Raw genomic sequence first — 65437 nt, 5'->3', positions numbered from 1 at the left:
CCTCCCCCACCCCCCCCCCCCCAGGAACTGTCACTGTAAACATTCATGTCTTTCATGCAAGACAGGCATGATCCTAGTGCTCAAGAAATAGTACCTCAGCTTTACGCACATCTGCCATTACTGGACTCTTGCTTTCAAGGAATATATTCTTCCTACCAGGTACCCATTTCCTACACCTGGGCAAAGAGTGGCAAATGTAAATCAATGTCTTGCCACAAGACATTAATACCGAACTGGGATTCAAACTTGTGAGCTCTAGATTGAAGGTCATGAAACTCAACCAGAACCAGAATACTGCCACCATCAACACCATCACCAGTTTGACTGAGGAACACAGGACACCTCAAACCATTGCGCCCGGTGTGTCCACCTCTTTGTCCAGGTAATTATACATAAGCTCTGGCCATAAATGTGACTCCAGGTTAACTGGTTAACGGCTCAGATTAAGGGTGTAAGGTCAAGTTTAAAGATAAAGATCAGTTCTGGTCATGCGATTGCATTGTGAAAGTAAAGGTGTGGAATCGATCAGAAACAGTTGATCATGTAGCATGTAAGTATTGGTGTGAACTGCAAGGTTCTGGAGTCATCAAAATCGTAATAAATTTGGCCGAGTCTTGGTAAAGTAACAAGCACTGTACACAGGAAGCTATATATGGGACAACACACATGGTGTTGGGGCTAGTTCTACCTTGATTTCCTTGTCTTTCTATGCTCATTACTCAGCCAGTATACAATTTCTTCCAAAATTGTTTGGCACATGTCATTTATTTGTAATCTTGAACATTCAGTGTAAGTTTCGTTTGATTCTGTGAGAACTAATTTTTTTTTTAAACCAGAACTGGAGTTTATCTGCTTTGGGTAAGCCAAGGGGTAGATGTAATGTTGTATCCATGAATGAATTAAAGAGTTTGGGTTAGAGTTGGATATTGAATGCAAAGAAATTATCCACAAAGCACATTTTGTTAGAACACCGTTCACATATTTTTCGAGTTAACCATTTGGAGCATGAATCGCTATTTGAAAATATAGATAGAGAGTCTGAAACGAAACCTACATGGAATCTCAAATGATTATGGTAACCCGACCTTATGACATCATCCATATTTGATTAGTTGTCGTAATCACGTCTTAACCGAGCACGGTTTGACGTACGTACAGGTATCCCATCTGGATCCTGCTCCAAAATATACTTCTGAGCGTTCCAAAATTAGGTATCAAGGTATTTTAAACACTAAGGAGCGTTAAGTAAATGCATGTTGTATTTATAAATGTCTTACTGTAGACACCTGACAGTTTCTTCCTCAAAATAGATAACTTGTGTTGGTATGAAGTCAAACAAAATGGCAAGAACAACAAAGTTGTAAAAAGACCTGATACAAGATTATGATTAGATATAGGGAAAGGAAGGTCAAAGATTTGATGGAAAGGTATGGTGAAGAAAGAAAGCAGTATAGTTGGTCTAAATAAGAAGGTTGCTCAAGACAAGAAGAAGTGGAGGGAGGGAGTGTCACCACGTACTTTTCTCCTTTTTGAGGTGTCAGTTATTAATCTATGAAATGATAACCATTTGTATATTTTACATGTTTATACTCCTTTATATAACATGTTAGTGTACAATTATACAACTATAGATAAAAAGAATACTGTCAGAATCTTGTTATAGGTGGATCCATGATTCTTTGCTGGGAGGGAGGGGAATATGGGGGGGGGGGGCAAAATTAATGTACAGTACTGTGTATTTATTTTATTTGTCTAGGTGGATGCATCAGTGTATACCATAGTAAAGCAATATGGGGAGCAAGGGGGTCTCTACCACTGCTCATATTGACTGAAATACCAAAAAACATTAATTCATTTGCATAAAGTTTATTTTCAAGAGAGATATGACAGGATGATTTGGATATATGGCTAATACTGTACGAAATATTACTATTATCTGTAATGATGGATGAATTATCCAAATAACAGAAACACAAACTTAAACAAATTTATTTAATAAAATAAAATAAAAATAAAATCAGATCTGCCAAAATGATTTATGTATTAACCATTCAAAGATCATTTTCTTGTTGAATGAATAAAAAAGAAATTTGAAAAGTTTATAACATTTGATGGTAACAGGTTGAAGAGAATCTAAGGAGTGAAACATACCTCTCTCTCTTCAAGCCTGAACCACTTCAAAGTAACAAAAGCTAAAACAGAACAATAGACTAGGTGTGAGACTATCCTGGAACCAAGCCAATCTTCCCTTTTGACATCTTCACTTTACGCCCCTCTCATTTTCTACTATTGATTTAATTGATCTTTTCCCCCTTTTGAATCAATAATGACTAATTGTTCAATCCAAATCTAATGTGATGGTGACAGTTCTTCAATGATGGATGGATGATTAGAGCTTTTAATCAGATTCTGTTATTGCATATGTGCTTTATCATACTCTACCTTTCCCCTCCCTCTCTCTCACTCTCCATCTATGTCTCCCTCTTTCTCTCACTCTCTCTCACTCTCTCTCTCTTTCTCTCTCTCTATCTATCTATTTGAGAATCTGCCTGTCTGTCTTTGGCTCTGTCTTTCTCTCTGTCTCTCTCTCTCTCTCTGTCTATCTGTCTGTCTGTCTCTCTCTCTGTGTGTCTATCTGTCTGTCTGTCTCTCTCTCTCTCTCTTTCTCTCTCTCTCTCTATCTATCTATTTGAGAATCTGCCTGTCTGTCTTTGGCTCTGTCTTTGGCTCTGTCTGTCTGTCTGTCTCTCTGTCTCTCTCTCTGTCTATCTGTCTGTCTGTCTCTCTCTCTCTGTCTATCTGTCTGTCTGTCTCTCTCTCTCTCTCATCCCACCAATTTTCACTTTAATGGGATAAACAAAACTTATAATATTCATGTTATAGTCTCTTTGCTTCCAGCCTCCCCCATCCTCTCACTGTCTCTCTCTCTCTCTCTCTCTCCCTCTGTCTGTCTGTTTCTTTTTCTCTCTTTGTCCCTCTTTTCCTCTCATGCAAACTTAACTGTGCATTTCTCTCCTAATGTCAGTTGAGAGCCACTCACAAAGTTAACTCTGTGTAAAACTAGTATATGAGTATTACAATCCATCTCTAAACATAGGCATCATTAATTCTTCTAATGTAACCAATTCACCATGACTTCCACGGTTCCAACCTTTATTAATAATTCATTATCTATTTGATCTGAAATGATACATTCTAGTCTGCTTTTGATTTCCTTTTGAATTCCTCCCAGTAGCTGCATTTAAAGGTAAAGACCAGTATTGGAAACGCCCCAATTTCAAAAAATGAAATGGAAGCTCTCATTACCAATCATGTGAAAGAATGTGTTTTGACTAATACATGATGATACAAAATTTGCCGGGAATCTGCCTACTAATTCATATATTTGGTAAATTTGTTTCTCTCATGGTCTGTGAGAGATATAGGGTAGTCCCATATACATCTTTCTGTGTATAGTGCTTGTAACTTTACGAATAATGGGCCAAATTTCTTATCATTTTGATGATTCCAGAACCTTGCAGATGCTAAATGCTAGATGATCAACCTTTTCTGATCGATTCCACAACGTTTCTTTCACAATGCAATCGCATGACCATAACTGGTCTTTACCTTTAACACTGCTAGAAAAAATTACAACTTTCACATATGCATAACTTTCTCATTTTTTTACGATTCCATTCAAACTTTGACCAGTCCACATCTCTAACAGATCTGCTTTCATCTAGAGTAGTTTGCTATAAAGGTGGGATTTCCCTTTAAAGTGTCTCCATTCATGTGGTTCCCGTCCCACAATGTAACTTTTTCTAGGCTACTGAATGGAACCAATTTGCATGCCTATGTTGCATACTCCCACAATAAAGAATGGGTCTTTCTAGCTGAGTAAATAAACAGATATTAACAGACTTTAATCTGTTTTTGATAGATCACATAGATCTGAAAGGAACCTTTTAAAATAGCCCAATCTATTCATTGATTTTCTGTTCTACCTATTATGAAAAGAAAGATATTCACTTTGTCAAGTAGGACTTGAGATCTGACAGACAATAAGAATGTTTTAAGCTGGGGGCAGAAAGGGGCTCTATGGTTCTACACACTCTCAAAACCACTATACTTGCAATACCTCCGGAACTTTGGGCTATGTAATCTGATATATTAACAGATAGTGACAAAAATATAACAAGAAGAATTTAAGAGTTCAAAATATTAATTTGTGGTAAGTCAGCTTTATGTAAAGAAAGACAGTCATATCATGCATATTTGAATGATCTGTAATTTCCACAAACAATAAGAAAATTGTATAAATAACAAACTGAAATGAAATGTAGATTGGTAGATTGCAGAACATAAGGATCATGTTTTTGTGATTACACCATGTTACACCTACCCACTATTATTCCATATCATTTGCTGACTGATGCTATGAATTACATGTAGGTTTAGGGTAGCCCTATCCACAAAGTAACCTAAAGCTAACCTTACCCTAACCAGACCCTAATTTAACCCTTTAAACTCACGATATGGAAAAGTATGTTAGCACAAGACTAATGGGGTGCCAAATGTTGCTATTCTTGACTAAAACAGTGTTATCACAATGTCTACAAACTTAGCCTTACTCAGTCTCAGGTAGCATTCAGAATTACCAAAATCAATTGTCTACTTTTCCTTTTTTCACTTTCCCTTTTTTCACTTTCCTACTTTCCACCACAAATCTATGGAACTTTCACTGATGGGATTTGAGATAGAGACGAAGCTTCAATAAAGTCACTCAACTTAATTCCATCTCTATCATTAACAAGAATCTGCATGCATACTTTTTTGTTATGGTGGAATAAACCTTTGGCAAACTTGTAGAGCGGTATCGACAAGCGTGGTGAGATAATCTCTACATAACATTGTGCAAGAATTAAAAGAAAGAGAGTCTATTTCAAGTGGATACAGAGTAAGCTCTACATAGAAAGTCAAGATGTATTACTAATTAATAACAATATCATTCTTTTAAGATGGCCAATGAAACACCTTTACTAATTGAAGAAAATCATCAATATTATTCATAAAATGACATTTATATCATAAAATCAAAATGAAATGGAAGGAAGGTCAGGGTGGAAATGCAAGCCAACCAAGATGCACAGGTATAGTTCAAAGACAAAAATAAAGGAACAATCAAAATGCTCAAGGATACCTTGGAATTAAGTGTGGTCTTAAAATATTAAGATTGCATCATCAAGGCATTGATTTTTTTAAAAAGGTGGAATAGCAAGTAAGGACTAATACAAGTCAAAATGCAAGTAAACTTCAAAAATGTTCTTGATAAAAATTATCAAAAGCAATTTATAGCACAAGTCTAGGTAAAATTGGGTATTTGCTGGAGGGGGAGGGGGAAGGGGATGAGGGGGGGGGGGGCAAGGGTACACTTTAGGAGGTGGATTTTCTAGATCAAAATAGGTCACAATGCACAGGTTGATGGTTAAGAAGTTTTTAAGGATTTGTTTAAATTTTAAGTCTACAAGGATGCTCACAAAATTATATTCTTAGATCACTAGAAGTGGGTCCCAATGTGCCGCACCCTTAGTCCCAGTTCTAGTCCCTCAATTACAATTTCCAGCATTTTAAGTTTTAACTTGTAGTTGATGTGCATTGTACAATTAGACCTATATTCAATGTTTTGCTTACAAGCAATGTTTCCTTAGTGACATCTTCGATAAGAAATCATTGTTTTAACAAAACTCAATGAATTGGCAACTCCATGCCGCAAACCTCAAGCACAGACTTTCAAGGGGCAGCAACTCTTATCCTTCTAGCGATTGCATGTTTTCATTAGGATGTCGGGGGGGGGGGGGGGGGTTGCAAGAAGCATTACGGGTTAGGCGAGGCCAGAGAAGAAATAAATAATTCCAAAGAAAATATCAGGATGCAGAGGAATTATAAAAGGGTTTCTTTTTTTCTTCTCTTCTTTCTTTTTAAAATGGGGGTAACTTACCCAATCCTTCGTTTCCGCTTCCATTCCTATTTGCGGCATGTGTACCTTAGAGTGGCGGAGGGGGGAAAGCAACAAGTCACATTCAGAAAACAAAAATGGATAGGGTAAAAAAATGCTTGGTTAACATGATATGTCATCGAAGCATGCACTAATAATTTTGAAACGCAACCCCCCCCCCCCCTCCCCTCCCCATCAAAGGAAAAACCAAACAAGCATATCATCTTTTAAGAGCTAGAAGGGCATTAATCTGTTTTGAAGTATACAAGGTAAAGCTGTTCTGGCTCCAAACAGACAAAACAAATTGTGAAACTTTATTTTGCATTCTATCAAAGAAAATAGCTGACAGGGTGGCTTGTGTTACCATTTCCTTTTGCGTATCATTTATCTTTATCTACTTTTGAAAAGGAAATTCTTGTTTTACTGTCAGTATTGATTTTTAACCCCAACAAAATGTCCCTGATATTTCTGAAAACTATACTTGATGTCCGACATCCTGTTCATGAATGAACAATGCATAACCTGACACTCTTAATCAAATCAAATCTGATGGGAAAATGGGACATCATGCAAAATAATAGTTTCAAACATCAACAATGTTCACTGCCCATTTTCAATTAGAAAAAGCCCAAAATGTCATTTTCACTTTTTGAATGAGACAAACTTTAACATGTATGAAAATATCACTTGCATAATAACACAAAATTATATCAGCACAGCCAAAATAAAAATAATAATCACATCACAATGACATTTCAAAAGTAAAACAGGCTCATATATTCATAAAGGGTAAAATTCATCAACTATGAGGCATGCATTCAATTCATGGCATTTGATAAGAATTGATCTTCCTCAAGATATTTTTTTTTGATGATAAAATTTCAGCTTATAAATTGGAATTGATGGCCTCTCATCAAAATAATTGTCTCTACTGGCGAGAAAATGGACATCAGTTTCAATATCTCTTTGGTTATACTTATAAGTTAGTTGACAGTTACTTAAGAGCACCATGTAGTACCAAAAAATGGTTTAATATTGTGATAGTTAAAACAAGGAAATCTTAAAATTACATTTATTAGATCTAAATGATGTTATGCCAGTTAACTCATTGACATTTTTTTTAATGTACTATTTTGAGACTTTAAAGAGAATATATTCCTCCATGCACCTATCTACATGTATATATAGTCTTTACTGGATTGAAATTAAAAAAAAACAGATTTGTCTTTTGAAATAGTCTCCTGAACATTTCCAGCTTTAGAATTGCTGTTAATTGCATCATTCTCAAAGACTTCATTGAACCTTTTACCCATCAGTTCAAAAGGCCTTCCTTGTTACTGTTTAAAATTTGATTTGTAATGAGATGCAATTATAAACAAAAACCTTCCTTGTCTATCTGTATAACTTTAATCAAGATCTTTTCCACCATCATCGTCATCATCTACACTGAAGTTATCATCATCATCACCACCACCATCATTGTCATCATCATCATCACCATCATCACCATTATCATCCTCATCATCATCATCACCACCACCAATATCATCATCATCACCACCACTGTCATCATTATCATCATCATCATCATCATCATCATCATCATCATCATCATCATCATCATCATCATCATCATCATCATCATCACAACCATAGCAACTACACATCAATTGTTTCCTTCCAAATCTGGACAACTACATTTACCACAATAAATCAATGTATCTACCTATTATTTGCTAGTTTATCCAAACTACGCCACCATCTGGAGCAATAGGCAATTTAGAGGGGGTATATCCCCCCCCCCCCCCCCTCCTCCCTCCTCTCCCAGCACCCAAGAACATCCCAGTTGGCATGCCCTAAGTACCATTTTTTTTTTTTTAAATCAGATCTTCTCATAGCCAAAACATGGTCTCATCTGTTCACAGCCAGTATTAATATACAAAATATCTCCCTTCTAGCTCCAGAGAGAGTCTATGTATACCTACTGTTGTAAGGATTGTATAAGGGTTTGCTTCCTACAGCCTTGAATGTGATAAAGGGTGACATATAAAGACTGCTTTTAGGGGCAAATCTTTTGTAATTATAATAAAGTAGGGAAAATAATTGTGACACCATGAATAGTCTGAAGATCAGATTAAGTCCCAGGACAGCCTGAAATAAAGATCTATGTCATTTCATTCTCCCTTGAGAAGTTACCTCTCTCTCTGTCTCTCTCTGTCTCTCTCTTCTTTCCCTGTTAAAGGTAATCTTTGAGGTCTGGTGATATTGACAAATAAATCTCATAGAACAGATCAGAGCTACAAAAAAATATATAATGATAGTCACGTAGCCCGTTCTTAATACTATGTTTCTAAGCTCTTTACATTATAATTAGTATTACCCTGGCCATTGGATTCTGTTACTACCTTAGTAATTATCCACATATGAAAGTGCACACACTCCACTCGATTGGGAGTATACGAGCCAGGCGCCATTTTACAAGCGCACACATGTTGATCCACCCATGCCCCCAACACTAAGAAAATCAACTAGATACAAATCATACTGTTTCTGGTTTAATTTGTCTAGCCCCCCCCCCCCCCCCCCCCCCCCCCCCCATAGTGCCATATTATGACATTAATTATTCATCTATTTATTATCTGGCAAACAATGTAGCAAAAGACTAAAAAAGCCATTGAGAGCTATTAAAATGAAACAAGAAAGTCAGGAAAATTCTTATGCTCCAACACCCCTCAGTCTGAGAGAGCTGGCAGGATTCCTAAAGTCATGTTGTACCTAGGTTCCTTACCACCCCCTCCCCTTTCTATGATTCATATACTGTAAACGCTGTTATTTTTGCGCAATTAATTTTTCGCACTGAGCGACCCCAAAACATATTAGCTGGTTCTTACATTCGCGTTGCACACATTTCAGCCCGTTCAAAACACCCATAAAAAGTCGTGCTTTTATTTTTACGAGTTCTAAAATTCGCGCTTACTGATCTTAGCCCGAAATCAGCGAAAAATGAAGGTACCGAAAATATTTCTACTTTTACAGTAACGCAAGCTTCATAATCCAACGACCTACTGCAACCTGCCCACCCTCAAGATGTTCCAAGGCAAGTACAGCGAAGGCACTGCTGTTGCTTGTTTCAAGGTAGAGTTCATTTTCACTGCGGATCACTAAAACTGAGTTGAAATGAGCCTTGATTAGGTCAACTTATTCAATAAAAAAGAAGAATATATTAGTCTACCTGGTCCAGACTCTGGACAACAGTTTTGTCATACCCATAGGAGTGACAATACAGTTACATTAAAATTGGGAAAATCATTGCACACCTTGAAGAAGGCTAGGGTTACAGAGCTAAACTTGACTTGGAACATTGCAAAAGTGGGCGGGTCTCATAAGCATCATCTGTACTAGAAAGTGTTTGTCAGACTTCTCTAAATACCCATGGACTTATAGGTACTTACAGCGCATAGCATCAAGTGCGGTGATAGGTAAACAATAACATTGTGACTATATATATAGTTAGAAGTATTCAGTTGAAGTAGCCTGGTATTCCAATGAATTGATTTCAATCATATCCACCTTAAAGGTAATACAAAGTTTTGGGAAATTTTGAAAATTGGGTGGATAGTGAATCTTTACAATTTTGATATATTTTGATGCCCCTGTGGATGTCTTATAAGCACTAACAAAATTAACCCCTAAAACACTTCTGTTTTCAAGAAAAATTGAATATAACAATTTACCGGTGCTCCCTGTAAATTTTGATAAATTTCAAATAGCGCCTATGGCCGTACAATGGTAGCTGCGACCATGAAAATCTCAGAATATGTAGTTGTGATATATAATTTCCAAACGGGAATAGCTGATCGGTCGATTTTAGTCAAGAAACATTGTTTCATAGCTAAATTGATATCTTGGCCTTGAGAGGGAGCTATACAACATAAAGAGTTTATTATTTATAATTTCATAACTTTAGACTCGATTTCAACAGGGACAACGATCAATGAATATTGTAGGAACGCATATGCTTCCAATATGTTAATTTGAACCAAATTCATGACCCCATACCAAAACTTTGTAATACCTTTAATCTGTCATTTTTATGAGGATCCTTTCAATATATTTCTATAAAGAAATAATTAATAATATTCATGAGCTTTCATTTAACTCAAACAAAGTGTTAGTATGTAACCATCCTACTTATACATCCTAGACTCAGCTATAATATGCATCAAGCACCATTAGCCATTACTTTTACATATATAAAAAAACATACTACAAAAAGTACAAGCCTTCCTTAGCTTTCATTTCATTTTCATGTGTGGGTCTATTTCTAGGGGTGTGTTCATGTCTACCTACCTTTGACGACTCGTCTACCATAAGAATGGAACAGCGTTCACACCGTAGTAGTGATAGAAGAAGCTCCATGATGCGTCTCACGATGCTGGAGAGCGTACTCTGCTCTTCAAACAGCGTCTTGGCTAGCTCCAGTAGAACCTGTGAAAGAATAAATGATTGAAATGAATCACAAATTTCTTTGTATAAATGTGATTCTTCTCGCTATTGTTATCATTTATTCAGAAAAGAAAAAATCAAGAAAACAGTGAATACAAAACAACAGTACGAAAATGAAATTAAAATTTTTGTGATATCTGTTTGTTTTTTAAGAGAAGAATACAACAAAATATTTTAGAAGAAAAAAAATTGCCAGAAGAGTAGAGGCAAGGGATGTATGTATCCTGCTTCTCAAACAGGGTCTTTGCTAGGTCTAATAGGACCTGGTGAGACAGTGAGGGAGAAAAATTATTGTAAGTAATTAGACGTTTCTTTTTACACCTGTCACTACTACTTAAGTGATATTGCATTTATTTCAAAGTGTAAGTGTAAAAGTTAAAGTGTGCAAAAATTATTAGTACTGGTAACATGTTGGCAAGGACAAGGTCATTCATACAAGCAAACAGCGTGCTCAAGTCCTCAAACAAAATAGAACCTGGTATGAGACTGAGTGATAGAAAATAAATTGAAATGGAATGAGAACATTTTCTATATTCCTGTAATGATTACTCTCATGCTATTTGATATGGGACCACTGTTTTATAAAACGGGGCCCTGAACTTTTACCAGAAAACTAACACCTCAGTCACTCTACAATGTTTCCAAAGCGACTCTAAACTGACCAATTTTGGGCCATTGGGGATAAAGTGATTTTTTGTTTGATCTGTAGTCGGTCTGGTGTCGGTCTGGTTCGGTCGGGTGTCTGTCTGGTGTCGGTTGGGTGTCGGCCTTTTGGTCTGAGGTATTACAGTACACAGGGTATAATTCACAAAAAGGAAATTGGTTGAGCTGAGCCTATATCATTTTTTACCAAGCCTCATCCTGGGCAATAATGCTACACTAATAATCTCCCCACATAATGAGTCATTGTATAAACCTTAGGGGCACAACTTCATATCAATTTTCTCCAAACGCACAACTACCCCCCCCCCCCCCTTTCGACAAATCCTCATTCAAAGAGCTAGCTCCTAGGTCTGCATAGTGCACAACTATTGATCAGGAAATTGATTAGATGCTCTACGTCTCAAAGCTCCTAGCTATGTTCAATAGACGTCTATAGAACAGAAAGAAATTAATGCCTTCCTCGATGTACGTAATGAAAAACTCATTTGAACGTCAGAGTGAGAATGCCAGCGATACAAGCAGAATAGGGTATCATGATTGTTCTTTGCACCCAAGCTCTCTCCATCTATAGATTTTTTCTTCTCAATTATTAGTGTGAGAAGGCCAGGGATTTGTTGAGGTTATTTGGAAATGTTACACTTCATATTGTCTGTTTGGAGCCAGAAGGGCATTAACTTGTATACAAACACAGAGTTAACACCCTTCTGGCTATGAAGAGATGATATGGGATCAATGATATGATACTCGATGCTGATGTGGGTTAAGAAAGTAGTAGTGGACTGAATCGAATATCTTGTTTAGAACCAGGCTAACCTGTCATCATGTTCATTGATCAAAAAGAGAACAACACATTATCAGATATATGTACTAAAATAAATGCAAGAATATAAGAAAAGCAGACAGTTTTGTTCAGTATTAACATAATGAGAAAATTTTGAATTTCATAAATGTACATTTCAAGTAAAATTTTAAGGGAATCTCAGTATGAAAGTATGATATAAGCAGCTGGGAAACTAAACGTGTAAGATTTAGCATTTTGTTTGTGCCTAACTTGAGACAACAAATTACTAGAACCTTCATCAATATAAAATCAGATTGTACAGTGGGCTTAAGTGAAACTTTATTTCTACCACTTCTACACTTGAAAATGATATGGTATCCTAGCAAATGTTTCTTAAAAACAGAATTATAATGTAAGTACCTGATTTCTCCTAATTTCTAATGTTGCCCTCTCGTAAAGCCTGGCATTGTTGATACCGATTCCACAGAACTGGAGATACTGGGCAAATACCTGGAGATGGAAAGAAAAGGAAAGAAATATAAATTAATCTTATTTGAATAACTAAAAACTACCTTAAAGAGTAATCACAAGTTTACAAAAATCCCACCAATATTTGTTTACTATCAATGGTCTTTTAGAAAACTTTTGTTTTGGTAAATAGCATCAGAAATTCCATTTTTAGAAATTGAAATTTTTTGTATTCTACTATTCATCATAGACATTTTAAGATGATTTACAAAATCATTAATGAATTAAAGTGTTTCACTTGGCACACTATAAGCAAATAATATTTGTGACAAGCCTAAGCTTCCATCCACACATATCTTGCTTCAGGTTCTAAATATGGAGAAGACTTCTCAAACAAGATTGTCTTCAGAATACCTTTGTAATGATGAAGTAGTTGGATTAGCATGTACGTGCAGGCCTGTAAAAAAGGCCACTGGAATGTTCCCCAGGGAATGGAGAATGGGCACTAGAGTAATGAACACAATAGTACTTGACTCCATTGACCGGGGTTAATGGTAAAGCGCTATATATGGAACCACTACCATTATTGTTGTTGTTGGTGCTGTTGTTATTATTGTCTTATTGTTATCATTATCATTACCATTTTTATTATTATTATTATTACTATTATCATTATTATCATTATCATTATTATCATTTTAATTATCAATATTTTTATTTTTATTTTTATTATTATAAACATTATTATTATGATGATGAAATGCAAGATTTGGGGGCCTGCAGAGGGAGAAAGTACCTTTTAATAAAGAACAACCTTAGCTCAGTGTGTGTGTGAATGAGAACAAGAAAGTTCACACTAAGAAAGTACAACATTAAATCATCACACAGAAAGTACACCGTTAAATTATTGCCACACATTTTTTCAGGATCATACTGTTAAACAAATGTTTTGGGGATGGGATCGTTTGCATTTGTGAGATTAATTCAATAACGTAAACATTGGGAGCGAATGTTTAGATTGATTCATTTTATGTGTGATTTACTTGACAAGGTAGGCATCTGTTTTGGATAAAACTAAAATGCTTCTAGTTGCAGAATGTGCAAGGGCATCACAGAGAAGATTTCCATTCATTGTGAAAATGAATCTAAATGTTCTCATGTTCACATGTATTTGTGTAATCTGCATAGAGCTAGAAGGGCATTAACAATGTATGAAAGTATATGAGTTAATGCCTTCTTACTCTGAACAGTGGATGTGGTTTGATGCAAGAGATTTAAAGATTGATGTGAAAGTGTAAACAAGATTTGGACGATAGCGAGGTCAACCGTGTTAGTCATGAATTAACAGAGCCATACAGGCATTTGAATTATGGCACTTATTTGTCAAATTGTATAACAAAGCTGACCAATTAGATATGACAAATGTGACAGATTATTGGGTGACTTAATGAATCATAGTCCATTTGTTAGAAAGCAAGGATTATTAAGATATAGTTGCCTTTTAAAGGCTTGTTCAGATATGGCGCAGTAAACCGCTGCAAAAAAGCCGCCTCTTTTTTACCTGTAAATAAATGGCAACTGAGCACAACAAAGGACTTGCTCATATTCAAGTAATGTAAATGTTCAAAAGAATTTTGAATTGTGATAAAGTTGAAAAATAATTTAACTCCTTATATTCCAATGTGAAATATAAGGATTTCCCCTGAAATGCCTGTATATTCCACATAGGGCAGAGATATTGTTTTAAAATAAATCTGGACCAACTTTGATGCCACATGTGTGTGTATGTACTGTGTAGTCCCATATCACATATATCTGTGTGTAGGGGTTTTCATGGTATGTTATGTTTCAGATTCTGTCAATATGTTATATCTGTAAAATTCATTCAATCGAATGATTCACAATTCTTTGTATGTACATCATTATGAACCTTTCGAGACAATTTTTTCTTCAGTATGCAATTGCATTACCAGTACTCCAACGACGAACATATCTTTAAACTTGCTGCCAACATGTTTCCGTGTGAAAGCAAACTCAAAGTGATGAAGGGCAAACCCGCTGACATTCAAAAGCCATTCACAACTTGCAACAAAGGTCACTCCATTCAAAGGAGAAGAAACAAAAGGAAGAGGAGATGGAAAAGAGAAAGACAAGTTGGAGGAGAAGACTATATGGATGAGACACACTAGTTCACTTCTTAGTCATCAATTATTTAGTGAAAATCTTTATCGCTGCTCTTTGCATGTGTGCCCCCACAGACTCTTCTAAATGTCACCAGTTTTCTAGCAGAAGTTACACATTTTTATGACGGAGCCTCATAAATTTCAAAGGACAACAGAATTTTAAAGAAGAAAGAGGGGGCCGAGAGGAGGGCATGTTTGCAGGTCGGGATTGCATGAAAGCAAGCAAATATTAGAAAGCAAATATTTAAAAATGATGATGACTTCTGTATTAACAAAAGGACATTTTTTGCAGAAAAAGAATATTTTCTCACACAATCTACCCCTCCTACCTGTATTTACCACTGAATGAGAATATGCATAATTTAAAACATACCCTTTTTTAATTTTCAAAAAGTATATTAAGGGCCTATTTGAGGTGTTCCTAAGGAGGCTCAGGTACCTGCTTGACCAAATCATCTTTCGAATTGATATCACAGAGTTTGTATATTCCAAAATGACGCTAATTTAGAGATATCATAGATCTTTAATACACCCTTAGATATTAGATTATCAGTCCAAAAAAATAAATGCAGATGGTCCGAAAAAGTTCCCCTATTGGTGAATTTCAGATAGTTTTATGACACTTTGATGATGCGAGAAAAGGCCGGCTATCTATCCTACTCGTAACAGTTTACTTTACATTTCAGCACCCCTCCATGTAAGCAAACAGGTCTAAATCCTACTCGGATAACCCGAATCACCAGTAATCTAAACCTTTGCATCGACATCTTATTTACGGGACTATAATCAACGCCAAATACTTTGCATCCATTTTGTTTGGAATATTCAAGATGTTTTAGTTTCCCATGAATTTTGTTTCTAGGAGAAAGGAGAATGCATGTATATCGCTAATAATGACACTATACTTCAATCAACTGAATGCTATGTGACAATCTAAATCCAAATAATGTCGCATAGACTGAGAACAAATCCTTTTAAGAATATGGGAATATAACATGTAAATAGTTACTCAGTATATTTTTAAGAAAAACTTTGAACATCATTCAGGCAAAGAAATCAACTTAGGTTGATAACAAAAATGATTAGATATTCCAAATAACTTTACTTTATACATTTTAGATTGAATCCTACGTGCAAGGAATTCATACAGCTTAGAATGACTTGATTTCTTCTGCAAATAAGGGAACACAATTTCAATATAAACAAACTATAATAACAATTGTAATTTGCAATCTGACTAAATAATCAAAATTACTTTCAAACCATGTTAAAATATTATATACAGTACCTTTAAGCATTGTATAAGAGTAATTACACATACATGTACATTATGACCAATTACTGTTATTCTGATGCCTTACTGTAAACTATATAGAGTATTACTATTACTCAAAGCTGAGTAATCAATTTCATCTCGATCATTAATCTTCCGGCACACCAAGGTTAAACAGGCTATTTGACGGATGTAAAAGGGTTACGTGTTTCTCGGGGTGTGAAAAGGGACAGCCTCCTCGCTCAGCGCTCCAGCGCCAAGGCGCGAGCCGTCGGACTCTGCGGTGCGGCAATTGTTGGCCTGATGGGCCCGATTAATAGACATGGGGATCCTGAGTCAAGTCTTCCTAACACCACACAAAGACTAGAATAACATACACCACAAAGATGCGGCCTGTTGTGAGGGAAGGAAATTCTTCCCAAACGCCTGGCCCAGCTGATTCAGAGTTTGGTTTCCTGTTGCAGAGATGGAGTTTGAGAGGAGAGCAAAGATGGAGACCGGCAAATATCATATCCAGATGGATTGAGAGGGAATATGGAAGATTCTAAACATTAGGTAGATAAATCAGAGGAGGGCAAGTGAGAATATAAGGCCATAGTCCATTTGACACTCCTATACAACCAACAGCGAATCTAGAAAGTTTTTTTCTGTTGAAATGTTTTTGTTGCTTTGTAATCGTAAGTGGTGATAAAACAATTATCATCTTTGTTTCCCTAGGTGGCAAGCTTCAGCAGTTTGCATAATTTGCATATCCAAATCCAATGTGCTGTTCATCTCATGCCAATGAATAGGGTATATCAAGGAATTATATTGTATGACAGGATTCATTGCACAAGATCAACAACACAGTTGGTGATTAGCTAAAGTTTTCTTGGGCTGTTGAATATGCCTATACATGTGGTTATTTGGATTTATGCAAATCATACAAAATGCTCAAAGTTGCTTTTGGGACAACAGGACTGAAATTATTCAGACACAAAGGGGAATCAATAATCCACAAAAAACTTCAATGGAAAGATCTTTTTTGGGACCATTAAAATGTCAAGTCGACTATTGGGTATATCCTGTAATTTTTAGCAGAGATGAAAGTCATAAGCACTAACAAAATGCAACATGAATATGTTAATATGGTGCAACAAAGCGTATTGTTAAGAAAACAAAACACTATTTTCCCTTACTCTAACCCTCTCTCTCTCTCTCTCTCTCTCTGTCCCTCCCTCCCTCCTCTCTCTGTCCCTCCCTCCCTCCTCTCTCTCTCTCCCCTCCCTCCCTTCCCCCCTCTCTCTCTTTTTATATCTATCTGTCAATCTCACTTTGATCATTTTCCATTAAGTCTGTTTGGCACTTTTCTTCAATTTGTAGTATTTTACCATCTACTGTAGATTTCATTGATCATACATATCTTTTAGAATTGTGTTTTTTCACCATGAGTATGTGATGTAAGATATAGACGACCACGACGACTACAACACCTCTATATGAACATCTTCATGAATGACTGGAGGAAGGTAACTACGGTAAACTGACTGGTCGGAACACAGCCAGAGATACAATAGGATCAATTGAGACGTATGATAGCACCGTTCGCTGAGAGCTAGAAGGGTGCTAATTCATATCGTTTGACATAGAGCTAACATCCTTCTGGCTCTCAGCTGACTATTAGAGTCATGTAACCAATCAAACATCAACTGCCCTCTCTATGAACGTCATGTCACCTAGCCTCTTCACATGACATTGTGCTGTTCATGTGATATACAACAGCCATACTTTTAATAAGTCAAAGAAAAATGCCCACTGCTGCTAAGAGTGTCCAATAATGATACTGTAAGAAAAGGTACACTTCAGTTACATCACAAAACCGACCCCACACTGACTCCAAATTCACTCTAAACTATAAACCGACTCTAAACTGACTCCAAACTGACCCCAAACTGACTACAAACCAAGCCCAAACCTACTCAAAAGTAACTCCAAACCGACTCCAAACCAACTCCCAACCAACTCTTAACCAACTCCAAACCGACTCCAAACTGAGCGACACCCTCGCACCTGCGATCATTATTGGCAAAATTTATTGATTTTTTTTTTTAATGTCGAAAATTGTCAAGTCTTGGGCTAGCAAATGCTTTAAAAAAAATAGATAGCTGGGATTATTTTGTAGACACTGTTTGTTGATATTTAGTGACTTTTCATGATTTCAAATTAATAATATTGGTCTAAGAAAAGAGGCAAAACATGTGGGCCGCCATCTTGGATTATAATGTAGGCATGCATTATAATCCAAGATGGCGGTCATTTTTATTGATCGGCGATCAAAATTTATTATCCGATCTCATCTGATCGGATCGGCCCCCCATACCACCTCCATACCGACTCAAAACCGACTCTAAACTGACTATTTAATATGCTATTTTATATTTTAATATGTTGCCCTATACAGCAACATCTCCTACACTTATTCAATGTGTCAAATGTTAATTAGCCTATACATTTGTTTGTAATTGATTAATATTATATAATGTATCTGAAATAATGATACCGCATCTTGCATTTAATTACATCACTTATAATTGTTTAATAGGCCCTAATTACTTTTCAACTTTGAAGGTAACCCAAGGCTAAACTTCTTATTTCTGTTTTATGTAAATCATCCATTGGAATTGGGACAGGAGGCTTTATGCCACAGTAATTAAGTTAACTTTTTCTGTCCCTGGCGTTCCAATGGTTGATAATTATGTCTTATTTTGTATTGTGTACACTGATATGTAATGTTTTCCTTTGCCGAATAAATAATAATAATAATAATAATACTCTATACCTACTCCAAACCGACTCTAAACCGACTCCAAACTAACCCTAAACCAACTCCAAACTAACCATAAACCGACTCCAAACTGACCCCAAACTGACTCCAAACCAACTATAAACCGACTCTAAACCAACTCTAAACAGACTCCAAACAGAGTCCAAACCACCTGAATCTTGGCCATCTAGGGTAATATAATGTTTGTTTGGTCTGTTGAATACCAGTCCGGTGTTTTTCACGTAAGTGTGACAGAGATATCATTCAAACAAAGAAAGATCATGAATGAGCAACATTTTAGAATTACACCAAACATGTTTGTCTTCCGGTAAAATTCCAAGTCCCAATCTCCAACCAGCAGCTATATATCTAAACCTAACAATTAAAACCTAAACACAAATCAAAGGCAACTGACGACCTAAGCCTTTATACACATATCTGTCGGTAAAATTGCAAATCCCAATCTCCAATCCTGGACCAGCTGCTATATATCTAAATCTAACCATTAAAACTAAACTAAAATCAAATGGCAACCAAAGCCCTAAGCCTTTGTACTCCAACAAATAAAACCCAGAGTAAAGGTCAGATCATCTCTCTGTTGAGAGGTGGGAAGGTGCTGGGTCTATTTAATCAATACGAGTTAACGCCCTTCTGTCTTTAAACAGACGATACACGTAGCAATCACTCACAACTCCATTCTGAATCTATGTAATGTTTGTGACCCGTTTTTTAATATTTTTTATCCATTATTAATATCAATTTCATTATAAACCGCTCACATTAGAGACCCACATACCCTAATTAATTCTGATGTTATATACAACCGTTATGAATCATTGTACTCATGAGCTTACCCTAATTCATTTTATAATTTAATGATTTGATTGTAGCACATTGTAGTTCATGTAGTAATATATCAGACTCAACAATTGTTTTGACCTTATGTTCATTGTTTGTATTTATATTTTTATTTGAAATCCAACCTCAAGTTTTGATTGCAATAAAGAAATAATAATAATCCATTTAAATGCACCTTGTGGACATTTTGAACAGAAAATGCCCACAAAATTCTGTCAAGCATTACAAACATACATATACAAGAAATAAGATTATGGAGACAAGCTTCAATCATCTCACTCATTTCCCTTTGCTTAATTTGATTTAAAAAACAGTCCTTTACATCTTGATTCATAATTCAATAACCAATTTTGAATTTTAAGAACAGAGAAAAAGTTTCTTCGTACTAAAATAATATCAAGTATGGTGTCCAGATTGGGCTGATCAAAGCGCCCATGGCACTTAAACATTTAACATGGCACATATTACAAAGAAGATTAATATCGATCTTGAAGCTGTGGCTTTATAACTGAATGTGAGTGCATATCATCATACATGTACTGATGCAATTAAAACCGCCCTTCAAGAAAAAGAAATTCTTCAGGGGAAAAAGGATAAGCCCTGGAAAGGCTTCTAGAAAATTGACACCGACCTACATCACTCGACCAACATGGAATAAGAATCATTGTTTGAGAGATCTGTCTAGCCTCAGAGCAAGGCCTTGTATTGTTGGCATCTATCACGATGAAGTGTTCTCAATCAAAGCAATTAAATTCTCCTTCAGAAAGGGGAATTCCCGCCTCTTGGATGCTAACCAGTGGCAAAAGGCCAGTTACCATAGAAACACAAAGACATAAGACAAGTCTGTATCATCTGTTCAGAACCAGAAGAGTGTAAGCTCTGTGTTAAATGATAGTTGAAGTGTCGTAGTCAACTGATTTAAGCACTTGACTTGAAGTTAAAGGTTGTGGGTTCGATCCCTGACACAGCACTAATGTCCTTTGGCAAGGCATCAATCTACATTTGCCACTCAATACCCAAGAGAGAAAGGGGGACCCGGTAGGATGACAGAAGCATTTGTGACCATGTGGTAGGAATACTCTCCAGGGAGTGGAGATGGTGCACATTGCGCCTGAATGAATCCTATGACTAATAATAATATCTGTATTAAGCGCTTTATAAATCCAGAGTATTATCATTATAATGCCCTTCTGGCTCTCAGCAGCTGATATTGTATGTTATCACTTGAGAGCAAGAAGGTCATTCATTCATATGCTTTAACACAAAGTCAGCACCCATCTGGCATTCATTTTATTCATGAACTGTTTGGTGTCACCTGTGCCTTAGAGGCGAAAAGCAAACCGAATCACTTTAACCCTTTAGTCTCTTCTTTCATCCGACGATATAGTAGTAGTAGTCATTTTCAACCATAATCATAACAATATTCAGCTTTTATATAGCGCTTAATTTATCAACGATGTCTCTAAGCGCTTTACAGATATATTATTACCCCGGTCATCAGATTCAGGCTTGCCAGCACACAATTTATGCATAATCTCCACTCCCTGGAGAGTTCAATCACCTACATTTACAGCACTTGAAAGGGTTAAAGACTTTAGAAAAGAAGGTTTTAATCATTCTATCAATATTTACTGTACATTATGACACAAAGAATAATTGTTCCATATTGTTATTTTGGATTTCAAGAAGAAAGACATGTCTTTTGTCCAAAAATATGAAATACAATATCAAAATCTGGGCAGTTTAATCACCTACAGTACTTCAAAGGGTTAAAGACAGGAATTATGAAAACAGTAGATGGAATTACAGAAAAGCTGATGATTCAATGCCATGATTTCCATATAAGATTTACAATCATCTGATGCTCTTTAATCTGATTGTTTAGGATTTCATTGAACAGATTTACAACTTGCTAAAGCAAGCTGAAGCAAACGGCAGGATTATGATCAAAACAACAAGGAGGCTTCGTCAATTCCATACTTCTCCTTTCCAGCACAACACACGATAACACTTGTGAATGACGTCTGCCTTTCCTAAGGGCAATGCGTGGACATACATGTAGCTTATGAATGCCCCCGTTCTGCGACAACCTGATACTCAGACGTAAATGACGTCAGTTGAGATGAGGGTTAACGACTTCATACTAAGAACTTGAACAAACAAGCCAAACTTGATTAAATGCTACATATATGCCTGTGAGCAAGGCTACCAATGGCAATAATTAAATGTATAGCCTAATTCTGAAATATAGGTAAGCCATGATATCTTACTGTTTTGAAGAACTTTGTTTCATTTTAGAGTTCATATGTTGATAACACTTTATTTAAATTCTCTGCCACCAGCTACTATCATCATAATTAAGCTTTTAAGGTTAAAAGTTACTTTTGTTTCATTTTTGAACGAGGCTATAACAAAAAAAATAGCTCTGTCCCTATGTAAGTGTTAGTCTATAGGCAAACTAATTCAGACCCTGCACAGTATTTTTGAGGAAGAAATGTGTGGATCTGCAGAGTGCAGACTAACATTGCACTGTGATATCATTTTGAGGTGTTGTGTTCATTTGATTTTTAAAAGCCTGATTTTCAGCAAAATTGTGTTTGAAATGCAACTTTTGTGTTTGAAATCAGAGATCTGATACGTGATACAATTAAGAGTCTTTAGGACTAGCTAAATGTATTTGCACAAAAAGATGTGTCCAGAACAAATTTGTTGGGGTTTTTTTCATGAAAAGGTTAGGATATTATTAGGATACAGAGCTGGTAAGTACCTGAAAAAACTCCAATGATTACGCTTACATCAGTAATATTAACTAAATTTTCATTCAGATATGTCAAATAAGAACCTTCCATTCTACAAGATCGCTAACTATCGCCAATTTTGCATTCCTGACAGTTTTTTTGTGCAAGTCTTTATACTAAGCTTACTATTTATCTCTCAAAACATAATTATCGGCTTAAAAGACAAATCCAATGAATAAAAGCCTTTCAATGGTAGCGGCAAGGACAGAGTTTATTCTGCCTCATTACTAGCCAATTATTTACATTTGTATCAACTTCTAAAGTACTTTTATCCTCTATTTTCAATACAGAATCAATCATGTTAAAATCTCATTTTGCATTAATAAATGAGCTTTCAAGAAGCCTGCTTTGAGCAAAAATGTGTCTCAAAAGGCACTATTTCTGTGATTTATCTTAGCTCTGGCTATGTATCTCATGGACATACCCATGTCTAAGCTTAGATATCCTTCTAATCGTTATTCTGGGCGTGAGAGCAATAGTATGAAGACGGTCTTTGAATTGTTTTGGCAAGGATGTTTGTCAATGCTATAGTCTCATCAATGCGACCATGTATGAGCATAAACATCTCTTGAATAATGATCCTGGGCCTCAAACAAAGCTTATATTATAAATAGAGCGTTTGGATGGTAATGGCAGGGATGAAGCTTAGTCTGTAGTATTTCCAGCCAGTCATGAACATTATCTCCTTCTTTATGATATTTAACCTCTCCTTTACATGCAGAATCAATCAAGAGGAAGATCAGATGACTTGCAACAAATTTATAAGATCATTCTCCTCAAAACCTCTTTCATAAATATCCATAAATAAAGTCTGTTTTAATAGAAGGATTTGGTATTGTAAGAATAGCTTGGCCATGATTGATATGTCGTTTGTATTTTTAGTCATAAGTTTTAACATTCACAAGTTACACATATTCAATAAACAATTTTTTCACAAGTCAAGAGGAAAAGATTCCTCATAAAATACATAAAAAACAAAAACATGTAAGTGTACAAGACTAATTATATAAAATGGCTCAGTAGTGATGAATCAAATACGTTGGTATATTCAGCCATATATTTTTACAATTTGATATAAAAAAAGAGATACCTTCCTCAAAGCCTTGTTTAAAACTATCTTTCCATTCTGAAGAGAATACAAAGAGAAATGACACAGTTTGCTATATGTCTTTTTAATTTCTAGACAATCCTACACATACAGTAGCACTTCATGTGCATCTAATGAATATTATATTGAGGAATACCTTAAAATATCAATCAATAGTTTTATATAAACAATACATTTATGAAACCAGATAAGTGGTTCAAATATTGGAATCACAATAGGAAATATGAACATGTTTCAACAGAGTTGGAGAGGGTGATTTTTCAAGAGAATAGAGCAAAGAAATATCAAACAATTTTAAAACTTGTTTAATGGCTATGTGTACACTGAATGAAAGGCATTATAGAGATGGATTTATTTCAAGTTATGGCTGAAAGCGAGGCCTACGGACGCCTGAACGAGATACAGCAGGAACAACATAGTGCACCATGACGCCACTATTAATTGCCTCAACATGATACAGCTAGCTGAGCATGTTATTCAAGGTCGCTATCTACATAGCCGGCTTCAACAAAGAATTACATGATGTTAAAGACAAAGTTGAGGCCTCATCAAGTGATTATATCGTAAAAGAGAATGTCAGCAGTTGTGAAATTGCAATTTTTTCTGTTTTAGATAAGATCTGGTGTATGTTGTAATGTTTTGGAATCATCAAATAATAAGAAATTTACCAAGTCTTGCTGAAAATCATATTCACTGCTCATAGCAATGGGTATATGGGACTACACACACATGTGGCATGATAGTTTGGTCCTTTTCAGCAGTTTCTTGCCATATTTTGAATGTGGGTCATTAAAGAGCAATCCTTATCCGGGAGCATTTCTATGATGATATTCTTCTGAACTGACATACAAAGAACGGAAAAGCTCACAAACAACTCATCATCTAGCTTCACCAGATCTCAATCTTCTCTTCAAGTTTAACAAGGTGTTTAGAAAGCTTAGTATTAAAGAATTTTAATAGGATCCTTCGCATGACCTTTTGGCGAAATCATTCAAGCTATTTGTGATCTGTTGAATAAAACTGAAAAGTAAGTCACCAACGAGTATATATTATTGTGTTGTGTATGATATGAAACTAGCAATTTCTAGCTTTCCTATGATATACATGTCTATCATTCCTCACTCAAACCCTCACCAATTAAATATCACATCATACTAAGATCAATCAATAAACCCACCTCAGAGAAAAACTTATTACTTTCACTTTATACCGGTGTGTTGGCTCAGTCAGTAGAGCGTCCGCCGCACAACCGGGAGGTCGTGGGTTCGAACCCCGGCTACGTCATACCAAAAGACGTTAAAAGACTCGAGTTGCTGCTACCTTGTTTGGCGTTCAACAATAAGGGATAGAGCAACGTCGATCTGGCGCTGCTCAGTGGCTGCCGGGCTCACGATCAATTGGGCAAAAAGAATTTCCATTTTTGGTTTAACTAAATAAAATTTGGAGTGGACTTTAAAAAGATTATTATTATTATTATTTATTAATTTTGTTCCATTGTCAGATTTGTGACTTTTTCAAGTTACTGGTTATTTTGAGCTACTAAGTCACATATTATACTTTACCAACGTGATATGACTAGATTAACAGTACTATTGTAAATCTTAGTTTATATAAATGTTCTCTTTTGTTTTTCAAAATATGCAAAATGTGCTTTGTATATCTATAAATATATAATACACAACCTGTATGTTTTATAAAGTGAACTACATTAACAAATGGAAATAATGATCTGCTGGAAGCGTTTAGCTAGGGTATCATAGGTAATATCTAACTTTTGGAAGGAGAGGTATATTGTCCACAACATGAGGGATGCAACGTTAGGTAGCTTTAGTAAATGTAGGCATAAAAAGAAGCATCCAGTACGCTAAAGGTGAAAAAGTTGGTCCTGTTACTTTATGAATTAAACATCCTTTTTGATATATCTGAATAAAAGTTTAGGTAAGCAATAAGCCTAATCGCACCAGTGCATGTATATAGTTACCTTCTCCATATCCTAATGATATGCTCCTACCTATATGTCATAACATTATGATTTCCAATAATTATGCATTTTGCAGGCAAGAATTCGTCGGCCGGCTGGCAGAAGGGCCTTAGCATGCAAGCGACTTGAAAAAAACTTTTCACACTATTTGAATTTAAAGATTTGTTTTATATTTAAACTGCTTTCCATTCCGAAAATTGGTTTAAAACTTGAAAGATCAAAAGAACTGTTATAGTAGAACACGGCCACAATTTTTTTCTTCAGAAATAGGTCAGTTTTATAAAAGTTTGAGGCGATTTAGTGCTAACACCCTTCTGCTTAACGTTTCATTTTTTACCTGAAAATCGAGCTAACGCCCTTCTGCCAGCCAGGCGACTTAGTCTTTTAGTGGCACTAAATTTGTTAAGCTACCTTAGTCTATATCGGAGGTGTAAAATTCCTCTAAATATGATGGTATCTTTCTATAGATGATTTGGGGGTCTTTTGAGCCATGGATCATATGAAGATAATTCTAAAAATTCTAAAACACACACACACACAAAAATGAACACGATTTTTTGGTTCCTTACCTAAACATTGAGATTTTCTTTTGAATCTTACATTCTATGACATATGAACGAGCCATTCAAAGAAAAAAAGATAACCCACAGCATGATAAAGGGTGCATGAACATTAACTCACTGATTCCTATACTTTCTCAATCCCATAGGCTTAACACAGGGTCCACCGGGCTGCCACAAGCAATTGGTTAAACTACCTTTAAACATACCTTGTCATGCTGTAATTTTTAAATGGGATTTCCATCGGTGATGACACATAGTCAATTTGCAGGGGCAACGATCGATCACAGACCAATTAGGCAATAGATTAAAAGGTTGCCGAGGTCAATAGCATTTTGTGATTATATTGAAGTAGTTTGGTGGGTCTGACTAGGGCTCTAATGTACAAAGTAAATCAATGGGTAGTGGAGTGATGGTACTGTGTAAGCATAATGCATTGAAAAGTCAGTGTAGTATGCCACATTTACACAAAGCATGGTAAACCATTTTTAAAGAAAAATATCCGGGCAAAATAAAATGATATAAGCATAATGTACTTCATATAAGCACAGAGATCAGTGAGTGTGTATAGACACAATTGTTATCCATACATATAGTTACTTATTTTCAATTCCACTGGCTTTGTTGAAATTTGAAATGACTTTATTTTGATACAGAATTTTCTCATATTGGGGGCAGTTTATCATATTGTAGCTGAAAGAGGCTTACTATTTCTTTATAACGCAGTGAATATTACATCATCAAGAAGATACAAATCATTTGACTGTGAAAAGTGACATTCTCATATTTTGCAGAGGCATGCAACTAGGTCCCTAAAATCTCTAGGAAGCAAAAATGAAATGTATCTTATAAAATTTGACTCATGGGCATGGGGGAGGAGTATATTGTGTGTATACATTGGTGTAATCATAGACTTATTTGATGTGTATTAGATGTAGAACATTTCGTCCTTGTTTTCACAAAGTGACGGTAGTGAGGAAAATCGTAACGCAAAGTGAATGCAATTTTTTTTCACTACCGTCACTTCGTGAAAACAGCGACGATTTGTTTGGCCTGAGGGGAAAAGGGGGGGGGGGGGGCAAGTACCCACATGGCCCCCTGAAGCAACTACTGACATCCTTTGCAAATTAAGCATCTTTTTATTCAGTCAGAGTTTCCACATATGTAATATATTATTAAAGTAATACAGAATAGGTACAGTGAAATGAAGAAGCACTATGAGAATGGCAGCTTAATAACTTCAATACGATGCTACAGTGCTTGCTACATTAATAAAGGCATTTGTATTTCCGATCATGTCTGTACATTGAGGCCGACACTTCTACGACAGAGACAGAATATCAATCAAACTTGCTCGATGGAGAGAAAAGAGGAAAAAGTGAGAAACTGAAAAGGTAGAGAGAGTGTGGGGTAAAGAGAGTGAAAGTTGGGAAAGAAAGAGAGAGAAAGACGGGAACAGAGGAGGGAGGGGAGGAGTGGGGAGAGATAAATAGAGAGAGAGAGAGAAATAAGGAGATGAAAGGTAGAAGCAGAAAGAGCTATAGAGAGAGAGAGCAGGAGAGAGAGAGAAAGAATGTGAATACATAAAATAAAATAAGTACGTTAAAAGCTATGAGAACATCGTAGTTATAATAGTAAATATTCCGCTACCTCTCAGTAGATGATAGCTAGAATTGGGAATGGGTGTCAGGGCGCGACAAACCCGCTTGCCCGACGTCCCGGGGCAACCAAATTGAGCCGTCGGGCAAGTAAATCAAATTATCACTTGCCCGATTCGGGCAAGTGATACTTTTACAGTAATTTCCTAGTGTCCAAGAACTCTACCATTCACCCGTCAACTTCTTACCCGTCGTCAAAATCCAGAAGCAAAAAAGCGATCGTTCCGATTTCGAAAAAACTTCACAGACAGCTAGCCAGCTCAGCTAGCTCAGCGCGCATGCAACAGTGACACTTCAAGCCATGAATGCCGCTCCGCCTCCACGCACGGCCGGCCGTGAGCTAGCTAGAGACAGCTAGCGCGATCGTACCAGCTGCGAGCTTATTCGCGCTCTCTCTCTCTAGCTCTGCAGGCCGCACCGACAGGCCTTTGCTATTCTCTGATTGCCGATTGGTTGAATCACGCCAAATATGACGTCATTATTCTAGGGAAATGAACACGTGCGAATCGGAATGGAATAAACAACAGGGATTTTCTAGTAAGTACAAAAAGTCAAATGTTTGATATTTATTCATAATGACTGTTAATGATTGTGAACATATTATTTAAAACTCGCTGCTCATATAAATCAGATGAATGTTTTTGTCTCGTTTTCAATTTATTACTGCGGTCTCAAGATCCGACCGAGCGAGTCATTTTGATAATAGTATCGAGACCCCCAGAATATAAGCCGTTGTTGTTTTGTTTTCATGGTTTTAGCGACGTTGTTTAGTCTAGTTTTCGCATACTTATCCGAGATTTATCGTAAAATATCTTCAATATTATTATTTAGTAAGAATTTACAAATTTTGGCATGATATTTATAGCAGTGAATGATGAAATAAAAATGTCCGTACTTTATTTAAAATAGTTGATTACCCATTATTTACATGACGTTTCTTGATGGAAGAGTTGACCCAAATTATTAACAGCTGAAAATTAGCCTACGTTTCCAAATGACAGCGGCTTGCACAGACACACATGTGATGTTGCACCATGGTACATGTGGCTACCATTAATGACATGTTTGTATCATATTTTTTACAACAGGGTCATTATGCTTTTTTACATGACTGAATATTAAAAACTTAAACCTGCTTGAACCATTCTACCTTGCCGAGATTCATGTGAATCTGATTATTTATGGAGAATCAATAAAATGCGTTTTTTAAACCTTCAACCATCCTTTGTTGACCATTTTCTTTGACATATTAGGTTATTATTCAGTACAGGACACTGTACATGTATGTGCATTAATTTGCTATCTAAAACACTAACTTATCATTACGAGATAATAAATGCTTTAACCTCGAGTCCTTTTTCGCTTTAAAGTTTTGGGCAAGTGGAAATATTGTTTGGGCAAGTAAATTGAAAACCCACTTGCCCGACAGGGCAAGTGGTGAAAAAAATTCTTGTAGCACCCTGGGTGTAGAAAAGAGCAGATACCTTTTAAAGAGAAAGAAAGTACTTTCAAGAATTTAGAGAAAGAGAGCGATAGAGGAAGAGAGAGGGGTAAGAGAGGGGTAAGAGAGGGTGAGAGAGAGAGAGAGAGAGAGAAGAGAGAGAGAGAGGGGGAAGAATGAGACAATAGAGACAGACTGAAAGACATAGAGAGTGGGAACATGCATAGAAACAATGAAGAGAAGAGAAAAGAAAAGAGGAACAGACATTTTGAAATACAGAAGAGAAGACAAGAGTAGGATAAAACAAGAGAGACAGAAGGAAAGGAAGGGAGAAAGTGAGTAAGCAAGAGAACTTAGAGAGAGTGAGAGTAAGAGAGAGAGAGAGAGAGAGAGAGAGAGAGAGACAGACAGAGAGAGAGAGAGACGGAGAGAGACAGACAGAGAGAGAGAGAGAGAGAGAAAGATGGAGAGGGGGAGGAAGACATACAGAGAGAGACAGGAGACAAGTCTCAAGGAGCTGCTTGGGCTTGGGGGCACGCAAAGATGACATATCATCTAGTCGATGTGCCAAGACAATTTTGCCAACTTTTATATCTCATTGGTGAGGGGGAGGGGGGGGGGGGTGCACACACCTCTTGCGGCCCGGAAATACATTACATTCAAGCTCTTGGGGTGTGTTGTTATCGGTGCAGCTAATCAGGGGCTATTACCATGACTATCTATTAGCTTCGGAATTGCTTAGGATGTCCAGCCCTTCCCCCTACTAAATGTTCAGAGCTACACCAGTAACATCTAATATATTAATGGTAGATATTTTATTGGTTTAAACAATATCCTTTCAACAAATAAATGTTCGTCTCCAAAAAAAATAGATGAACATTTGAATTATTTCAAGCCAGATTGTCTTGAAATTCCATTATCTTACAAGAACTCAAAAGTAGCTTTATAGGATATTTTGAGGTCTTTTAGATGAAATGCTTTTTTAAATGAACAGTCTCAAAACAATTCTAGGAGGGTAACTAAGGAAGAAAGTTTTACAAAATTGTGTCTGAGGCTATATGAAACCACTCATATGACTAAATCTAGCTGACTGAATATCACAACATGCACAGACAAGCAATGTGTGCATATGGGACTACACACAGAATCAGGAGATAATACAGTATTCCTAGTTGTATAAAGTATGAGAGCGTTTCAATATCAATCCTTCCTATGACGTTCTTACATATGGAATTTTCTTTTAAAAGCAACAAAGCTATAAATGCCATTAAGCAAATTATACAATTTGAGAAAAACAGGGATTTTTACAACATTATGTTCAGCAAAGGTATCTGTCACGGTACAAAGGAACCGTTTACCTTTCCTATTAAGAAAACTTCTGAAGTAGTGTTTCAGTAATTACTTTACATGCAAAACACAAACGAGGTGTTTGAAGAATTACAATGCCTTATTTTAACTGGCATGTGTACATTAATTTAGTCTTGAATGGCATACCACTCTATTACGTTACATTCTTGGGTATCCTATAATTTCATGATCATGCAACCTGATCCACAGTAGATGTGAAATTGGCACCTTTTTCATTAAAATAATTTACGCATTCCGCGAAAGACCCTTCCCATTTCTCATTACTACCTCCCACTAAGCACACCCACTAATGCACTCTCTCTCGGTCCTAAAAAGTTCATATTATTACTTGTCCCATGCAGAGTTGCATGCGGACTGTGCGAAATTCAATCCCCTAGACACACAACGCGACAAAACGCCACACAATCTCCACGGCATGAACATTAAACAGCGGCGTTCGCGCTGGGGTACAAGTACAAACATGCGGCCAGACGAGAGCACGACAAAAACGCTCATTCAACAGTTGCCCAGGCTGTTTTCATAATCAAAGTCACAAATATTCAAGACATTCCTCCTCTCCTTACCTACCATGTGCTTTCGCGGTCAACACGCAGGCACATATTTATTCTCGTCATGCCCAGAGAACTTGGGAATGGCAAGGGGTGGGAGGGAGGGAGGGAGGGAGGGAGGGAGGGAGGGAGGGAATGGGAGCAGCAGAAGTAGGGGGTGGAAGGGAGGGAATGGGGGCAGGGGGAAGAGGGAGTGGGATTGAGAGTAGGGGATGAGGAGGTGGGCTTAGAATGGGGCATTGGGGACAAGTGGGAGAAGAGAAGATGGGGATAGGGGGAGATGGAAGAGAAATTAGAGGCAAATGGGTGAGAGGCAGAGAATGGGTAACAGGGAGGACAAGGAAAGGAACATGGGAGGAGGGGGGTAAATGTATAGGAACATGGGAGGAGGGGGGTAAATGTATAGGAACATGGGAGGAGGGGGTAAATGTATAGGAGCAGGAGGAGCAGGGGGAGATACAGAACAGGTGCAGGGGAGAAGGGTATAAGGAATGAGAATGAGGGCAGGGGAGGGGGAGGGGCAGGGGAGAGAATGGGAGAGGGGAAGTGTGAACGCATGGATGAGAAGGGGAGAGGAAGAATGGGGGCAGCAGTGAAGAGGGGTTACTAATGGTGAAGCATCACAAGGAAAACAAACCATTTGAGAGATCTTCTCCTTGATAACGACCTCTCTCATCAAATAAAGATCAGTGCATCCTGACCTGACTGAGCCCTACTTCACAAAGAATATTCTCCCTTATAGCAATAAATGATAAAGCTACTGAAATCAGGCATTCAACCTACTACAAGCAAATATATGACAGAAATGTGGCAGTTATTAATAAGAGGTTGTACGACAGAGGTTGTACGACACAGGGTCTCGAGGTAGTATTTTACATACAATACCATACCACAGATAGGCTCATGAATCAACGTTTGCTCCAAAGGCATTTAGTCAAATCCCATGAGATAACCAGAAGGATTTAGGAGTGTTTATTTACAGCAAATGATGTTTGACAAACAAACAAACAACCCCTCCCCCCCCCCAAAAAAAAAGGGTCATCATTTTTTTCCTTTCAATTGAAGAGGGGGGCATTTAAACCTAAAAATATTTGACAAGTGCCAAAATAAGTACCTGGTATGTATCATCAGATTTTTGTTCTGTTGTTGTTGTTGTTGTTGTTGTTTTTTTTTTTGGGGGGGGGGGCTCTATATTCAATGGAAAATGCATAAAGACTCAAATAGAGGGATTATCAAGAATATAGCCAAAGAGGGGTCGATTTCTTAAAAATCAATGAAAAGAAAAAACAAAAGCCACCCCTGCCACGAGATATGAAGATTTGAAGAGATGTACAAATACTCGTACTTGACACAAATCATTGTCTGCTTAGAGACAGAAGGGCATTAAGTCATATACCTTAACACAGCATTAATGCCCTTGTGGATCTGAACTGACGGCATGTACTTCCAGAGCACAAAGTGAATTCCCTTATTCATCGGCACAAACTCAGCCTGAAGATTTCATAAAGGTTACTGAATGAATAATACTGGCGACTCCATGCACGATGGGAGGAACAGTCTAAGGTACAAGAGTGTCACAGAGAGAAAGAGAAAGAGAGAGAGGGGGAAAGAGAGAGAGAGAGACAGAGAGAGAAAGAGAGACAGAGAGAGAGAGAGAAAGAGAGAGAGAGGGAGAGCGAGAGAGAGAGAGAGACAGAGAGAGAGAGAGAGACAGAGAGGGAGAGTCAGAGAAAGACACACAGAGAGACACACAGAGAGCATGAGAGGGAGAGAGACAGAGAGACAGACAGACAGAGAGAGAGAGACAGGGAAGGAGGGAAAGAGAGAGAGAGAAATTGGAGAGAACGCTGGGAGAAAGAGAAAGGTGACTGAGACTGTTTCTAGAAGAAAAATGTGGAAAGGGTTTGTAGGAGGACCAGTTGTTCCATCTCCCCGCTTTAAGCGATGTCTTGTCTTTTCAACATGATCAACGAACGCGCCATGGAGAATCGCTGAGTTGGCATCAAGCCATCCCATGGTGGCATTCCATGGTCTACGGTTTAAATATAACTTTCCAACCCTAAATACATCGCCATGTGGTGTATACTCAAGTTATGTGTTGTGATCAATACCCATAATGTCTGTTCTGTTCCTCTAAATAGTGTTCTCTCTCTTTCTCTCTCTCTCTCTCTTCCTCTCTTTATCTTGTATGCTCTTACTTTATAGTCACTGCATTTGGAGTGCCTCAGTTATCTTTTGTGTATCCGTTTCTTTCTTACTATCATAATGCATTTCATTCTGTCTCCCCTCTCTCTCTCTCTCTCTCTCTCTCTCTCTCTTTCTCTCACTCTCTCTTTCTTTTTCTTTTTTCTCTCTCTCTCTTTGGAGCGGGCAGTGGTTTTTCTGAGCTGCCATTTTCCAAGGAGGAGGAGGAGGACACAAAGAGACGGTCCCTATTTGTGGACAGCTAGGATGGCATCTTGGGTGCCGGTGGTCACACGCCAAACCCTCATCCTCCCACAAAAGGTGACACTCCGCTCTCGCTCCGACACCCGTCTTGGCCTGGCCGTATTTCCCACGTGCCTGAAATTGGCAACTCCCATAAATGGGATTTCAACCCCTGGGAGTGTCAGGTGACCCAGAAAGATCTCATTGTGACTTTTTTCACCTCCATCACCCCCCCCCCCCCTACCACTATTCTTCTTCATAGATTGCACTAATGTCTATTGCCCCACACCTGAAATCTGATTGGTCTGGGTGGAAGTGGTGTACGTCCTCACAAGATAGGAGGAAATTCTAGAAAGAATTGAAAGAATGGATCTGATTGGATTGTGAAATCTCATCTGGAGTGCATCAGAATTGACAATACTTTCAACAATTCATAATTCTATATCTCTCTCTCATTCCACGTATATACATGTAGGAAGTTAATTTTACTTGAACCCTTGAAGCTCCTTATTTACAGCTGCATATCCATTTATCATTGAACCTCAAAGAAACAGTCACATCTTTATTGAACCTCAAAGAAACACAGTCACATCTTTATCAAGAGTGTGATGTATAAAGTTTAAACTACAAAATGAAATACTATTTACACTTTCTTTGAATCCACCGCGGTGTCAAGGTGCCCATCATGTTTAACGTTATAGACATAAATGTTTATTATTCTCAATAAAAAGTCTCTTCAAACTACTTTAAAATGTGTCAAGTTTCATCATGACAGATTCTATCTCGATAGAATGACATAAATGAGAAATGAATATGAGCAACTAGAAGAGGCTTTCTCCAATTCTCTACACAGATACCCCCCAAAAAAGATTTAATATCTTTCCATAGCGGACAAAAATAACAAAAGAAATGGGCACTGTGAATGGTCCATTTAACTTTCGCACAATGGATCAAAATCATGAAGATTTTGTCAATATTTCCTTTGCAATGAAAAGAAAAGTCATAAGCACGAAGGTCAGATTGGTATAAGACATGTCGTGAAACTCAGTGAAGTGTGTATAGAGTCAAGTACAATATGAAAGAAGGTTTGCTGTCTTAATAAGCAAAGAAAATAATTGTTGCCTGGTACACAGAAATAATATTGTTTTCCCATTTCTCTAGAGGTGTGAATATAGTGGCAAATATGTAAGAATGTGTCAAGTTTTTGTGACTTTTACCCGACCTTCACTTTATTGATCCAACTCTCCTAAAACATCACTAGTGTATTATCATCGTTGCTCCCATGCCAATTGCTCTATTTCTATCTCCCTTCTCTATTTTCAATTCCCTCTTGTTGGCAAGCAATCGCCATACATCTTAATTTCTACAGCAGGACATGGACTATAAATCAAGCCCTATTCAGACATTTCCCAGTTCATATCCAGGCCCCTCTCTCTATTGTTTTCAGTACATGAAAGAATGAAAATCAATTGGATGGTTCTTTTCTGATTGATATTTTAATTTCTCATATTATACATATGCATTATAGGAATATAACCCTAAAACATAGGAATATAACCCTAAAACATCACTATAGAGTGTCATTGTTGCTCCCATACCATAATCAGCTATTAACTATCAACCCATTTCGTACTGGAACCAAGTCTGTTCTCTTATCAATAGCTATAAACTGTCACTGGGTCGGTTCATCACTTGGTTAATAAACAAAGAGGGGAGGATAGAAAATAGAGAAATAAGCATGGGAGCAAACCATAATACACTACTAAAGAGCCAAAATATCTGAATTGAATTTTTTTTTTTTTTAAATAGGTCTAATTCACCTATTTAACCCACTGACTACTGAATTCTTGAATTCCCATGGACTCTAAACAGGATCGGCTCGGTTGCCATACGCAATGTGTTAATGGTTACTTATCTTCAACCATCTTAACCCTTTTGTGCCTGTTCCTTTTTTAATTCTTCTAGTGTGCATTTATCTGTTGTACTTTTTTATTTCCTTTCTCCCTTCTGCATTTACATTTCTATCTCAGTTTATTTTCTGCTTGAAGCCAGATGGGTTGTAACTCCTATACTTTAATACAGAGTTAAGGCCTTTCTGGCTCTGAGCTCATGATATATAACCATCTAAGTCCTTTCACAAATGTTTTCTTCCCTTTCTAAATCCAATTGTGTACCTCAGTAGCTTTTATTCCTTTTTTTATAGAATCCTCTTTCTTTCTCTATCAGCAATCCTGCATGATTCCAACTTCTACATTCATCCTTGCCTATCGCCTCTTCTGACTTTTGTCTTTCCTTCTCTCCATCCTATTGAATCTCCTTTCCTTCCTCCTCCCTTACTGTCTCTCTCTCTCTCTCTCTTTATTATGCACACAATAAATCTAAACTAACCCACTCTATATTTGAAATTCCACTCCTCTGAAAATGCTCTCTTTCGTGCCCTCTCCTTTTCTCGTTCTATCCGGCGTATCCACACTTATCTCCTCCATCCTCCGCTCCTTCCACCCCTCCTCTCCTCCGCCCTCCCCTCCTCTCCTCTCCTCCGCTCCTTCCTCCCCTCCTCTCATTCCTCCCCTCCTCTCATTCCGTCCTCCCCTCCACTCCTCCTCTTCTTCCCTTCCATCCCCCTTGCTCTCTTCTATGCACACAGAAACTTCAATCTCATCTTACCCACTCCACACTAAACTTCACTCCTGTAAAGTGTTAAAAGGGCTCTCTCACGTCCTCTCTCTCTCTCTCTCTCTCTCTCTCTCTCTCTCTCTCATTCTCTCTATCCCATCCACTCTCCTTCCCTTCCTCCGCCCTTGCTCTCTCCCTATGCACACAATAGACTTTAATCTAATCTAACCCACTCTAAACTCTCCACTTCACTCCTGCAAAGAATGGGACAGACCTTCCTCCAATCCGTGGACCAGGCCGGCATTTGGGCGCATCTCCTCGCTATTCAGAGCAGTAACCTAATCATTATTTGAATTGCACAATGTGTTACAAATTGGTCCTTAAGGTGAAATTGCTAAATACATTTGATGTGTGAAGAAAGCGAAGGCCAATGTACTATCCCCCTCAGAGCATGCCTCCAAACCACTTGAGTGCCAAAAGGGGGCTAGCGCCGGAAGGGGAAGACATAAGGACATTGGCAATTGAGAAACATACTGTGTTTCACCTCTTTGCTTAAAGCAGGTATTTTTAACCCTTATTCAAAGTCCAGACAAATAGTAGCCTAGTTAAAGGTGAAGATGCCTGCAAGGTATACAGGATCTTTAAAGGCACTGCTTCCGATTTATAAACTCAACTGAGAGTGGTTGAATTATGTACCTATCAGAGTTTAAAAGCATAAAAAAACTAGATGGAATTTTGACTGCGCGCAGTCGAAAATGATGCCTCCGCCATAGAGCAATTTAAACAAGTTTGGAGTTTAAATCTCCAGTGGTTCTTGAGATATCATGATAACAATCTCAATGTATGGAATTTCATAAGTTGACCTCTGTGACCCTTGACCTTTGACCTACGTGCTCCAAAATCTAATCAGATTGTCTTCCTATGGTGATACACACTATCATTAAGTTTGAAGTTTAAATCTCCAGTGGTTCTTGAGATATTATGATATGGTGATACATACTATCATTAAGTTTGAAGTGAAAATTCTCCAGTGGTTCTTGAGATATCGCGATAACGATCTCAATGAATGGAATTTCATAAGTTGACCTCTGTGACCCTTGACCTTTGACCTACGTGCTCCAAAATCTAATCAGATTGTCTTCCTATGGTGATACACGCTATCATTAAGTTTGAAGTTTAAATCTCCAGTGGTTCTTGAGATATTATGATAACAATCTCAATGTATGGAATTTCATAAGTTGACCTCTGTGACCCTTGACCTTTGACCTACGTGCTCCAAAATCTAATCAGATCGTCTTCCTATGGTGATACATTAAGTTTGAAGTTTAAATCTCCAGTGGTTCTTGAGATATTATGACAACAATCTCAATGTATGGAATTTCATAAGTTGACCTCTGTGACCCTTGACCTTTGACCTACGTGCTCCAAAATCTAATCAGATCGTCTTCCTATGGTGATACATACTATCCTTAAGTTTGAAGTTTTTACATCTCCAGTGGTTCTTGAGATATCATGATAACAATCTCAATGTATGGAATTTCATAAGTTGACCTCTATGACCCTTGACCTTTGACCTACGTGCTCCAAAATGTAATCAGATTGTTTTCCTATAGTGATACACACTATCACTAAGTTTGAAGTTTAAATCTCCAGTGGTTCTTGAGATATCATGATAACAATCTCAATGTATGGAATTTCATAAGTTGACCTCTGTGACCCTTGACCTTTGACATACGTGCTCCAAAATCTAATCAGATCGTCTTCCTATGGTGATACATACTATCCTTAAGTTTGAAGTTTAAATCTCAAATGGTTCTTGAGATATCGCGCTAACAAACTCAATACAAGGAATTTCATAAGTTGACCTCTGTGACCTTGACCTTTGACCTACGTACTCCAAAATCTAATCAGATCGTCTTCCTATGGTGATAAATACTATTCCCGAGTCTTAAGTTTAAATCTTAAATGGTTCTTGAGATATTGTGATAACGGTCAAACGGGACGGACGTACGGACGGACGGACGGACGGACGTACGGACGGACGGACGTACGGACGGACGGACGTACGGACGGACAACCCGAAAACATGATGCCTCCGGCACCACCTTCGGTGGCGGAGGCATAAAAAAAGTTTCAAGCAAATGTGTAATTGTTTAGTCTATTTTTAGAGAACTTTCTAACTCTGTTTTCATTCTTATTTCATTATTATTTTTATCTATCTATACTTTCAAATGGATGTGAGCAAAATGTCCATATACAATTTTAAATCGATGTCAAAAATTTACTGAGTTTGGACTGATCTATGTTTGTCAAGGGTCATGTCAATAAAGTCACTCAAAAGGTATCTAAATGTATTGGTATATTATACAGATTAAAAGACTCGCTTCCACCTTCAGCATTATTACTACTTTATAATTCGTCGCTGTTTTCACGAAGTGACGGTAGTGAAAAAAAATTGCATTCACTTTGCATTACGATTTTCCTCACTACCGTCACTTCGTGAAATAAGGACGAATTCATTCATGCCTTCATATTTAAATTATTGTGTTGCTGTTTAGGGTAATTGTAGTCGAACTAAATTAGATAAATTATTTAAATTGCAAAAAAAAGGATTCTTTTCACTTATGGCCAGTAAAAACAAATAAGGTAATTAAATCAGTACGTCATAATTTCCCTGTAATTTGGAACTCCATCCCCAAATATATTTCTGATTGCAAGTCAATTAATTCCTTCAAAAAAAAGTTGAAGCAGTTTCTTTATCTGAAATATGTATAGTTACTTATCTTATGTTTATATTTGTGTTATATGTTTTTTGTTTTTGTTTCTTTTTATTTAATGTTCTTTTTTTCTTTTCTTTTTTAAATCTTTGCTTTACATTCTGCTATGAATGCTTTGGGAACTATGCTTGTACAATGCCTAAGGGCTTTATTTATGTAGTTCCCCATTTCATTTCTAAATTTGTTCATGAATAATTTTTTATATTTTGTATCATGGTAATTTTTAATCGAGAATGAAATAAATGCGAATTCAATTCAATTCAAAATGGTAAATCTAGACTAAAGCTAAACACTTTATTCCAAGCTTTAAGTACACAAGTCTTCTAGAAAAGGTAAGAATATGTCATCAAAATATCACACTTTACAATTTAATTTAATAATTTTAAATATTCATAGGAAATATTGCCTTATCCTGAACTATTCAACAAGTGCTCAGTTGATAATTGAAATTGAATTTAATTAAATGATTGAATGGTTTATTAAAAATACTGAAAATAGCAGCCTGAGAGCCAAATTACATTTAGTTTACACTAAAAGCATTTGAAATACATAGCCATATCAAAACAATTATTACATGAAGCTTACAAGAATAAATTAAAAGATAAAATTAGTAAGATATAATATTATTCTAAGATATAATAATATATCCAAATCTAAGTATAATCAACACTATTCTAAAATTTGATACATAGAGCTGCGATATTGTATCTTTTACTGGAACCTAATAATGAGAGAAATCACGAGGAAAGAATAAAAACCAGTATAATCTTTTGAAATGAGATTAATTTAAATTAAACATAAAGACCTTAAAAACCATCTCAATATTTGTAACTACAATCATCTCTGTTATATGAAAATCTGTTTTTAAAACATTGTGACGAGACATGGTGACATAATGCCTGTTCTCCTATTTATGAAAGAGCAACAGAAAATCATTTTTAAAACAGAATAACAGAGAGGTACAGAGAGTCAATGGATGATTAAGTTGTGAGGTCACTGCATTGCATCCCGGCAGTACTGCATTGCATTCCGGCAGTGCCTCATTAAGAGGCTATTGGGGCCGAGAAGGTTAATCAAAAAGCAGTTTGAAATCAAACATGGGCGGCACGCTCGTGATACCTGAGCCCGTGCTCGCGCAAGCACACTTTTGGGAACGCTCAAGTCGCGACACGGGTCATGATCGGGCGAAAAAGACCACAAATTAGGGGAGCAAGATGAAGCGTTGAGCGAGAAGGGCTCCCTCGAGACTTGTTTGATAACTGACTAGCTTTCACCCTGAGTTATGTGGCCAGCTTGGAGAGGAAGGATGTGTTTCAGAGAGAGAGAGAGAGAGCAAGCAAGAAAGCAAGAGAGCAAGAGAGAAAGAGGAAATGAGAGAGAGAAAGCTAGAGAGACAGAGACAGGGAGAGAAAATTGACAGAGAGGGGTATAAAGAGAGTAATACAGAGAAAGACATGGAGTGAGAAATACAGAAAGGAGAGTAAGAGAAATGTAAAAGAGAAAGAGAGAAATTAAAAAGGTGAATGGAATTAGAGAAAGAGGGATAAGCGCAGAGAGAGACATAAAGGGAGTGTTTAGAAGAGAGAGAGAGAGAGAGAGAGCGGGGGGGGGGGGGGGGAGGAGAGAAAACGAGATGAGGATGGAAGAGCAGGTTGGGGATGATATAAAGATGAAACGAAGAGACAGATAGATAAGAGAAAGAAAGGAACAGAATATGAAATGACAGGAAGGGTAAAATAACCCCCAAATGGAAAGGGTGCTATTTGCAGAGGAGAAAGAGTAGTTAAAAGCACAGAAAAGTGGTTCATATTTACTGGGGAACCCCCTTTATGTGAACAAAAGATAGCAGGGGCATTCCTGTTTGGGGCACTAAGGGCGTTAACTCATATACTGTAATACAGGGTTAACGCTTGGCTCTGAACAGATATTATATTATTGCCCTGGGAAAGTCTGTTCTTCAAACACCCTCCAACTGAGCACATAACAAATTACATCTCTTCTTGTTCTTTCTAAACTAACAGCAATCTAACAAAATACATATATATTTAAATTTTTTTAAAATAGAAAGATACTGGCAATATCAAAATACCATCTGAAATTACAAGTGTTTCATGTTTTTTTCAAAAACTTAAATGACATTAATGTTATCATCTCTGTTTCCACAATTCCCGTAAATTTTCCCTGTTGAGTTATGGTCATATCCTTGATATCACATTGCAAACAATGATCCATGAATCCACGAATGTTAGTTGTCCTTTATCTTTGGCATGAATTATGAGCACTTTTCCTCATCAAATTATGATTTTGTGAGGGCTGGTCCAAGGTATTTGGTTACAGTTGTTAATGACTATAATTCAACTGTTCATTTTTTTAGTTAAATGTCAGAATGTGTTAATTGACCTTTGAAGAATTATGCATGAGTGCATTTTACAAACATTTTGTAGAATATGCAAAAGTTTGTCATGAATGATCGTTCAATGAATTAATGAGCGGCATGTAAATGTATTTTTATGGACAATTGGTTGAATTTGCATGATTTCGTCATGACTTGTGTGTCCGATGAACAAATAAACACCCCCAAATTGCTGATGTGAGATTCTTGTAGGATACTTTATTGGAGAGAATGGGCAATTCGCCATTGAAAATGAATGGCACACACACACACACACACACACAAAATAAACAAGCACAATCACATTTTTGGAAAATAGGTTTCTAATTTTTTTTGTGAAAAATCGTACTGTCATATTTACTTCTAAAAATCGTACGAAATACGATAAAAGCGTACTGGTTGGCAGCTCTGCAATCAGACCACAGTAACATGGGAAAGCAAGTCAAAGCTATTTTGTCCCATGCATTACCCACCAGTCTGATCACTGCATTCACACATTGGTTCCTCTCTTTGCTCTGCCTGCATGGTGGCCCATTAGCCACACCTGCACTTTGCTCAGAACAATAGGCACCAGTTGGTGCAAGGATTGCTTAGTGCACCACGATCGCTTTGTGATATTACCCATTTTCGGTCTTGACTGGTATAGATTAATTTTGCACTGGAATCAGATAAATAATCTTAAAGCCTTTGGAATATAAAGAGTTGAGTTCATAGCCCTACTAGAGCTCACATTGAAATACTTTGAGGAGACTAATGAGAAGAACAGATCAGTGAAGGTTGAGAACAATCGGACAATAAATGAGAAAGTTATGGATTTAAACTTTTCATGAAATACTTCAAATCTGTGAGTCAAATTGGCGACGCTGTCTCTAAATATGATGTCACCCCCTCACATTTTATCTTTTGTTGAATGCAAAAAATGTCATAAAATTCCATTTTTCTCAATATTATCTTGATCATGTATCACAGATGACACGATCTTTCATGCACCGCCATACAAGATAGGTCTACGATTCAATTAACATTCAGAGAAATGGAGATTTAGGGTCATTCTGGCATTCAGATCAGTGGTGAATTGTGAGGGAATGACATCACAATTTCTAATGGCATTGCCAATTTGTTTCAAAAATTCCTTAATGTTCATGATTTGAAAGATTTATAACATCTTATTTGTTGTCCGATTTTTCTCAAACTTTCACTCAATTGTTTCTCAAATTTGTCTGCTTCTATTAAAACAATGGAATATCCGGGTGGACTACGGGACACCAAATGACCAAATCCCTTGGACTTGCCTACATATTTTCTATTGCAGCAGCGATTCTAAATCCAAGTCATCAAAAAGTTCACTGACCTTTTCATCACTGTCTGTGAAGGCTTCATGTTGGTCCTTACTACCAATCTTATTGATGACTTGAGCCACGCCCAGCACCTCTCCACCGGGTTCCTTGATGGGCATGGACAGCATACTCCGGGTCTTGTACCCCGTCCGAAGATCAATCTCACAGTTGAACCTAGGATCCTACGAAAGAAATGGAAAGAAAGGAATAAAGAAAAGGTTGTAAGAACTGCAAACATTAGGAATGTCTGGGTATACTTGAAATTCATTAATTTTTATCAGGCTCGGCCTTGAGATGGCAAAACAACATATGTCATTTTTTGGGAAAATTGACTTTTCAACATATTTGGCATTTTACAAGTATAATCTAACTCCCAATGAAATATTAAACCTCAAATGCATCCTGTCACTAAAATATGGCAACCCTTCCTCAGAATAAATGTTTTAATTTTGTCAGCAAAACAACATAAGCGTCGATACGCGGGCCCCTTATCAACATGCCCAACCATGGTATTCTGTGCTATCTATAAATGTAAAGTGACTTGGATTGTGCAAGAAGACCTTTGGGTTATACTGATTTAGTTAATCTTTTTCTTTTTCCCGGCATGCATGTGATTCACTACAAACCTTACTGTTGTTTTTTTTTTTTTTTTACTGTACCTGGATTTTGTCTTTGCTAAATAAAATGATAATAACAACAAGAACAATAATAATAATAATAATAATAATAATAATAAATTCTATAAAAGATGAAGGGATAGAAGTTGTTTAAATGTAAATAAATAGAATTACCCGCTCTTTCTTATTTTCTCTCTCTCTTCCACTTACTTACACCCCTCCCCATCTCTCCCCCTCTCTCTCTCTCTCTCTCTCCATCTATTTCCTATCTTCTATCACTCACCCTTCCTTTACACTATCTCTCTTTTATTTCCTACATTATATTTGTTATATGTCATATAAGACAGTATAGAATTTTTCAATCCTACTCTTAGATAAAACTAAAAGATTTTGCCTACTTCAGCTCAAGTTTTTTTGTTTTGTTAATGTCATGTTTAGATTGTGTAAAATCATGTTTGTCAGATTGTGCAAAAGAAGAAAAAAAAATCAAACAGAAATAAACATATCCAGTCAAAATAAAATCCAACAGCATCAAATCTAGGAACAAAAGAACTTATCACAGAAAAATTATTATGATGAAAGTGAGAAGAAGAAAAAAGAGGAGGGGGGGGGTAATGTTATAGAAATAGAACACTGAAAATGAATGAATAAACATTAAAAGCAGTGGGTACAATAAGAAGCTTCTGTCTTTGGCATCAGCACTCAGAAATATTGATAAAGAACAAGGAAAGGGTGGGGTAACAATGAACTACCGTTGTTGGACTATACACCCAGTCTGAAATAAGTATACAGATGGCGTGTAATTTTGTTCTTGCGACCTTCACTCTTCATTTAATATTCTTGCTGGGTAATCTCAAGCTCTATCTGCTACTACAGGTCTCTCTCTCAGGCAACTACACTGTGCATGCTTGCTTGCTGAGGCTACCTTCATCTTCATCCTCTCTATAACTAATGCAGCTTGGCGCAGCTAATCTGCTCTCAAATACACTCATTATTCAGTGAAATTCTTAAATATTGCATTAACTAAAATATGTCTCTGTCATTTGGTGCAGGAGTGAATTTCTTGCTCTGATATACGAGCATATACTCTTTCGCAATATACTTTTTTCTCTCATTCTTATTATCTCTTTCTTATTCTCTCTCTCTCTCTCTCTCTCTCTCTCTCTCTCTCGCTCTCTCTCTAGCACTGTCTCTTTCTCTCCCTTTCCTACTGCCTCTGTATAATTTTAATCTCTTTTATTTCCATGGTCTTTCTACCTCTTCAGCCTTCCATGTCTGTCTTTTTTATCTCTGTATTTCTCTCTCTCTCCTCTTTCTCTTTGTGTCTGGATTTCTCTTGCTTTCTCTGTTTGTCTAAGTAGCCTCACAACATCATGAATACATAATCTAAATGGCGCCAGAATGGCATTACCTCTGTGTTAAAGCATGTGAGATAATGACCATCTGGCTCTAACAGACGCTATCATTATGTCTGTGTGCCGTGAGAAGGTTGCTGATTCCATGTAATGATAATCGAGCTAAGGCCCTTTTCACTCTCAGCATTATCTTTTTTTTGTTCTGAAATCTTCATAAGATATGAAGTTAGTTTTCAGTTAGATGATTCATTCGAGGTAATAATGTTAAGCGCTTAGAAACTTGGAATTCTCGACGTATTAAGTGCTATATAAGCAAAAATATTATTATCTTCTCCTTCCTCTATTTTAATGATTCATCCGATACTCTATCCCTCTATCAATCTCTTCCTTCACTCTCTCTCTCTCTACATCTCTCCATCATATTCTCTTTCTCTCTCTATCTCTTCATCATTCTCTCTCTTCACTGCTGTTTACATATCTGCATAGTTCTTCCTCTCTTTCTTTCTACATATCTCTCTTTCTCTTCTCCTTCATCTATAAATATGATTCATCCAATTCTCCCCCCCCCCCCTCTCTGTCTGTCTCTCTCTCTCTCTGTCTGTCTGTCTGTCTCTCTCTCTTTCTCTCTCTCTCGCTACATATTTTCTCTACATCTCTTTCTCTCTCTCTCTGGATCTATCATTTTTTTTTCCTATGTTAGTGTCAGGGACCTCATTAAACCATTACTGAAACATGACCTATTGGAAATCTGAAGGAGGCTAATCCAATGTTATATTAGTTAACACCCGTACAGCTCTTAAAATTGATTTTCTTAATATGTGAAGTTTTTTTTTTTTTTAAATTAAATGATTCATTAATTCAGTTATCTGAATTTGCGGGTCTGATAAATCTGAGCCCTCCCCCCCCCCCCTCTTCCTTCTCCTTTTCCCCCACTCCTCTCAATCCTGCTCTCTCTCTCTCTCTCTCTCTTTCCCTCCCTCGATATATCTCCCTCTTTTCCTCATTCTCTTTTCTCCCACTTTCTCTTTATCACTTGATACATGCCTGCAAATTTTGGCGGCATGGAACAGTTTAACATCATCCATCCAACACTGAGAATGTATAATGCATTTATATCACAAAGAACAGAAAAAGATACTTCGATGGTCCATAAAATTCCAACCACCTGTAATATATCATAAATATATATATTTCTATGTCAGGTGAAAATAGTTTTTTTATTGCTGAATACATAAAGAATTTGTGACTTTGATTAATTGTATGACAAAAATCAGTGACCATAATAGATCTCTGTATCAATTATTATGTATCGCCACACCATTTCAATGCCAATATATATTTATGGAAACAGTCATAAACTGTATGAATACTGGTAATCTTTTGAGCAACAAAGAGGACGACTTCACTAATTCATTGATGTGTGTATTTATTAGGCTCTTATATCAGGGATATTAACAACAAGGAGATTAGACACCTTCAATAGAGTGAGGCGGCACTTTTAATCATCCACAAATATACGCCATCAGCCAACGTTCTAAATCATCTGTTGGGAAATATAAGGCATTACCCATGTGCCCTTTCTGCCTCCATGAAGTATGTATGTACAGTGAAACCTGTATATTAAGACCGCCCAAGGGAAACATGAAAAGTGGTCTTTACATGCAGGTGGTCTGAGTGTACAGGTTCCTTGAGTACCTGTATAATGTTTTTAATTGATTAATCACATGGACATATACCCAATACCTATTGATGCAACCATCTAAAGATATCCAGAAAATATTTCTATGAAATTAACAATAAATCATTCCCCAGCACATGCCTGCCATTCATCCGCATATTCTACACAACGTTAAGAGTGAAATATTGGCTTTTCTACGAGTTCTAACCTTCACATTGATAATGAGTTTGAATGGGACGGTGAGAGGGGTCACGCAAAGGGCGACATGACGCCTAGGTGCGGAACACTCATGGCCAGCCGTACAAGTAACGATGGACAATATCGAATGGACGCTCATATATGTAACCTGAAATTATGAACGGAAGAGTGCGCAGGGATAGAGATAGCAGTGAGCGGAGATATCATTTTTCAGTGGCCTGAGTGAATCAGCTTCGCCTCCTCAAATTGGCAACTATTGTGAACTTCTTAAAGTTCTTCACATGCATATAAAATTACACTGTTCAGAGCATTAATGCAGCTAAAATCTGGCTCAACTGTACAAGGAAAAGTAATTGCGCTTTGAACTATATTTGTTGCCAATTTGCAATTTTTTTCCAGAGAGATGGAAGGGCTTCAACACATTGTCAGTCTGGCGCTCAATAGATGAGCGTTGTTTTCTCAACAGTAGTTCAGGGAATAAAGTTTCATTACAAGAAATCTGGATGTTCCCCAGAAACTAATCCTGTTAGTTGACAAGACCTCTATGCCAACCACGACTGTACATCTGAAATCTGTTTCCCTTCTGAGAAATAAATGATAACTGACGTCCGCAATATGACTCACTGCAGTCTAGATATACCGATGCCAGTGAGACCCATCAGCTGGTCACAATAATATTGGTTATATTGGGAGAATCTGGAAAGAGGAAAGGGGCACATTCTCAGTAGGGGTGCGGAAATTAAGAATTAGAGAATACTTTGGAGAGGGGGCTGACGTATCCCACCTAGGAAGGGGAAGCAGAGGCCAAGCTCTTGCTTTATTCAATCATCTCAAAAAATAGCTTCTATAAAAACTTAATTTAAAACAAATTTAAATCTCCAACAAAGATAGATAACCAAATGTTTAATATGAGAGCGCTGACATCTCTGAACAAATTGAAGCACAAAGTAGCTAATGTTTTGCTTACATGGATAATTTTTTACCCAACCTCACTCATTTACAACAAATTGAACAGAAATCTTCTAAGTTTTGGATTTAGTTGCATGAAAATTGGTTAGACTTAAAATCGTCCTCATGGTGGGCATACTTTATTGAATATAATAATTGTACAGTGCAAACATAACTCCAGGTTCAAATAATGAGTAAATCCTTATGTTTCGACAGTTAAGAAACATTGTCCAAGAATGTGAAGGTTCTATTTAGATTGATGTACATTTCAAAGACCAGTTATTTTGCATAACTATGTAGGATTCATGTGTACATGTCTAAATGAAAGTAATGAAATCATACTTCTAACAGAATAGGATTAAATGAAGCCTTTGGGTGACAGGCAATTCATTACGTCAAGGTTTTGGAAGGCTTCTTTATAGATGAAGTTCTACTTATCTTAATTGTTTTGTTTTGTTCAGAGGTGCTGAACAATGCTGGTAAGTGTAAAGGTTGAAAGAGCAGAAAATCTCTGATTATTTTGATACACCTAGGAAGATTATTTTGTTACACCTAGGAAGATTAAGCGAAACCCTATAAAAGCAAGCTGTTGGATGAGGAAACTTTAAAGAAAGAACATGTGAAATATTAAATACATGACTAATAAAATGTTTTATATACCTGCCATTCATGGTTTTTAAAATATATGTGCAGTTAACAACTATTATTCATACCCTTACTAAGTTTTGCATTTTTGTTTATGTAAAAATTGATTTGTCCTGTTTATGTTTCTTGAGAATGTGACACATTAAAGCTTACATCTAAAAGTGTTTAACACAGGTCAAAATTTAACCATTCCACCTTTCATTCTTGAGTTATGAAGAAAAAAAAAATCAAATTTACATGGGGTATGAATAATCTAGTTGTTAACTGTAAATGAAATACGCTTACATACATTTTCTAAAAAACAAAAGCCTTATCCATTACCCTTTGACCTATGACCTAATCTGAACATGATTCACATAGAAGAGGGTATTGAAACAGTCCTTGAGTTGATTTCTAGAAAGTCTTTGTGATCCTGTGATATACGCTTATGATTAGGATACGCGACACCAAGCACTAAGAAGCATAGAGGTATAGAAGGGGGGAACCACTACCATCAACACCAATGGGCTGTCAACAAATTTGGGGGTGAAGACAGCTGGGGTGAGGGGGAGGGAGAAACCTGGAGGACAACTTCTCCTTAATGTCAATATGAATGCATGCGCCATCAACAGTCTGGCACATCTGTTACCCAAATATGGGGGAGAGTCAAACACTATGTACACAAGCTTCTTCTTTTTCTTTTTTTCTTTCTTTTCTTTGTTGTTATCTTGCCTATAATTGAAAGTCTTGCTCATATACTCTTCATCGGGCATAGAAGGGAGATGAGCCAGCATATTAATGAAATAATGATAGACGTATTATATATTCATATCCTTATGAACACCCCCTCCCTCTTCTTCTCCTCTCTCTCTTTCTTTCTTTCTTTCTTTCTTTCTTTCTTTTTCTCTTGCTCTTTCTCTCTCTCTTTCTCTCTCTCGTTCTTTCTCTCTCTCTCTCTCTCTCTCTCCATCTAACCAAAGTTTCACTATAAATTATAAAATAGATTATTCACATATATCTCGCTCCTGACTCCTGCCTGCACTTTTCTTCTCCATCTCAAGTTGGAGATTGGGATGAAAGAACTAAAGATGCACTTTTCATTGCCCCCTCCCCCCTCCCCCTACCCCTCCCCCTTCCCTACCCCCTCCCCTACCCCCTCCACTCTAACATAATCAGCTCATGTGAGATGTAGAAAATAAAAGATTTCAGTCTCGCTCCAATTTTCTGTCCTTTTCTGCCCAGGATAGAAAACTGATGTATAAGTTAGAAATTGTTTCCTTCCCTTCTTCTACAAATCCTAACTTGGAAAATGGTTGTAAGAAAAGGCGCTCTCCCATGTGGAGGTGTCATGGTCTAGTGGATGCGTCACCGGACTGTGAATTACATGGTTCAGGGTTCAAGTCCCGCCACAGTACTAATGTCCTTTGGCACGACATCAATTTACATTTGCCAGACTCTACCCAGGTGAGGTAAATAAGAACCTGGAAGGAATTGATTCCTTGAAATTCTAGAGCACAATAATGGCAGCCATGCTGAAGCCATGAGCGCCAGGAGTGTCAAGTCTGACAGACATGAGCACTATTTAAGAACCCACTATTATTATTGCTATTATCAGGTAAGTAAAAAAGAAGAAGAGGGAATTAACTGATAAGTGCATGATTAAGAAGTGCATCTGCAACTCCTATCCCATCCTTCCATTCACCCTAGATGAAGACACGTAGCAGTAAAAGAGACAGTTCCGTGTCTGAATAATTCTTTACTTAATTAGCGTCTATCGTAGGCTAAATATATCTGCATCGGAGCAGAAAAGAAAGTGACATAAAGAGAACAACACATATCTCACTTTACCCAACATATTCACCAATGATCCCTCACTGTAATTTTAAAAAGAGAAAAAGAGAACTTTCAGTAATTCAATCCCCCTTTTCTTCTTGTTACCTCTCCATTCTTTACATTGACCAAGTTCATGTAAAAGAAGAGAAAAATTGAGTTTTCAGAAACATGTCAATTCCCCCTTTCTATTTTTTTCCTCCGATCAAATTTACCTACAATGACAAAAAGTATGTCAATTTATCTCAATTTAAAAAGGGAGGAAATAATTTTCATTAACTTATCAATTTTGCCTTACCATATTAATGCCCCTTAATCCTTTTCATTGCCTACCCTTAAAAAGGTAGAACTTTCAGTCATATATCTATTCCCCCTTTCTATTGCTTGCCTGCCTGCCTGCCTCGGACCCTATTCCCTGCTTGGCCGAAAAGTGTGTCCATCCATCCCCCTCACATATGGCGTGATTATCAAATTAATCCCTTCACCATGATCACAGGACCGCAATTGAATTACACTTCTCAATTCACATATTCTGTTCACAACCCAAAATAGTAATTCAGTGTACGTCTGGCCTAAATGACATGTTTACGGCCAGGCTACGAGCCGAGTTATTGCGCAGATCGCGTTAGCTTTAACTGCAGCATGCAAGCTGCAAATTCTGGCTGGCTGGGTGGTTAAAAGCATCTATCTATCCACGATTCCTCTCTTTCTCTCTCTACTGTCCCCCTCTCTCTCTCATTCTTAAAGTATGGGTATATAGTGTAATAGGCCTATGTACATCCACATTTTTGTCTGCCTTTCTCTTTCGTTCTATATTCTCTCTTTTATTTCTCAAGCACACACACACTCTCTCCATCTCTCTCTCTCTCTCTTTGTCTTCTGTCTATATCTTTCTCTTTCTCTCTCCCACTCTCTCTCTCTCTCTCTCCCACTCCCTCCCTCTCTCTTTGTCTCTTTGTCTCCTCTCTCTCTCTCTCTCACTCTAAATACATATATCTTCATTTTCCATTGCCTATAAGCCTACCCATTACACTGTCTGTCTGCCCATGTCTTTTTCCGACTGTACTCTCTCTCTCTCTGTCCATCGTTCTCTTTCTATTCTCAGTCTATAACTCCCCCTCTCTTGCACAATACACGATGTATAGTCGTAGGCACACACAACACATAAACCTGTATGTGGGACTGTGTGTGCATGCTGTGCGCTATGTAACAGGTTCTACGTGTGATTAAAAGGGAAGGCGAGGGTTTGCATGGAGAGATTGCTGGCTTTTCACGACAAGGACGGTCGATCAACGTTCACAAACTCTCGTCATAATCTTCCAACATAATTCAACAAAATTAGACAGAATTAACATATTATAAGATGATTTTTAGATGTGAGAACATGTCATCCTAATTCTTGGGAAACTCTTCGCAAATGATCTCTCCACATAGAGGGAAGAAAGCTGAAGAGAACAGGCATTCCAAACAAGACAAAATGATATGTCGCTACCAAAATTCATACCTTTATTTCTCCCTTGCTTCAAATAAGAGTAAAACCTGTATACAGAGACCGCTCAAGGGAGACACACAAAAAAGGTCTGTAGAGGCAGTTGGTCATTGTGGACAGGATTCATTGATTAGTGGCTTCCTTGAGTGACACTTTATAAAACAAACCACAAATGGCCTATAGAAGGATTTTCTGTAGTCCTAACCTTATCTTTACCAACTTGGCAGGGGAATAACTTATGAATTAATATCAATAAATTCAAAAGAAATTTTGAAATGACCTTGACTCTTCCATGTCCTATGCTCAAAGCATAAAGGACATTTATCATTAGTATTTGACATAGAGTTAAAGAGAAGGTTGAGTTCTGGGAAGAGGTGAAAAATAATTTGTGAGCGTTATTATTCTTATTATGCAATTGTGGAAGAACATCAGATAAGACATGTTCTCTGAAAAGCATGGCTCTTCAAATGCCTTTATATTCTAAATATGTCATGTAACATCATAAAACTTGGGGGTAGGATTTTTACGCCACATGTTCATGTAGTCCCATATACATCTTTCTGTGTACAGTGTTTGTAACTTTACCAAGACTTGGCCAAATTTCTTATCATTTTGACGATTCCGGAACCTTGCAATACACACAAATACTTATATGCTAGATGATCAACCTTTTCTGGTCGATTCCACACCGTTTCTTTCACAATGCAATCGCATGACCAGAACTCAACTTCATCTTTAATGCCCTTCTGGCTCTCAGTCGAGGATGTATCACATAGATGTCACATAGATGTGCCAACACCAACAGTGTGAATTAAGTCGTACGTCCAACACCATATACGCCACAGTTGCCCTTAACACATAGAGGAGTACTTTCTATCTACTCATCAGAACAAAAATAACATTTCTCATTGGTAATCCCGTCGCTTCGCAGACAGTGGCCGTCTGATGAAACTGACAGCGCATTTGTGGTTGAGACAGCCGCCCGGTGCATCGTGGGGAGACAGACGCTATGTGGTCTCTTTGTAGACCAGAGCTCGCCAAAGAGCCACACCGAGACGCTAATTGGGACCCTACTGGAAACCCCTATGTTTCATCTCTCTTCAACTCTATACTGCAAAATGGGGTTACGTTTACATTATTTGTTTTAAAGCTGATGGTCAGCTCGTTTTGTTTTTAATGAATGCAAAAATCCCCCGAGCCTCCCCCACCTCCAACAAAAACTTCTTGAACTGCTCCTGCCTGACTAGAGGGTGGCAAATGTAGATCAATGTCTTTCCAAGGATGTTATTGCCCTGGAAAGGATTTGAACCCCATGCCACATGTTCCACAGCTAGTCTTTTGATTTATCCAATAGACCACAACACCTTTCATTGCTTTGCTTCAGTCTCTCCCTCTCTTCCTCTTCCTCTCCCTCTCTTCCTCTCCCTCTCCCTCTCTTCCTCTCCCACTCCCTCTCTTCCTCTCCCACTCCCTCTCTTCCTCTCCCTCTCCCTCTCTTCCTCTCCCTCTCCCTCTCTTCCTCTCCCTCTCCCTCTCTTCCTCTCCCACTCCCTCTCTTCCTCTCCCTCTCCCTCTCTTCCTCTCCCACTCCCTCTCTTCCTCTCCCTCTCCCTCTCTTCCTCTCCCTCTCCCTGCATTATCCCTTTCTCTTTCCTATCAATGGACCTGCTCAAGTGCCAATGCAAAACTTCTATGGAGCAATTTGGTTGGCATCAATTTATAATGAGCATAGTAACATCAACCCTGAATGGAGCACAACCAAAATAATCTTACATGCACCACACTTCCTAAAAAAAATAACAGAGGTACGTGGCACATCGGTGAAGTAACATTGCACATATTCAGTTACATTTACTGGAAAGGATATTAGTTTAATGTCATTTTCTATGTTATTTTTATGTGAAAATTGACCATATGACATTCCTTTGTCAAGACGTAGTTTATTTTACATGCACTTAACTTTGAGAAGTCCTTCACAATAATAATACACCATTTTGAAGCTAATGGATGAAATTAATAGACGATAATTTTGAATCTTTTCTTGCGGCTTCGGCCCAAGAATGATAGCTGCGTGGCCCTCTTGTCGGCCCTCTTGTCGGCTCTCCGAATACAGAACTGACTCTCTCTTTTATGAATCAATATGGATCACTTTTGTAAAGATAAAAAGTTGGTGGTTGTTCCATATTTAATCACAATTGCATATCGCTAGAAGTTTGTAGGTCTACAAGGGGACTCCACAGATATAGGAGCACTAGCTTTCTTATTTACATCATTGATCATGTATTAAAGAATGATTTGATTGAATATCGGGTTTGGGGGAGCTGCAAAATGTGAAAATGAATTTGTCAAAATCTTGCTGATCACCGTCAGTACCTAACTACAGCACCATCACAAATATGCATGTATGGGACAATCTAATAAACAAACTTTATTGCAACCTCTTCCTCAGCCATAATGTTCTTACTTTTTCTTCATCTATTGCTCAAGTGAATATTTTTTATGTGAATTGTTAGTCAGACGATCAATTTTAAAAGGTTTTTCAATACATGTTATTCCTTAAAATATTCTAAAACCCAAAGACTGCCCTTAATGAAAACAAGACCATCACTGCAGGAGCAAGCCATGTTCACATAAAGCACAACATGGTTCCTAACAGTTGCAGCATTCCAAACTAACATGAAGCAATGGATAGGTGTTCTCAAATGACCATTAATCATTACTGTAAAACAGTGATGTGTGAACACCACTATTGTCTCAAGAAAGACAAATACATCGCTCCTGTATTTAGATTATACCGAGTACAGCTGGGTAAATAACCGCTCTGATCAGATTTGGCTTTCCATTCTCGCGTTTCACCGTAAATGTTTTACCTTTTTCTCCATCGTTGATGCGCAGGGTAACACGAGTAAACACCAATAAATGCGACCCGATTATGAGAAAACACTCCAATATCTCCTTTCTGAATTCATTGAGTTAATGTTTTTAATGTGGTACAGTATATCGCTAAGCAAATGTCAACCTACCCCCCCCCCCACCCCCTCCCACTCCCACACACACACCCTTTATTTTACTTTACTCTTCATCACCTTGGAATTAGGCCTTTTTAAAATTTGTTTGTTTGGAGCCAAAAGGACATTTTAGGCAGACTAATATAACATGATTTAATGCCCTTCTGGCTGGCTCCAAACTCTCAAATTGTCATATTTCCATTTCCATTTCCATTTTCACATCCACTTATAATGCTACTTCTAATGTTACGTCTACTTCTACTTCTACTTCTACTGCTAATGCTACTGCTACTTCTACTGCTACTTCTACTGCTACTTCTACTGCTACTTCTACTGCTACTTCTACTGCTACTTCTACTGCTACTTCTACTTCTACTACTACTTCTACTTTTTCTGCTAAGTACTGCTGCTTCTATTTTTACTTCCACTTCTTTGTAGCATTTTTTTAAAACGTACTCCTTTCATATGAAGGATTCGTATAGAATACTTCTTTGAGTAATTGGGCAAGTCTAAGGCATTTAATGTTCCATATTTACCGTGGAATGTGAAGTTTTATTTCTTCTAAATGTAAATCTTGGTCTGATACTAATACAATGCTCAGATCTACTTATATTCTAAGTCTTGTCAGTGATGTATGGGACAAAATAAGTTGGGACTCAGCAAATGATTGCCCAAATGATAAAGAATCTGTGAATAGCTACTTGGCCTCAGATCGAAAGTTGAAGGCGACAAAGATAAATGTTACAATCTCTTATTAAAAGGGGTGCCTCATTATCGTCAACATGTACACGCATGAAATATCTAGTGTGTTCATTGCTGTCGGGTATTATGGTGTGACGGTGCATCCATCCCCAAAATAAGACGCTCGCTCGCCTCAAGGGGGGAGACGCAGAAAGTTCTTTTAATCGTGAGAAAGAAATTGCAAAATAATAGCCGCCCTTAATAGATTTACGCTTGAAATGCTAACGCCTTGTTCAGTTGGCTGACGAGCAAGATGAGATTGCCAAATTCTCCTCCCGTACGCAAATAACGGTGAAGAGAGAAGGATTAAAGAGGGGGCGCAAAGGGAGGATCGAGAGAGATAGATAAGAAGATGAAGAAGGTATAGCCATGTGAATGATAGAGACAGAGGGAATAGATGAAAAGGAGCATTGTGAGATCGAGAGGGGTGCGGAGAGAGGGGTGCGGAGAGAGGGGAGATGGTGATAGTGGAATACATGAAGGCAATTATGAGGGAAAGAGGGAAAGGTAGAGCAGGAAACAATCAATAGCAACTCTTCTTAAATCAAGAAGGGGGCAAAGAGGAAGAGAAAAGTAATATGAGAATGAGAAGAGTGTAGAGAGGGGGAAGGGTGGAAAGAGAGGGGGAAGGGTGGAAAGAGAGGGAGAAACAGAAAAACAGATGACAGGGAGAGAGAGAAGGAGAAAGAGGAGTGAGTTTGAGAAGGGAGAAGAAAAGAACAAAAAAAATGTGATTGAGAGAGAGAGAGAAAGAGAGAGAGAGAGAGAGAGAGAGAGAGGCAGAGAGAAAGAGAGAGAGAGGTTCATAGGGGATCTAATGGAGTTTAACACAGGAAGGGATGTGTTAACAAACTGTCAAATCGTTCTCCCCTATGTGTAATAGCAGGCACACAAGTTGTGAATTCAGTTTCCCTGATTAGAGAGCTCTCATGAATGCTGACCTCTCATCCCTGTTTAACCCACTGCTTCCTGACTTCTCTCATTGCCATAGACTTAAAGCAGGAACCAACCAGTTCCTGGAGGCAATGAGTTACTGTCTTCCCTTCATGAAAATGCTGACCTCTTGCCAAGCTAGCCTTCAATTCATCTGGCTTGTATAATAAGAAAGGGGCCTATTATCAACTGACCGGGGTAAACCTTCTTACAGCTGAAGTAAACCAAAATGCCTGTAGGGGGAAGGGGGCATTGTGTAAAAAGAAGCCCCTGCGAAGCAACATCTGACAAATTGCTTTAAGGGGGAGGATCTGGGTCCTGTTTCATGAAACTTGTTATCAATGACAAGTTTCAATAACTGTTATAAGCTACTGAAATCATAGCATTTGTTTGGCTGAAAGCATATGTGTCATAGAAATTTAGCATTTGTTATTGATAACAGAGTTTTATGAAACATGGCCCTGGACTTCTTTAAACATGCCTCTTGGAATCATACTACAGCTCTGAAGCATTTAATAATAAAAGTCATAAATATAGTTCAATCAATTTTCCATTAGCTTTAATAGCATGCAAGAAATATATACCTAAAATGTTTCAGAAAGGAAAAAGAAATTAAAAAGAATTGTATTGACTGTGCATTTTTGACCAATCAACATTGGATTCATAGGTATCATTACAACTAAAAGAGGAACTTCAAAGGCAAGTAATATCATTGCCATGATCTGTAGAATCGTTCTTCCCATTACTTATTGAACTGATTTTTCAATATACATTTTCAAAAATTTGATGGAACCTATACCCAACGTTCCTTTTCAAGTGTCTTCATCGCAACTGACCTCATTCCCCACTTTCTAACAATAGCAGCAAAGGGGTTAAATGTCCGTTCTCTCCTATAAGAGCATACTGGCGATTCTGAGAACCCGTCTCTCAAATTGCATAACAGCGAAAGAACAACAACTCCCAGGCTTAATTCGAAACAATTTATAAATTGCATCAAGCCCCATATATATTGGATTTTAATACGACCGCAGGCCATTTAGGCATGGGATTGTGTTGTCTTTCTCTTCGCCTCTGATCTCATTTACAAACGCTTCTTCAATATCACATTGAGACTAATCAGGTTGCGTCTTGTCCATTTATTAACACTCTGTATCTGCCATTCAAAGGTAATGGATAACATTGCGGGGATAATTAAAAATACAAATCTCCAGCCGGCAGGTATCGGGTATGGACTTAACAAATGAGTGAATGAGTATATGATTAAAATGGGCAGCTTGATAGAGGTTGAGTGCTTGTAACGGGGACAAATCATTTGTAAGCTTTCAAATGAAAATCACACATGTTTGATTGTGCAAGCAAAGTATCTCCATACTAAATCAATCACACACAAAATGCACTATGTCTGCCTATCATTTCTTGAAATATTTGCTATATGTATGCGAGATTGATAGAGCCCTTCCCATAAGCAATTAGCTTTTAAGGGTTTCCATGATTTTATATTGTGACTTCATTGCTGTATTTTACCCTTGTGTTCACATTGTGTTAAATAGGAAAGTAAATAATTTGAACTTAATTGGATTTCATTTATATTTGGAAGTGTATCTTAACAATCCACTTGCTCAACAGGGAAAGAAAGGAAGTTCCTTAGTTTCCTGTATATGAAAATTGATGTAAAAGCTTTATGCAAAGAACTGAAGTTTAGTTTGCAACACAACAAAATAAGATATCTACTCTAGATATTCATGTTCCTCTTATCACTGTAAAATCATCCAATATTATCATCTTAAGATAATAATGAGCAGTCATTCAGGTAATTTCTCTTCACTTTTTTCTTCTTTGTACGGTTATGAGAGGAAAAGAAAAGCAAAAAACGTTGATTGAAACTGGTCTGTCTTCACTTGGATGTTAATGGATAAAACAAACAAAGACATCGACTGAAATGACCCAGCATCATTGCATAGCTCCATTCACACTGCATGAAAACACAATTTGAAAAACTATCAGTACTTTGAACTACTTTTTACCCTACAGGAAGAACCAGTGGTGTTTCACTTGTGTTTTGAGAGCCAGCATTCACACTGCAAATACCAGTAGAGTTTCACTGGTGTTTTGAGAGCCACCATTCACACTGCAAATACCAGTAGAGTTTCACTGGTGTTTTGAAGCTAGCATTCATACTGTAAATACCAGTAGAGTTTCACTGGTGTTTTGAGAGCCACCATTCACACTGCAAATACCTGTAGAGTTTCACTGGTGTTTTGAGAGCCACCATTCACACTGCAAATACCAGTAGAGTTTCACTGGTGTTTTGGTAGCCACCATTCACACTGCAAATACCAGTAGAGTTTCACTGGTGTTTTGGTAGCCAGCATTCACACTGCAAATACCAGTAGAGTTTCACTGGTGTTTTGAGAGCCAGCATTCACACTGCAAATACCTGTAGAGTTTCACTGGTGTTTTGGTAGCCAGCATTCACACTGCAAATACCTGTAGAGTTTCACTGGTGTTTTGAAGCTAGCATTCATACTGTAAATACCAGTAGAGTTTCACTGGTGTTTTGAAAGCCACCATTCACACTGTAAATACCAGTAGAGTTTCACTGGTGTTTTGAGAGCCAGCATTCACACTGTAAATACCAGTGGAGTTTTTGTCAGGGTTTCAAGAAACCACACTCCAGAGGTTGGGTTTTCACATTAGGTTTTCTGTTGTGTTTATGGGAAGTAGCCCAGCAACTTATCTCTGGAATGTAAGACAAACCAAAGGTTTAGCTTGCGGTGTAAACGAGGCCTGTGTCAAACTTGCTATGGCAGACATGATAGAATGCTCAATTTGAAATAAGCACCATATGCTTCTCTCAATATGTACAGAAATCAAATGCTTTTCATGATTTTTACAACAGAAAATGTCTGCAAATTTTTAACGTAGAACTCCTAATAGATAAAACCTCTTCTCCATCTGAAACCACTTCTACCCACACATACGGCAATCGTGCCTGTACAACGGCAGCGCATGTGGAAGGGGCTTCCTGACACACTTTAAGAGCTAGGTCAGGAGCATGGAGGGTTTCGGGAGAGCCTTGAAAATTTATTTGTTTTCAAGGAATTCATGTGGCTGTTCTGCTTGTGGTTTTCTCTTCGTTTGTTGGGAACTTGCTCCATTTGGTAGGTGTACTTCTCAAAATATACCATAATTCACATGTAGGTGATTATATATTTCATTATGTTATCTTATGAATTGCTCTTATATATCTATGTATTTCATTTCTGATACAATGTATGTTAACGCATTATTGTTTATAAAAATGTAAAGTGCATGGAGAGTTCTATGAATTATTATACTGTAGATATACACTTTCCATTTTTATTATTATTCCAATATCATCTTTCTTTATAATCTGTTCCATTTCTATGCATCAGAACATGTCCCTAGGTTACCATCTGTTCTCCTATTAATAATTGCTTGTAATAAAAGATAACTTACATGATGTTATGTTAGCTATAGCTGACCTGGCCTGCATGCATACACAATGTCAGATGGGTAACATAATTGGAGCATGACAAATTCCACAAACAATGCGTCTTTGAATTTGATTTCATAGCACCTGATTAATGGAGCAGAAGAAAGATAAACCGTTTAATTATTACTTGGTGTTATTTTACAGATATTCAATAATTGCTAATAGCCTGATGTAGAGTAAAGCTTATCTCTTGTGAAACGTTGTTTATGAAGGAAATAGGGAAAATTGTATATTCTGGGGGTATTGAAACCTCAAAAACCATTACAGCACCACTCAATCTCACTGAAGTGATCTCAATCATCAAGTGTACGACAGGAGAAAGATATTAGCCAGGGAATTTCTACAGGTTAAGTGTGCATGTAAAAACTGCTAACATCTACATACCAGAAGTATGAAGTATGAGAGGTATATAAGATCATTGATCTGAAATCAAGAAGGAAATTTACATTGAACCATGGTTTAACTCAAGGTTCAAACAACCATCGTGGACTAAAACCACCATAAATAATCACACATTGTCTCTCGAGAGTCGGAATGGTGTTGATCCTGTGCAGAATGATATGAGTGAAAAACTCTCTGGTTCTCAACAGACGATACGAGCGTATATACATTGCCCATTCACCGGACAGGACGATGTGTGTTACCGTACATGTACAACGCTGAACAAGGTAAAAATCCATGGGTCTTAGACAAACCTACTGTAACTGTATTTTATGATGTGCTAAAATGTACAATGTTCTTCTTTTGCATGTATTTTCACACTTTTGTTTGTAACAGTTTGTATAGCCTGACAATGTATTGTTTGTAAATTATGAAATAGACCTTGTGGGAAGTCAGCCTTGTGCTAAACAAGTCTACTACTGCTACTTAGTGAAGCTCTGCTCTTAAATGAGCAAGCTCACGCAAGTATGAGGTGACAATTCTTAGCTGACTTATGTGTGCTTTTCTGTTGTGATACGTACGTACACTGAAGGAATGCACAACCTATTTACCCTCACTCCCTGAACCAGGGCTCCCTCGCCTGTAATTTTCATTAAGAGTGGCTGACAGATAAAGCAATCAAATATTAATGACTTCAAAAGCTGGTACGGATGAGTAAACTTATTGCACAAAGATGGCCCATGTACTAGTGTAAATATGATACATGCAAGGACATTTGTGATGTCACAGCGATCCTCCGCCATGCATAGCTAATACCATGCTGGTGCTTAATGTATTAGCATGGCAATTATACACTTAAGTAACTTGTACAATACCTTGGCTTACTAACTCCAACTCTCTCCCTCCCTCAATTTCTCTCTCTTTCTCTCTCTCTCTCTCTCCCTCTCTCTCTCTCTCTCTCTTCCTCCCTCTCTCTCTCTCTCCCTCTCTCTCTCTCTCTCTCCCTCTCTCTCCTCAGAATCAAATTGAGAAGCTTAGCCGTGAAGCAAAGAAACCTTAGAGTACCGGTAGTCATTGTAAGGGATTAGTTAGAAAAAACATACCTGTCATCGAATTATGAAGAAGAAAACTGAATACAGAAAAGTGAGAAAACTGAATGTAATATCTTGAGCTCTGCCCCACCTTTGACAATCCTTGCTATGCCCCTGACGTGCTGCTGGAACCCCCTTCCCTCTACAAAAAAAAAAACAGTTTCACATCTAACGTAGACAGCAAATGGTGAACTGCATCGACATGATGAAAGCTCACATCATTGTGTTTAATGGTACCATGCATGACCATGAATGATTGATGGTTAACAGCATGGATTTCATCTATGTTTTAGGTATATTTATGACTTAATGGGATTATAATGTAGATAAAAATATAGCCTAATAATATCAATAATGATGACGAAAACAACAAACTACTACTACTCCTTATACTTCTACTAGAACTATCTTTATTTCTATCATTAATGGTATAATTATTATTATTGTTATTGTTATTAGGTGGTCTGTTATCAACAGACCACCTATTGTTTTCGTCAGAATTTTCTTTCTTTATTAGGTGGTCTGTTATTAACAGACCACCTATTGTTTTCGTCAGAATTTTCTTTCTTTATTTATTATTATTATTATTATTATTATTATTTATTTTTATTTATTTCTCCCCCCTTTTTTGTTCAGAGGATAACTCAAGATCAGTTTAGTCAAAGTCGTTCAATTTCGGCACAGTCATAGGTCATTGTCATAAGACGTGACAGGAACATTTTCAAGGTCATCAAATTATCGTGACGTCATCCAGGCGCCATTTTGTGAAATCCCATTATCCATCATATCTTCATGATGCATAAGCAAAGGTCATTCATATTCATATCACATATACTTCAGGTCAAGGGTCAACAAGTCATTTCATCAAAGGTCACATAAAGGTCATGACGCGAACGTACGCGCGCGTCAAAATTTTAAAATGCTCAAAATCACTTAACTATTAAAGAAGAGTACGAATCAGGTCATTCTAAGCATTTCAAAATATTCCGTCCGTACGTGTCTCCGCGCGCGTTGCGCGCGCTCACGGCGCGCGGAAAAGGTCAAATTCAATTTTTTTTTACATGATTTAAATTCCTCTTACCGTAAATGACAATTTACATTAATTTCAGTCACCCTTGACCTTTCATAAGGCCGTGAGCGCGCGTCAAAGTTCAAAATCCGCGCGTACTGCTATGGGCAATATAATGCAAATTTGATCAAAAACATGCCATTTTAAAAATCGAAATAGCTCTTCAGATAGTCCATCGACCCCCAATTTTTATATCATGGTTGGAGAAAGCATGAGTTGGAGATATGATTTCATACCACCCTGACTCGTACAAAGTGAAACAAAGTCATCATATTGGCATCTAAACTCAAACAAATGTATTTTGTTGATGACGTCATTTTTGTCTTTGTTTAATTGATATTATCTCACTTATCGATGATCGATTTTCTCCCAGATTTGGATATGTTGTAGCTGAGATAATTCTCTATTAAAATTATGCCATTTATTTTTCATTTAGATGACGTCATCATAGTTAAAAATTCGATTAAAGGCGACAATGCATAATTTGTCATATTTGCGTGTTATGTCTACGGGAAGTCACTTTTTTCAAAACATGAATCTGCATGACAATGTATTTTGACCAGTATCTCGGTTGTTATTCAACAGTTTTCTCCCAAATTTGAGTATGTTGTCGCTGACACTATATGTTATCTAAATCACCCCTCATTTTTCCGATAAGATGTCAGAATTACGCTCATGTTCATTATCATAATGATGATAATCATCCTCATCATAATCACTACTATCAAGATCATCATCATCATAATCATCATTGTTTACATGTCTATATAACTTCTCCCTTTTTCAATATAGTAAATATTATAATCTATTATAAGACTTGAAGACAGACCACCTTATTCGTCTTCGTGACGAATTAAATTTTTTTTGTTTTGTTATCATTGTTGTTGCTATTATTAGTAGTAGTATCATCATCATTATTACCACTTTATTCCTTCTTTATAATACAACAATTTTCATATGAATACTTGTAATGCACAAGTGGCTTTCATAGGAAAGTGCAATTACACAAGACCAAATTTAATATTAAATTGATACAAAAACAGGTCCACATTTGTCCATCTGTTGTTTCACAATAAACTGTAGATTCCAATTCTCTTCTTTCTAATGAAACATATCGTTTTGACAAATTTTTGAAATAACAAATCAAATATTGATATTGCTACGACAAAATACATCCACATATTGCCCTTATAACAGCATGGTGTATTTGGGTACAAATGTAATATCAATACTGTTGAAATTAATGATATTATTGTGTGGACTTCACATAGGACTTATCTAAGGATGAACTTTAGTTGATACTGTATGAATACTGAAAAAAGAAATGCAAAACACAGCTTAAAGTGACTCAGTAACATTGCCTCAGATTCTGAAACAGAATCCTGGGTTTAGCTAATGCTGCAATCATAATTATAAACCTTTAGGCCAGTCAGGAATCCCATGACTTTAACAAGTCGATCGCCTGTCTGATTATCAAGATATTTATGATTAGAAATCGACATTTCATTTTTCGTTTTCCTATAACCGTTGTTTTAACACTACAGTCTCTTGGGGAAAATGAGTACCATGGTCAAACCAGTCACTCAAAGATTTTTTACTTTTTGCAGGCACTTCATGATTATTTTGAAGCGCAATTTTGTTAGGGCTTCAATATAACACCATATCACAGACACTGACAACAGGTAGGGCTGTGCATCTCAGATTTCACATCATTAAACGATGCCTTTAATAGCATACAGGGGATTGTCATGCATGCAGGAGTGAATGTAAGGGCACCTATGAAAATTCATAGCCCTTGCAATTTGAAATGTCAACTTCATCACTTGAAAGGATGCTATGCGCTGACTGTGTAGCTCACAAATTATTCCACCATGCATTCGCAGACACACACAAGAGTGGACGCTTTTACATTTACTGCTTCCACCCCAATAATTCAATAACATCAAATCCTTCTGAAAAGCTCTACAAATTCATGTACTGTACATGAGACATTGGTAAAAGCATTGCTTGACTGCCTCCAACAGCATTACATCTCATTATTATTCCTGTTTACCATATATATGGATATAAATCGATTTGAAGTGGTTTTGTGATGTACAACCAATCATCTTAACACGTTGACTCCTGAATTCTTTAATTTCCATAGGATTAACACAGGAGACATCCAGTTTCTGTGGTTAAAGGTTTCAAATACTGAACAAGGTTTAAATACCGGTACATGTTTTCATGGACTTTTATGGTACACTGTATCATACAGTTTGGGGAACAAGTGTTCAAATTTAAGAACTCCATTGCAAGCCCTCCCAGACAAATTCAAATTTCTCAGTGATTTTTCTTTTTCTGCTCTTTCTGCTCACGCATATATGTCATTTAAATGCATTAAAGGATTATTTCATATTGTAATCAAAATTGTTAAGGAAGGAGCCGTGGTCTAGTGGATAGGTCACTGGACTGTGGATGACATGGTTTGCGGTTCAAGTCATTGATAAAGACATTGATCTACATTTGCGACACTCGAACCAGGCGAGATAAATGGGTACCTGGCATGAATTATTCTTTGAAATACTAGAGCGCTGTAATGGCAGCCGTGCTAAAGCCAGGGTAATAATCGGGAGCACCAGGAGCGTCAAGCCTGACAGACATGAGTGCTATACAAGAACACATTATTATTATTATTATTAAAATACAACACTAAACAATTGCAGGAGTGTCAGTATAATAATCCCAGGTATTTCAATATTACCATATCTCAAAATGACCCTTAAATGACCTCTGACCTTTGACCATTTCTAGCCGCTGTCTTTAAAAAAGATATTGATTAACAAAATAATATTTGGGAAAGCAGACGGGAGAGTTTATTATGAAGCACAGCATTAGGCATGGTTGGTTGGTGGCTGATATTTAGAGCGTCATTAAGAGAGAAATGGATTTAACAAGAAGGATGAGTGTATATGAAACAGTTAAAGGGCATGACCCCCGTCGTCCCAGAGCTGGGCTCCGCAAACAGGATCATAAAGACTTTCAAAAATCAACTTAAAGGGATTAGATATCTATATCTCAGATTCTAAACAAAATCCTGGATTTAGCTCATGCTGCAATGATAATTATAAACCTTTAGGTCAGTCAGGAACCCCGTGACTTTTACACACCGAACGCTCGTCTGATTACCAAGATATTTATGATTGGAATTACAAATTTCAAAATCAGTTTTTGCAATGGTTTGTATAACACTACAGTCTATTGGGGAAAATGAGTATGGTAAAACCGGTCACTTGAAGATGTTTACTTTTTTGAGGCACTTCATGATCATTGTGAAGCGCATATTTTTTAGGGCTTCAATATTACACCATATCACAGATGCTGATAACAAGTAGAGCCATTTATCTCAGATTTGGCATCGTTAAACAATGCCTTTAACAGCAATTTTAATACCCT

General features: G+C 37.3%; 1 protein-coding gene across 1 annotated transcript; it reads right to left on the bottom strand.

Moving 5' to 3' along the window:
* Nucleotides 1-5851: 5851 nt before the first annotated feature.
* Nucleotides 5852-44071, bottom strand: LOC115921812 (dual 3',5'-cyclic-AMP and -GMP phosphodiesterase 11-like). The gene is made up of 5 exons (XM_030980032.1): nt 44066-44071; nt 42538-42705; nt 12348-12437; nt 10328-10465; nt 5852-6025 (listed from the first exon to the last, which is right to left on the bottom strand). Exons 1-5 carry the CDS (start codon nt 44069-44071, stop codon nt 5864-5866), a joined length of 564 nt encoding a protein of 187 aa, XP_030835892.1. The 3' UTR covers nt 5852-5863.
* Nucleotides 44072-65437: the final 21366 nt, after the last annotated feature.

This window comes from Strongylocentrotus purpuratus, unplaced genomic scaffold (genome assembly GCF_000002235.5).
Source record: "Strongylocentrotus purpuratus isolate Spur 01 unplaced genomic scaffold, Spur_5.0 spur5_scaffold_10, whole genome shotgun sequence".
NCBI lineage: Eukaryota > Metazoa > Echinodermata > Echinoidea > Camarodonta > Strongylocentrotidae > Strongylocentrotus > Strongylocentrotus purpuratus.
The sequence above is the reverse complement of the archived record's forward strand: the minus strand, read 5'-3'. Positions and strand labels throughout refer to the sequence as shown.

Excerpts from the sequence above, each read along its gene's own strand:
- LOC115921812 (XM_030980032.1), bottom strand. Across the intron at positions 12,438-42,537 it reads TCACAGACAGTGATGAAAAG|GTATTTGCCCAGTATCTCCA; the intron begins GTCAGTGAACTT and ends TTCCATCTCCAG. Across the intron at positions 10,466-12,347 it reads TAGAAATTAGGAGAAATCAG|GTTCTACTGGAGCTAGCCAA; the intron begins GTACTTACATTA and ends ATTCTTTCACAG.